Raw genomic sequence first — 72,089 nt, 5'->3', positions numbered from 1 at the left:
AAGATTCCAATCGATTGAGAACGATGAGAAGGTTCTCTAATGCGGGAATTAGCTTCCAAGGACAAGGCCATTCTTTTCTAATTATCTTCACTGCCAGGAGGGAATCAGATTCAATCCATAGATTTGGATTTGCGGCTTTGTCAAGCAAATGGACTCCTTGGATGATTGCTTCTAATTCAAGGTCTGAAATGGTTCCTCGATCGGCATCAATGGAAAACATAAATCGGGCATCGCCGCAGCTGCCTCTGAGAATGCCTCCGATGGAGGCGGAATCACTGGACAGCGAGGCATCAGTATTAAGCTTGACTTCATTGGGCTGCGGGGGAGTCCAAACACAATATTTAAGCTCTGGGGCAAAACGAAAAAGAGAAAGGTTCCATATCCTGGCTATCCGGGCATTATCTTCATTATGATCATCATCCAGCTTCAGGAATATAGCTCGGTTCCGTGCAGCACAAATAATTCTGTTAAGAATAATTCTTTTATGGGTTTTTACCTGGTTGTGAAGCCTGCTATTTCGTTCGGACCAGATAAAGAAGATAGAAGCAGTGAAAAGGAGTCTTACGAGGATGCTCGACTGACCTTTGAGATTAAAATTTCTACGAATCCATAGCTCCTCCTCTCCCACTGAATTCTTCTGCTTTTTCCTATCTGAGATATTCTTGAGAATCGTCCTCCATATCCAAGCCGAGAAGGAACAGGAGAAGAAGATATGGTTAACGCTCTCAGTCGCGCAGCTACAAAGGAGACAAGATTTATCAACCGAGGGACCAAGGAAATGGAGGTTATCTTTGGTGGAAAGATGGTTTTGAATGGCCAACCAAGCAGTGAAACTGAATTTTGGGATATGGCCCGGGAACCAAATGGAGGAAACCCAACAGGGGGGCGAATCTTTTGCTCTAACAGTATTCCAAACACTTTTAAACGAACAAATACCATCTAGTTGAGGTTTCCAGATGGGATACGAAGGAGAAAAAGATGAAAAAAGCCCAGAATTTAATATTGGTTTCAACTCCTGGAAGAGAGGGAGCTCAAGGAATTCATCCCAACCTCCAGCTTGGATGGAGCCTCGAATAGAGGCAAGCGGGGGGATGAAGTTGGAAAAGGATCCGAGGGAGGATTGGGATTCAAGAGGGCCCTTGGGATGCCAAGGGTCCTTCCAAAACAGAAGAGAAGAATCCGGGCCTACGATGTAGCAAATGTGTTTCTTCGCAACCTCTCTAGCCTTGAAAATGCTTCTAACGGCCCAAGAAGGATTGCTGGGCATAGGAGAGAACCAAAAACTTCTGTTCCGAAGATACTTACGGTGGAACCAGGTGACCCAAGGGCTTATCTGATCAGACACAATTTTCCAAAGTTGTTTGATTTGAGCTGCAATGTTGAGGTCTTTAAGTCTTCGAATTCCAAGCCCCCCCTCAGCTATAGGCTTACAAATAGTATCCCAGGAAATGGGATGATGCTTTCTTTCCAGGTTCTGACCCGACCAGATGAAATCTCTAAACACTTTTTCAATGGAGAGGAGGACAGCAGATGGCAGATGGAAAGCAGTAGACCAATAAACCTGAAAAGATGAAAGAACTGACTTTACTAGTTCTACTCTTCCCACTCTGGTTAGATGACGATTCGTCCAGCTGGAAATCCTCTGTTTTATTTTGTCTATGATTGGTTGACAATCATGAGAATTAAGCCTTGATGTAATCAAAGGGAGTCCCAAATATTTGATAGGGAGGGTTCCTTCTTCAATATGTAAAATGTTGCAGATGGCTCTTCTCACACTATTCTGAACCCCTGCAAAGAATACGGCACTTTTGGATGGGTTGAATTCCAGCCCCGAACAGAGTTTGAATGACTCCAGACACTTCAAAATACCTGTGGCAGAGCTAGGGTTTGGGTTAGCATATATCATGACATCGTCAGCGAAGAAAGTGTGAGAGATGGATAAGTCTCCCTTAGAGAAAGGGGAGGAAATAGAGCCTTTTGCTAGATGGGATTGAATGAGAGAGGAGAGCATATCCATGACAAAACAAAACAGAAGGGGAGAGAAGGGGTCTCCTTGTCGGAGACCATTAGTGGATTTAAAGAAGCCATGGGGAGAGCCATTTAAGATGACAGAGAAAGATGCAGTAGAGATGCACTGATGGACCCATTTACACCATTTACTAGGAAAGCCCATTTTTTCCATAAAGAGGAGAAGGGAGGAATGGTTTACACTATCAAAAGCTTTTTTCAGATCCATTTTGATGCACATTGCTTTTACTGGATTCTTCCTATGGAAATTGTGGCATAGGTCATGAGCTATGAGAATGTTATCGTGAATGCTCCTACCAGAGATGAAGGCTGATTGGAAAGGCGAAATGAGAGAGTTCATAAGGGGTTTGAGTCTATTAGCCATGATTTTGGTGATGGTTTTATAAAGAAAATTGCAGAGGGCTATGGGCCTGTAATTTTCCGGGGTGGAGGCTTCGGGGCATTTCGGGATTAGACAAATGAAGGTGGTATTGAGCTGCGGAAGAATTTTATCTTTAAGGAAAAAAGATTGGATTGCAGTTGTAACATCATTGCCTACTAAGTACCAGAAAGCTTTGAAGAAGTCTCCATTAAATCCATCAGGGCCGGGGGCCTTATTACCATCAACGATATTGATAGTCTGCCAAATTTCCTCAGGGGAACACTCTCTGGTTAAAGAAGATGCTTCATTTTGGGAAAGAACTCTAAGAGGATTGGGAATCTGGTCAGGATCGATGATTCTCGAGCAATTTTGATTATTGAGCAGATTATCAAAGAAAGTAGTCATGAGACGAGCGTGGCATTTGAAGAAATGGGGTCGCCAATAATGCTATAGAGAATGGCTATTGAATGTAGCATTACATTCAAAGGATCATTTTTAAGTCGAGAATGTTGGGTCTTACTTTACAAGGGAAAATTAGAAAGAATGGAAGCATCAGTATGACCACACATTCCTAGGCCGCGCGAAAACAAAAACAAACAATCGTTCTCAGTAGAAGGTGGCGGACCGGATAGAGAAGGGGGCAAATATATCACTTCCCATATTTTCTAAGATAAAAATTTATGGTCTCAAGTGGTGTAAAAAAGGATGTCCCTATCGCAGGGTGTTATCTGATAGGATATTTGGCCATTGATTTTAAGTTTAAACTACTTAAAAAATGTTTCAAGGATTCTAGATGGGTAAGTAAAACACGCCTTCAATTGCATTTCATAAACCTCAAATCTCAAATTATGTATTTAAATAACTGAAATAGTCGTGCATCTTTAAAAAAAAAGGGAAAATGATTTAAAAAATGTACCTTTTGACTGAAATTGTCAGAAAAGGGGGTTGTTCTCTAAATTACCAAAGAAGGGAGGAGGGAGAAAACTTAGCCCATTTCTGGACGAGAATGCCCTTTGTAGCGCTCTTCAATGTATTTTTTTACTTTTTCATCTTTCATCATTTTACCTCATCTTCTCCAACTCCATTTTCACTGTAGCTTGCCTCCTCTTCTTCATTTCCCACCGGCAACGAGAACCACCCCCTGGAGCAATTGAAGTTGAGGTTAGTCCCTTCTCGTTTTATATTTTCTCCAGTTTATTCGTTTTTCCATATGGGTTTACGGTTCTTTTGGGTTTAGGGTGAAGTTTGAGACCCTCCATCTCCATCTTCACCTCATTCCTCTGGTTCTCAACGAACATATTTTCGTGTGTCGTTTTTTTTATTTCCTCTGGCTCGGAATCATCATTAAGCCTCTCGGAACCACTATTGACACACTTGGATCCACTATAAACACCCTCTCAACCACTATTCAGAGGGTTGCACTAGTGGTTCCAAGGGTGTGATAGTGGTTCTGAAACTCAATAGTGGTCTAGAAAGCCTCTAATAGTGGTTCTGAAAGTCAACAGTTGTTCAGAAAGCCTCAATAGTAGTTCAACAATTGTTCCAAATGTCTAATAGTGGTTCAGAAAGCCTTAATAGTGGTTCCACGGGTCTAATAGTAGTTCCAAAGGTCTAATAGATGTCTAATAGTGGTTCATAAGGCCTAAATAGTGATTCCATGGGCGTAATAGTGGTTGCAAGGGTGTAATAGATGTTTCAACAGTGGTTCCAAGGGTGTAATAGATGTTTTAACAGTGGTTCCAAGGGTGTAATAGAGGTTCGTAACCTCTCAACAATAGTTCCAAGGGTCTAAGAGTTGGTTCCCAGTATCTAACAGTGGTTCATTGGTATAATAGTAGTTCAAAGGGCCTCAACTATGGTTCTGAAATTGTAATTAGAGGTTCAAAACCTCTCAAGAGTGGTTCTGAATGTCTAATAGTGGTTTAAAGGGCCTGAATAGTAGTTCCAAGGGTGTAATAGTGGTTCCAAGTGTCTAATAGTTGTTAAGAGGACCTCAATAGTGATTTCAAGGGTCCAATTGTGGTTCGTAGGTTCTCAATAGTGATTGAAACACTGTAATTATGTCTAACAGTGGTTCCTAGGGTATAACAGTAGTTCAAAGGGCCTCAACAATGGTTCAAACATTGTAAATAGTGGTTGAGAGGGTCTAACGATGGTTCCAAGGGTGTAATAGTGGTTTAAAGAGCCGCCTCAACAATGGTTCACACATTGTAAATAGTGGTTGAGAGGGTTTAATGGTGGTTCCAAGGAAGTAATAGTGGTTCAGAGGCTCTGTTAATGGTTTAGAGGGTCTCAATAATGGTTCAAACATTGGATTCATTTGATTGGATTATATCTAAATAGGTCTAATTTGGATTCATTGGGTTGGATTCTATCTAAATAGGTCTAATTTGGATTCATTAGTTTGGATTCCATCTAAATAGGTTATAATTTGGATTGATTGGATTGGATTCCATGTAAATAGGTCTAATCTGTATTCGTTGGATTGGATTCCACCTAAATAGGTCTAATTTGTTTTCATTTGATAGGATTCCATCTAAATAGGTCTAATTTGGATTTATTGGGTTGGATTCAATGTAAATGGGTCTAATATGGATTCATTGCTTTGGATTCCATCTAAATAGGTTCTAATTTGGATTCATTAGATCGGATTCCGGATTCCATCTAAATAGGTGTAATTAATTTTCATTGGGTTGGATTCCATCTAAATAGGTTCTAATTTGTTTTCACTGGATTGGATTCCATCTAAATAGGTATAATTTAGTTTCATTGTGTTTGATTCCATCTAAATAGCCAGAAGAAGAGAGAGCTCAAATTTAGTGTCTTTGTTACTTTCAAATTGAATTCATATTCTGATAATTTGATTTCACATCTTTTAACATAAATATTTTTTGTGGAGAAAGGCAGAAACTTATTAGTACGGACAGTGAACTTTCACCATCTAGTGATCATGGTGAGTAACTTGGACCCTAAAGCATTAGTTTTCATTCATTTTAAGTCTATGGTAAGTTTTTCTATTTTTATGATAACTCATTTTTATGCAGCTAAGTTACGTTATATTTAGATGTTGTCCTTCCAAGTTTCACAACCGCATCCAATCCTTGAATCTTAAGAAGGCCCATGAGAAATGGATACAAAGAAGCCAATTTCGTCATTTGCTTAACCTAGAAGGTGTCAAATTACACAAGGCAATTTTGACCACTTTGGTACGTTCCTATCAATGTAAAAGCAATTCATTCTTAATAGGTGGGAAGGTAGTTCCCTTTCAAGTGAGGGATGTAGCACTAGTCTTAGATGGAGTATATGAGAGTAAATACTAAGTAGAAGAGATGTTCTGATTGTAAACGAAAGGAGAGTATGAGGAGTAGTCAGTGTGGTGTTGGTGGTGGTGATTTGAAGACATATAAACAATGTAAATGAAAGGCGATCTCTAAAGTTACTTAATGTAAATGTGTGGCACCTATTTGTGAGATCTATTTCTATCTCCCTTTCATCTTTGTCCATTTCATTCTTTGTCCCTTGCCCTTGATGTCAAATTAAGTGGGGCACATCGACGTGAATTTTTTTTTTTTTGTTGGGGAACACGTCAACCTCTTTCCGTCTTAGCTCATCAGGTTGTAATTGCACTGAACAGGTCGACCTACAAGTCGACCTCTTTACTTCTTAGCTCATTATGTTGTAATTGCACTGAACAGGTCGACCTCTTTCCGTTTTTGCTCACCAGGTTGTAATTACACTGAAAGGATAAGAAAGGAAGCCCTTCGCTCTACCATATTTACAAACCCTGCAAGGATAAGATAGGAGTAAGTGAACCACTAACAATAAGAACCACTATTTAGTTACTCTGATCTACTATTTAGTTACTTTGAACCTCTATTTCAACACTAATAACCACTATTTAGTTACTTAGAACCACTATTTAACAATCAGAAGCACTGTTTTGACACTAAAAACCACTGTTTTAACCCTTAGTACCACTGTTTTAACACTAAGAACCACTATTTAGCACTCCAACCCACTATTTAAACACTAAGAATCACTATTTAACACTCGAAACCATTGTTTTAACACTAAAGAACCCATATTTATTACTCCTAACCTCTATTTAAACACCAAGAACCACTATTTAGCACTCAAAACCATGGTTTTAAATTTCGACCGTTTTCAGTGGGGACCGAAACTGAAATTTTTCGAAATTTCATTTTTCACCATTTACCAAATTTCGGATTTCGGTCCGAAATTTCGATTAAATGCCATTATTTATTAAAACAAAAATATGTTACAAAATTTCGGTCCGAAATTTCATAATTTCGTTTCGGAATTTTTGTCCGGAATTTCGAACCAAATTACCAAATTTCGGACCAAAATTTCGGTTTTCGGTGGGGTCCGAAACTGTTACCAAAATTGAAATTTTAAACCATGCTCAAAACCACTGTTTAACACTAAGAACCACTATTTAGTTAATTAGATCCACTATGTAGCACTCAAAACCACTATTTTAGCACTAAAAACCAATATTTAGTAATTAGAACCACCATTTAACACTTGCAAACACTGTTTTAACACTACATAACAACTATTTAACACTAAGAACCACTATTTAACAGTCCAAACCACTGTTTTAACACAAAAGAACCCCTATTTAGTAGTCCAAACCACTATTTATACACCAAGAACCACTACTTATGACTCAAAAACACTAAGAACCACTATTTAAACATTAAGAATCACTACTTGGCACTAAAAAACACTAAGAACCACTATTTAAACACTAAGAACCACTACTTAGCACTCAAAATCACTAAGAACCACTATTTAACACTCCCAAACACTGTTTTAACCCTAAAGAACCACTATTTAACACTAAGAACCACTATTTAAACACTAAGAACCACTACTTAGCACTCAAAATCACTAAGAACCACTATTTAACACTCCCAAACACTGTTTTAACCCTAAAGAACCACTATTTAACACTAAGAACCACTATTAAGTTAATTAGAACCACTATTTAACACTCCCAACTATTGTTTTAACAATAAGAACCATTATTTAACACAAATAACCACTGTTTTACACTCCAAATCACTATTTGAACACTAAGAACCCCTATTTAGTTAATTAGAACTACTATTTAGCACTCTCAAGCATTGTTTTAACACTAAAGAACCACTATTTAACATAAAGAGCTACTGTTTTAACACTAAAGAATGACTATTTAGCACTCCAAACCACTGATAGTTAGACCCACTATTTAGCACTCCCAAGCACTGTGTTAACATTAGGGAACCGCTATTTAGCACTCCGGACTACTATTTCAACAGTAAGAACCACTATTTAGCACTTCAAACATCTATTTTCAAATAACAAAGTTAAGCGGGAGATAATACCCTAAATTTGAGGCCAAATGGAACCAAAACCCCTTCCTACATGGAATAAAGCATGCAAATGAGAAGATGTTGAAGAAGGCAAAAAGTACAAATGGGTTTGATGCCAAATGCAAGAAGACACTAAAATGGGTTTTTTATAGGACTTTGAGAAGATGAGTAATACAAGGTTTTTAAACTATGGCTTTGAGAAGAGATTGAAGAAGGTAGTATAAATGGGTTTGATGCCAAATGAAAGAACACTAAAATGGGTTTTTCATGCCACTGTGAGAACAGGATACAAGGTGTTTGCCTTTGAGAAGAGGTTGAAGATGGTAAAAAGCAAGCAATCATGACAATAAGGTAAAAAGGTGACTTTTGGAAAACGTGCATAAGGGATGATTGGATGGCGAAACTTCAAGAGGTAAGGGGGTATTCTCGTCCGGAAACGGGCTAAGTTTCTCCCTCCTCCCTTCTTTTGTAATTTAGAAAATAACCCCCTTTTTTGACAATTTTCATTTTCATGATCATTTTCCCTTAAAAAAACCTCTCAAAAATTAGGCAATGTCTCATCTTTTTATGCCATACAAAGGAACTTCCTCCAAGTATAGCAAAACTCAAAAAAAATTATTTCCATAGGTTGATCTAACCCTCCGATCCATAGAGGGTTAGTATCAACCCTCTAACATTCAGATCGGAGGGTTAGGATCAACCTATTGAAATGATTTTTGGGGCACAACCTCTTTAGGTTGTGACCCATCTAATGGACGGTATGGATCATCCTATGGTGCGGGCCATACCGTACTTTTAATAAAGTGAGAAGTGTGATAATCAAATACAGTAGTGCTGATAACATTTCCCTATATTATATTTTGGGAGATGATTTCGCACCCGTGTAACGTGATTTGATGTCAAAAAGCGTCTGGCACCCTTTATCATGATCTGACTGACGTCAAAAAGCGTAAAAAAGGAAGGTAAAGTTAATAGACTTTTAACACTTTTTTAGTTCAAGTGGTGCGAATAATCCTATAGGGGGTGCAAATTTGTCATCTCCCTACATTTTTTAATTCGAAATTTAGTAAAATTTTGAAAACAAAATTCATTTTTCCGGAAGTAAGGCCAAAATTTGGGAAATTTCGGGTTTTGGGGGTTTCGGTTTAGGTCCCAACCGAAATCCAAAATTTAAAACCATGCTTATCTATAAGTGCAGTCTCTGCACATTAGAAAAAGGGTGATGATTCCCACCCCCCAACACCCCCCCCCCCCCCCGCGCGCGCACACACACACACACTCAATTATAGGAGGGATGCACCCCCTTTTAACATGATTTGAAGTCAAAAAGCGTTAAAGTTGCCCACAGGGGACGCATCCCTCCTACAGGGGTGAAAAAATCATCTCCCTAAAAAAAGGAAAGTGATATCCACCCCTTCTAATTACTTGAGACACCCAGCAGCAATGTATGAATGACTGCATAGGGGCTGATGTATTTCGTGTCAGAAGGATTCAATGGGGCTGATTGCCATGTACACTTCTGCTGGGTGTCTCGAAAGGGGCAGATATATCACTTCCCAAAAATAAATTATGAGGTATGCCTACAGTCCAAGTGGGACCACAATGCGAAAAATCCAATTGTAGAATGATCTTCACCCTTGTAGTTGAATATACATTTCAATGGGATCAAGTTCCAAATCTTCACTCATTAGCTGGGAAATTACTACATGTCTTTATAGATTTCAGATGATAAAGTGAAAAAATTTTATGGTTAGAGGTTTATTGTTTAAGGTTTTGCAATGACTGGTTTGAGGTTTGGGATATGAGTATGACAATGTTATAAAAAGTTATAAAAATTGATGTGCAAATCTGTAATTTAGGATGAGATAATACCTTATACGAAATTAATCTGGTAACTTCAAAAGCAGATTTCAACAGTAACAATTTTCTGCAATAATAAACTGTAAAGAAAGAACAAATCGTTAGATCACTTATCGAGTTGAGGCACGAAGAATCTTCGCTGTCCTTAAGGCAAATCTCGCCCCTACTATGACGAATCAACGGTGCAGATGGGCGTCACGGCGTATGCCTCCAGGATACAACAACTCTCGCTCCAGGGGTGTGCACTCACGCAGCCCGGATGCCTAACAACTTGCTTATATGTGCCAAAAGCCTTGATCAGAAAGGTTGGGAAAACCAGAAGGAAACCAGAGAGAGGATTGCAGAAGAAGAATCCGTTCTATATATATTTCTATCTCTGTAAAACCGTTTTTATAGAAAAATAATAGACACGTTGGGATGAAACGTCGCACTCTTTTAATGCGTGAGAGACGTTTCCCAAACGGTCACAAAACCATGATTTAAGGAATCTCAAACGGTAAAAAGTATTAAATAATGATTAAAGAAAAAGAAAAGAAATAAAATAAAAAGGCTTTGGGCCCACGCGCGCGGCCGGCCGAGCCGCGCCGGGCCGGGCGGCGCGCGTGTGGTAATACCAAAAGCCCACCGGACCCAAGTGGGTGATCCGTGCGCGTAGGATTCACATGACCTCTTTCTCATTCACAAGACTAAGAGAGTGAAAGTATATATATGGCCATTCTCACCCTCTCACACTTCCCATTTGGGACTAAAGTTTTCTCATGGCTTTAGTCTTTTTGGAGGGAAGCTTTAACTTTGAGTGAGAAGCCCTAAAGCAAAAGGTAAAGCCAATGTAAAATACTAAAAGCACCCCTTTGTAAGATTGAATTACAAAAAGACTTTTGCATAAAAAAGTCAACAATCCCCCACTAATTCAAAATTACAAGAAATAAATCATAAATGTAAATAGATTTGATCAAGGCAAGATGTGTTATGCATCAGTAGAGGTGTCTTTTGGACTTGAACCTTTACTTAGTGCAGGTATATCGAGTTTATCAAGTATTTGGTTAACATACGTCTTGAACCAAGCACTTTTAGTAATAAACTGAAACAACATACCACACACACAACACAAAAGGCATAAGCAAGTTCATACAGTGTTGCACTTTTCGGCCATGTGCTATATCCTGATTTCATGAGAGCTCTAGAGAATTTAGCCCAATTCTCATAGGAAGCGGCCACACTTCCACACTCATATAGGTGTATCTATCAGGAGTGCCCTGTAACTACGCACCCCACTGACAATCAGCTTGACAGCTAGTCAGCTATAGATAACATTAAGAGTCCTACAACTCATCCTCTTACCGTTACAAGTTGCACCCACACCATAGGGATAGGCTTAGTGAACTTAATTCACATACAACTTGGTGCAAAACAGATCACTCAAATAACTTGTTTTTCCCATTGAACCTACTTCTTCGGATCTCCAGTCAGATAGGTTGGGTTCCTGTTATAGGTGATCTAAACAGTGGGCTTCAGCCCCATCCCCCTCGATGTGCTTATGACTAAATTTTTATTTAGTCCTTTTGTAAGACAATCTGATATATTATCAATTGATCTTACAAAATCTATGGTTATCACTCCATTTTTCAACAACTGTCTTATGGAGTTATGCCTCCGATGAATGTGTCGGGATTTTCCATTATATACATTATTACCTGCTCTTCCAATAGCAGCTTGACAATCACAGTGGATTGTAATACCTGGTACTGGCTTATTCCAAAGTGGAATATCAGACAGAAGGTTTCTAAGCCATTCGGCTTCCTCACTTGCTTTCTCTAAAGCAATAAACTCAGACTCCATAGTGGATCTGGCTATACAAGTTTGCTTGGTAGACTTCCAAGAAACCGTTGCACTTCCTAGAGTGAAGACATATCCACTCCTAGATTTGGTCTCAAATCCAGATACCCAATTGGCATCGCTATACCCCTCTAGTACAACAGGATATTTAGAAAAATGCAAACCATAGTTTATGGTTCCTTTAAGATATTTCAATACTCTAATTAGTGCTTCCCAGTGATCACTACCAGGATTACTGGTATAGCTACTGAGTCTACCCACTGCATAGGCTATGTCTGGCCTAGTACAGTTCATCAAATACATTAGACTCCCTATAACTCTAGAGTATTCAAGTGGATCTACTCCACTCCCTTTATTCTTACATAATCTTATACTAGAATCATATGGGGTAACTACAGGTTTACAATCAAATTGATTAAACCTCCTTAATATTTTTTCTACATAATGAGACTGAGTTAAAATTATTTCTTCTGGGTTTCTATTTATTTTGATACCCAGGATTACATCTGCCTTTCCCAAATCTTTCATATCAAAATTATTTGATAAAAATTTCTTAGTGTCTTTAATTACACTTATGTCTGTTCCGATGATCAACATATCATCTACATACAGACAAACAATAACACCACTATCCCCACTAAATTTGCTATAAACACATTTATCTGATTCATTTATTATGAATCCATTTGATAGCATCACACTATCAAACTTCTCATGCCATTGCTTTGGTGCTTGTTTTAAACCATATAGAGATTTTATAAGTTTGCATACCTTTTGCTCTTGGCCTTGGATTACAAAGCCTTCAGGTTGATCCATATAAATCTCTTCATCTAATTCACCATTCAGAAAGGCTGTTTTGACATCCATTTGATGGATTTCAAGGTTATAGATTGCAGCTATGGCAATAAGGATTCTAATAGTGGTTATCCTGGTTACAGGTGAGTAAGTGTCAAAAAAGTCCATTCCTTCTTTTTGCTTAAACCCTTTAGCTACTAGTCTAGCTTTGAACTTATCTATAGTTCCATCAGTTTTTAATTTCTTTCTAAAGATCCACTTGCAACCAATAGGTTTACAACCAGGAGGCAGATCTGTCAAGATCCATGTCCCATTACTCAAAATAGAGTCTATTTCACTCTTGACAGCTTCTTTCCAGAATGAAGAATCTGGAAGTGACATTGCCTCTTTATATGTCTTTGGATCTCCTTCTAGAAGATAGGCAATGAACTCTGGACCAAAGTTTTTCTCTACTCTTGCCCTTTTACTTCTTCTAGGCTCTACAGATTCCTCAGACACTTGATGCTCTTTTTCTATAGATTCAATAGGTCTTTTTAGTGTGTTCTCACTTAGACTAGTCTTATAAGGGAATATGGTTTCAAAGAATTCAGCATCTCTGGATTCAATTATGGTGTTAGGATGCATATCAACATGATCTGATCTATAGATTAAGAACCTATATGCACTACTGTTTTGTGCATATCCAATGAATGCACAATCAACAGTCTTAGGACCTAACTTAGTACTTTTAGGATCTGGAATCCTAACTTTAGCTAAGCACCCCCACACTTTAAGGTATTTAAAATGCGGTTTTCTATTCTTCCATAACTCGTAAGGAGTTTTGTCAGAATCTTTAAATGAAATTTTGTTTAGAATATAACAAGCAGAGAGAAGAGCCTCTCCCCATAGGTTCTGAGGTAAACCTGAACTCCCTAACATAGAGTTTACCATGTTCATTAAAGTTCTATTTTTACGTTCAGCAACTCCATTTTGTACTGGAGAGTAAGGTGCAGTTACTTGATGAATTATGCCATGAGATTCACAAAAAGCACTAAAATCATTAGAGGTGTACTCACCTCCTCTATCAGATCTTAGGATTTTGATCTTCTTTTCTAACTGATTCTCTACTTCAGATTTGAATGTAATGAATTTATCAAATGATTCATCTTTATATCTAATAAGATAAACAGTACAAAATCTAGAGAAATCATCTATAAATGTAATAAAATACCTTTTTCCTCCTCTAGTTAAAACATTGTTTAAGTCACATACATCACTATGAATTAAACTAAGAAGTTCTGAATTTCTTTCTTCTACTCTATGAAAAGGCTTCTTAGAGTACTTTGATTGCACACAAATTTCGCATTTATCTACTATTAGATCACTTTTAGGAATTAGACCTATGGTCATCATTTTCTTTAAAGATGCATAGTTAACATGACCTAGCCTACCATGCCATAAACAAGAAGAATCAATAATATAAGCAGAAGAAGAAGATGCTTTATTCATAATGTTCTCAGATACATTCAGTTTGAATAAACCCTCACTGGAATAACCCTTCCCCACAAATTCACCATTCTTAGTAATGACAAATTTATCAGCCTCGAAAACTAGTTTAAAACCTTTCTTGATCAGAAGTGACCCAGACACCAGATTCTTTCTTATATCTGGTACGTGAAGGACATCACAGAGCTTCAGAACTTTTCCAGATGTAAGCTTCAATAGGACTGTTCCTTTACCCGCCACAGCAGATGCTGACGAGTTTCCCATGAAAAGCTGCTCTCCATCCCCTACAAGCTTGTAGGAAGAAAATACACTTCTGTCACTACAGATGTGTCTGGTGGCACCAGTGTCCACCCACCAGTCCTTCACGTTGCTAACCAGGTTCACTTCAGATACTACAGCCGACAGATATTGATCTTCAGCCACATTTGCCTGAGGCGCATTATTTCCTTGAGGGTTTTTCTTCTTGTCGTTTTTGCGACAGTTTTTAGCATAGTGACCTGCTTTCCCACACACAAGGCAGTTACCTTTCTTTTTCTTGAAGTCCTTATTATTTTTCTTGAAATTTCCTTTTCCAGATCCATACCCAGGTTTAGAATAGATTTTCTTTCCAGATGAAGATTCAGTGAGATTTGCCTTAGAGTTAAACTCATAGGCCTTTGATTTCTGTTTTCTGAAACGGTTTTCCTCTTCAGTTCGAAGATATACAAATAGATCTTGAAGAGAAAAATCGTTTCTGTCATGCAAAAGGGTGTCTTGGAATTTCTCCCATGAAGGTGGTAATTTTTCAATGATTGCACCAATTTGGAGCTGTTCTTCTATTTTAATACCTCTAGCAAGAATATCAGAAACAATCAACTGGATCTCATTTACTTGATCCATAATAGATTTTCCATCTATCATCTGATATCGGAAATATTTTCCAATAAGATGTTTCTTAGAACCCGCGGCTTCAACCAGGTATTTCTGCTCTAGAGTTTCCCACAACTCTTTGGCAGACTCAATTCTGAAAAATACATCGAACAATTGATTGCTGAGACAACTCAGTATATGGCCTTTACAGAGATAATTATCTATTTTCCTTTTCTCAGAGAGATGGGTTCTTGCGGGTTCTTCCTCATCAGGTGATGGTTCAGGAGCATTCAAGATATAGTCTAGGTTCAGAAAGGTGAGAAAGAATCGCATCTTTTCTTGCCATCTACCGAAATCCGATCCATCAAATTTTTTCGGTCTTTCGGTTTGGGAAGTCATGATGATTAATTTCCAATAATCAGAATCCCAAATTACAGATCACAGATCGTAGAGTTTTGCCTTAAGATTGTTATAAAAAGTTATAAAAATTGATGTGCAAATCTGTAATTTAGGATGAGATAATACCTTATACGAAATTAATCTGGTAACTTCAAAAGCAGATTTCAACAGTAACAATTTTCTGCAATAATAAACTGTAAAGGAAGAACAAATCGTTAGATCACTTATCGAGTTGAGGCACGAAGAATCTTCGCTGTCCTTAAGGCAAATCTCGCCCCCACTATGACGAATCAACGGTGCAGATGGGCGTCACGGCGTATGCCTCCAGGATACAACAACTCTCGCTCCAGGGGTGTGCACTCACGCAGCCCGGATGCCTAACAACTTGCTTATATGTGCCAAAAGCCTTGATCAGAAAGGTTGGGAAAACCAGAAGGAAACCAGAGAGAGGATTGCAGAAGAAGAATCCGTTCTATATATATTTCTATCTCTGTAAAACCGTTTTTATAGAAAAATAATAGACACGTTGGGATGAAACGTCGCACTCTTTTAATGCGTGAGAGACGTTTCCCAAACGGTCACAAAACCATGATTTAAGGAATCTCAAACGGTAAAAAGTATTAAATAATGATTAAAGAAAAAGAAAAGAAATAAAATAAAAAGGCTTTGGGCCCACGCGCGCGGCCGGCCGAGCCGCGCCGGGCCGGGCGGTGCGCGTGTGGTAATACCAAAAGCCCACCGGACCCAAGTGGGTGATCCGTGCGCGTAGGATTCACATGACCTCTTTCTCATTCACAAGACTAAGAGAGTGAAAGTATATATATGGCCACTCTCACCCTCTCACACTTCCCATTTGGGACTAAAGTTTTCTCATGGCTTTAGTCTTTTTGGAGGGAAGCTTTAACTTTGAGTGAGAAGCCCTAAAGCAAAAGGTAAAGCCAATGTAAAAGACTAAAAGCACCCCTTTGTAAGATTGAATTACAAAAAGACTTTTGCATAAAAAAGTCAACAATGACAATGCTTCTCATTTTGAGAAGAAGAAAATGGGGAGAAATTGGGGGATGAGATTGGTGTTAGGTGCCTAGATGGGTCCCACTTGGGTTGGAATAAATGAGTTTAAATTTTGTAATTTGTTGACTTTGTTCTATACTTGTTTAGTATGGGTAGGATTATTAGAGATAAGGCTTAAAATATCTAGATTGGCTTGAGTAGGAATTTTAGATGAAGTGGTCAAGGGGCTGGTATGAATAACACATGTAAGTAGCCCTTTTCAAATGAAGAATTTCAAACCCAAAACTGTGTCTTTGCAAAGATGAGGACTGATCCTTCCCTCCAAATGGGAGGTTTGTAACAAATTGACCGAAGGCCCAAGTAACTTAGTAGAAGAAGAAGAACTGTTTTTCACTACTCGAAAAGGTGCCATTTGATGAAATGGGGCGTCCCTTGAGTTTGCTTATGCTCTTCCAATTTTTTTTCATTCTTGGCACAAAAAAAGCACAAAAATGCTATAGAAAATGGCTATTGAAGGTCGCCTAACATTCAAATGATTGTTTTACAAGTAGAGAATGTTGGGTCTTATTTTACAAAGAAAATTAGATAGGATGGAAGCACCAGCATGACCACACGTTCATAGACCGCGCGAAAGAAAAAAATAACCTTCTCATTAGAAGGGGGCAGCCCCAGGGTAGAAAAGGGGGCAAATATATCACTTCCCATATTTTATAAGATAAACTCTATGGTCTCAAGCATGGTTTTAAATTTTGACCGAAATCCAAAATTTCGGGTTTCGGTGGAGACCGAAATCGAAATGGCACATACCCGAAACGTGTCATTATTTCATACGAAAATTTAAAATTTCGGACGAAATTTCGTGCGAAATTTTAGGGATTTCGACCAATTTTTTTATTTTTTAATTATTTTTTAATTATCCCGAAATTTCGACCAGAATTTTAGGGATTACGATAACGAATAAAATATTCTTTTTATTAGTCCGTCGGATTTTGAGCGAAATTTCGATTTTGGTGGGGTACCAAAACCGGTACCGAAACCGAAATTTAAAACCATGGTCTCAAGTGGAGTTAAAAAAGGATGTCCTTATTGCAAGGCGTTATCTGCAAGGATATTTGGCCATTGATTTTAAGTTTAAAAAACTTAAAAAATGTTTTAAGGATTCTAGATGGGTGAGTAAAAAAAATCTTTCATTGCATTTCATAAACCTCAAATCACGAATTATGTATTTAAATAACTAAAATAGTCTTATATCTTTAAAAAAAACCTCTCAAAAAATTAGGCAATATCTGGATTTCTTTATGCACTACAAAGGAATTTCCTCTAGAGCATAGTTAGCAAAACTTTAAAAAAAAATCCGTTTAAAACTTTTACATTAAAAGAGGTAGGGCAAACCAAAAACAACTTGGGTGGAAACAGTAAGGAAAGACTTGAGAGCTAGGAACGTAACAGAGAATATGACCTTGGATAGGATAGAATGGAAGAAAATGATCTATGTAGACAAACCCAACTAGTGTCAGGATTAGACTAAGTCAATTTGAGCCAGGTAAATCCTTTCACCTTCTTCATGAAATTTTCTAAAGGATTCATTAGCCAACCCCAACTAGTTGGGTTGACTTGAATTGAGTTTAAAACTTTTACATTAGCTCGGTTTTTTTCTTGGAAGAAAAAGTTTTATACATGTTTTAAACGTATTTTTTGATCAACTTATTGAGGCCCGAGTATAACTCATCCTTAAAAAGCTCTCTGTTATGGGAAGGGTGCCCATTCCCTTATAAGTCCGTCAACATCCACTCACTTTTACGACATGGGATCTTTGCTTTTGTATGGAACCCCCAACCAGAGGCAGAGCCACATATAGAATGGAGGCAATGACCTGCAAAATCCCTTTTTTGAAATGTAAATTCCCTTCAAAAATTGTTTTCTATATAAAGCTAGTTAGACCTCATCCCCTCCTCCCCCCCCCCCCCCCCCCCCCCCCCGCCCGCAAATTACAAGTGCATGCAAAGTGTAAATTAGTTCGACCACCCAAGTGTAAATTCCTTGCTCCACCCCTTCCCCCAACACAACTTTCTAACTTTACCCTCACTATATTTTGTAAAAACTATAAAATTTTAACTGCAGATTTTTGTGTTTCCGTTTTTTTGTCCAAACCATGGGTAGTGTATCCAGCCGGGATTTATCTTATCCCCACCACCCGGGCTGTTCTCCATAGGACCCCACTGTATTTTTTATTTTATTTTATTTTTGAAGGAAAACACTTACAAAACAGGATTTCATTGACGAAAGTGGAATTGACCATGATTTGGTTAACTGCAATGCAACAGCCCATCATCAGCGAAATGCCCTCTGCTTACTTACCCCTAACCTTGGTCAAACTGAGTTTCCATGAAACTGCTTGAGTTTGTCAATGGTGGTGCCTCTAGAAATACTGAGAATAGGGAGTTCAGTGTAATAATATCCTTCTCTTCTACTGATGGAGTGCAACTCGGGTCAGGCTGAGTTAGGTTGAGGCCAAGGCCAACCATAAGCCCAACCCGGGTCGCATTACCTCAACCCGACTTAACCCCTGCCTCGGGTCGAGGAGGGTCAACCCTAAACCAAACCACCTCTAAATCTCTTAACCCTAACACAACCCTTCTAACCCCATTTTCCAAATTGGACGGGGTTGGGTTTGTCATGATCGGGTAGGATCGCCAAAGACCGAAATTCTAACCGAGCCCAAAATTAAATCAGGTCAGCTTTTCCGAACCCAACCCTAGTAAATGCCAACCCAAACCGAGCAGAAATATTGTGGGTTGAATCCAGCCCAAGTTGCACCCATGACTACCGTTAATTTAGGCTTTCGTTGTAAGTTTTTCATTTCTATGAATATGATGAGTCCTCAGTCTATGAAGATGACAAACTTATAAATAGGAGCTGTTCCTATCTAAGGCATTGGTTTAGGATTCAAGGTCTCAGTTCCAAAAAAATTTAGGGTTCAAGTGTTCAAAATAAGGGACACACCAAGAGGCTGCCTATAAACACAAGAGATAACGGGCAAGCAATCCAACAATAAGGAAAACCTGAAAGGGAAGTGATATTTTTCACCCCCTTTTGGTCCTTGGGCCACACCCCTTCTAGTGTAAAAAGAGTAGTCCTAAATACACTAGAAGGGGTGTGGCCCAAGGACGAAAAGGGGGTGAACATATCATTTCCCAATCTGAAACCTCATTAAAAGGCCAAAGCAAGAAAAACAAATATGATATCTTGATTTGATGATATCTCCTAAAAACCCCTAGCTTACAAAATTCTAACAATTAAAGAAAAACTTAACAGATGTCTGAAAAAACATGAAGGGAAAGAGAACCAGAGGCATAAGTATCGAGATACATTGTAGAAATTGATAGTGAAACTACCCATACAGAGGGCATTAGCTAGTAGCTTAACTTAGTAGTTCAACAAGCTCTGCTTTCTTCAGCTTTGAATACCCTTTAACACCGCGAGACTTTGCAAGAACCCTCAGTTCAGATAGTTTTAATGAGCTTATAACAGTATGTTCAACAGGCAATGATGGTTCTTCCACAACTTCATCATAAGCTTCATCAACATCTGAAGATTCTGCATCCAACTGAACAAAACCTTCATCATGCAAATCCGAAGAAACAGGCTCCGGGTCCAACTGAACTATATTCTTTCTCTCCTTACCCTGTGACTTTGATGGTGAACTCAAACCGATATCTTTTTCAGTGAAAAGAATTGGTTGGTATTTTACTCTGGGCACTGGAGATTTGCGCCGAAATTTTGATGCGGGCCTAGTATAAGGAGCCACACTTGGTTGTTCTTGTATTTCCTCTGGTGCGAGGGAGTTGGAATCCAAAAAGTTCGAATTTTTCTGGCCGTTGATTGAGTTGTTACTTCCTGGCTGATCGAGATTAAAATCTTCACTGTCATTTCTCTTCCCTTGCTTGGCTGAGTGCTTCCGCAAGAATTTTGATGCAGGCCTAGTATAAGGAGCCACATTTGGTTGTTCTTGTATTTCCTCTGCTGCGAGGGAGTTGGAATCGAAAAAATTTGAATTTTTCTCGCCATTGATTGAGTTGTTACTTTCAGGCTGATCGAGATTAAAATCTTCGCTCTCAATTTTCTTCCCTTGCTTGGCTGAGTGTTTCCTTAGAAGTTTGAGAAGGGAATCGACTGTTCCTCGTTCTCCTTGTCCTTGCAAAGCTTCAATCCTTTTCTCTTCTTTGATTGCAGCTCGTTCGCGGAGTTGGGCTTGGACTTTTCTAAAAAGTTCAACAATCTCTTTTTCTCTTGGTCCAGGCTTCGCAGTGGCCTGAAACTTTGAACTTCCAGAGAGAGAAAGTAATGGCCCGTCTTTGGAGGACAAAATCTCAGTTTCTTCGTCAGAGCGGTCTTCCTCTTGGTTTTGCATGTTTTTGCTTCTAGAGAACCCATTGCGTTGTTTGTTTTGACTCGAGAAATCTGGGTTTTTTCTAGGGTTACTAGAGCTTGCATTACAAACAAGTGATGTCCTTTTGGAGCCATAAACAAGTTTTTTACTCAGTGGGATCTTGAACCCCGAGCGGGGGAGACATCTTCCCTCAGATAGTCCATAACCTAAACAAAGAGCCATTTTTCATACAGTGGAAGTTCAGATGAGCCGGTGATATATTTAAGTATGCATCAAAACAATCGAAACAAAATAATTTATACTTAGGTTTTGATTCTTACAGTTTTTTATTGCTACTAATTCATTACAGAGCTTCCAAGATATGAGTTTACACAACATCGAAATGGATCGAGACTAATTTCAGGACATTTTAAAAACAAAAGATACTTTTTTCACCATTGTAGCTTCTAAGCATCATATAATAAATTCCAAACTCGTAATTCGTAATAGAGAAACAATTAAAAGTTACTTCAAAGTTCATACAACATTGTGCAGATGAAACAAATTTAAATGAGAATTTTGTATGAGCTGCTAGCCTAAAAAGTCGAGGAAAACTTTTTAATCATGTTTAAGTGTTTCCTTATTCATGGCTACGGGTTGTTTGCTGAAGAAAATAGAATGGCATCTCAGTTAATACCAAAATTGGTTCCAAAGTTGGCATCTCCTTGCAAGCTAGAAAGTGTTTGCATGCAACATGGCTCAAGCATCTGGAATAGTGGGAGTATTTTGGATAGGGGGAGTATTAAGAGATGACCAAGGAAATGTTGTTCGGGCTATTCGGGCCCAATAGGTATTTCGGATGCAAATGAGGCGGAAGTGCGAGCCATACCATGGAATCAAACTTCTAAACAATGTTGAATTGGAAAAGGTGGAGATAGAAAAAGACTCGGAGAATGTAATTAGGTGGTTTAATGGAACTCACTCAACTCCTTGGAGATTTGCGGCTCTTTTTTATGAGATTCAAGATAATATTGGAGGTTCACAAATAGTCAATTATCATGTCAAGCGGAGCGCAAATGGGGTAGCGGATAAGCTAGCAAAATATGGGGTATCCAAAGAAAGATTGGAGCAAATTGATTATCTCCCCCCTTCTTCGATCTTGTATTATCTGTATTGACCATCTCGGTCTCCTTTCGATAATATTAATACTATCTACCATTCAAAGAAAAAACATGGGTCAAGCATCTGGACCAAAACTTTCATCCTAGATTTTAAATGACAAATACAAGTTTTCTAGTAACCATTTTTTTTAATGGTAAGTTTTCTAGTAATCTTTCCAAACAAAAATTGGTAGTCTATTGATATTCATTACTCAACTCAACTCTAAGCCTTTGACCCAAACTAGTTGGGATCGGCTAATGAATTCTTTTTTTTTTAGACGGTAAAATGAGAATATATTAAAAGGCGAACTGAGAAGGTTCAAAACAAATTACAGAAGGAGAAAGAAAAGAAAATACAAAATCATGGTGGGAGATAATCAAACTGCTCCAAACTAGACCTAAAAACACCACCCCTTGCTAGGGAGTCAGCATCTGAATTAGCAGATCTCCTCACATGCTTAAACAATATAGACGAGTCAAGAACTATATCATCAATTTCCTATAAGAAAGATAAAAACTGCCACGGAGGAGAAGCTGCACCCAAAAGCCAGAGAACAACATTAGAGGAGTCCCCTTCCACTATCACCTTATCTAACACAGAATTATCCAAAAACTTGATCCCACAATGAACTGCTCTCACTTCCGCTTCATTAGAGTCTGCCACACCAATGGGGCCCGAGAAGGCCCAGAGAACATCCCCCTTGGAATCTCTGCATAAACCCCCAATCCCTGCATCACCAGGATTGCCAAGAGATGATCCATCGAAATTCATCTTTAACATCCCATCTGGAGGAGGGAGCCAAGATTGATTAATTTTGACTTTGCTAACCCCCTCCTTGCAAATAATCTGCCAACCTTTCCATAGATCATAGCCTGAGACGAAATGAAACAGAGAAAGGCTTCTAGCCCAAGAAATGACCGCTGCAATGATCTTGATAAATATCCAGTAAAACGATTTTGCCACTTCGTCAAATACTCGGGAATTTCTTTCCTTCCAAATGAACCACCATGAAGCCAACATCGGCTAATGAATTATCTCAACTCAACTCAACTCAACAAAGCCTTTGTCCCAAACTAGTTGGGATTGGGTAATGAATCCTTTAGAAAATTTTCATGAAGAAGGTGAAAGAATCTACCCGGCTCAAATTGACTATGTCGAATCATGACAGTAGTTGGGTTCATCTACATGGATCATTTTCTTCCATTCTCTCCTATGCAAGGTCATGTTCTCAGTTATGTTCCTAGCCATCAAGTCTTTCCTCACTGTTTCTACCCAAGTTATTTTCGGTCTGCCCCTACCTCTTTTTACGCCATCAACTTGGCACAATTCACTTCTTCTCACTGGAGCAGCCACAGGCCTACATTGGATATGCCCAAACCATCTTAAGCGGTGCTCTCTCATCTTCTCCTCCATTGGTCCCACCCCCATCTTTTTACGGATGTCTTCATTTTTAATTTTATCTAACCTTGTGTGGCCGCACATCGATCTAAACATTCACATCTCCGCTACACTCATCTTATGCAAAGGGACACATATTCTAAAAATATGATCATAGACGATGTCAGACTACACAACGCTAATAAATAACACCCATAAGGTACAAAACAGCGACTCTTTAAATCCCTGCTATATTTCAAATAATTTATTAATGTAGTAATGAAAAGCCTAGGAGAAAGTGCTGATAACTACAATTATTGAATTCCTCAAGCACTAATTTAGACGACCAACGCAGTGCACCTCACAAATTTCTTAGGGTCCTTTTTCTTCTAAACAAGTGAGAATTTTTAGGTGTCAACAACAACAGCAAGACAGCTGAAAGTCTAAATGTCTTGCCATTCCATAGCATTTTTCATATTTCATGACAAACAGATACTTACCACTTACCAGGTGCTGTTTTCCATTTTTTTTTTACATTTAGCTCACAAACTCACCATTCATAAGTTAGCATTGTTTCTATGTCTATATAATTTTTCCGAAAACAATGTTAGACTTGCACGTGTTAAGCATATGGCTAGTGTTCATTCTGAGCCAGGATCAAACTCGCCTTTTGAATATGATTGGGCCCTGAAGTAGTAGAACCTGGTGAACTGGGTGTACTCCCTGTCTTCTTTATCCTGACCCCTCGCTTTCTATGTTATATATATGCCAACCCACTCATCTTATTTTCTGTAAATCCACCAGGCAATTGCTAGGAATTCATGCCTGTTTACAGAAAATATTAAGGCCTGTTCGTTTGAGATTATGTCAATGATGCACATTTAAACGTCAGAAATATGACATTAATTTATCTAAACTACATAATTAGTTTGTGTGGATCTTTGTTGAGGAGTTTATGACTGGGGTTTTAGTATCAGATCTAAGTTCAGGTTATATATAGCTAGGTCTGGAATTGGAAGGGGCTGCTATATGCAGTTATGCACGGTTGGGAGTTAGTAAAAATAGTTTCTATTTGATTCACAAATTATTATATCATGATAAAGGATGGGGAAGTGTCAAAAGACAAGCCACAACAGTGTTACAAGGTCTTATATACAAAACAAGAGGTCATATGATAATTGACCTGCGAGTTAGTGATGGAATTAATGGAGAGTTCATTGTGATTCCTTTATCCTGGAACTTCCTCGTGAAATCAGCCACCTTCCGTGTTAGTCGATGATCGATTTTATTGGCCATCTTTAAAGAAAGACGTAGCGCGAGTTGTTTCTTAGTGTCGTACTTGCCAATTGGGAAAGGCTAATAAGCAAAACACTGGATTATACACGCCTTTGCCTATTCCTCATTCTCCATGGAAAGATGTCGGCATGGACTTTGTCCTAGGACTACCTAGGACAGCTCGAGGACATGACTCTATCCTGGTTGTGGTAGTTCGAGTCTCACGGATGACTCACTTTGTCCCGTGTAGCAAGACAGCCGACGCCGTGCAGGTTGCTAAGCTGTTCTTTAAGGAGGTCGTCAAACTTCAAGGGCTACCAATTTCCATTGTGCCTGATAGAGATGTCAAATTCGTTAGCTATTTTTGGAGGACACTTTGGAAACTCTTCAGAACACAATTGAAGTTTTCATCAGCATTTCATCCACAGACTGATGGTCAGACTGAGGTCGCTAATCGTAGTTTGGGTGATTTGTCGAGATGTTTAGTAGGAGACCGTCTAAGTACATGGGATCTTTTGTTACCAACTGCTGAGTTCGCGTACAATAGTTCTGTTAATCGGACTACTGGAAAAAGCCCCTTTGAGAGTGTTGATGGCGTCAACCCTCATCAGCCTGTTGATCTTATATCATTACCCCCTGATGCCCGTCCCTCTCAGTCAGCCGATTCTTTTGTCCAGCACATCCGTGACCTACATGCTGATATACGTCGTAGGATTGCTACAAGTAATGTTGACTACAAACTAGCCGCTGATGTACATCGTAGGACTCTTGAGTTTAATAAAGGCGACTATGTTATGGTTCGTATTCGTCCTGAGCGTTACCCTCGCCATTCTTTCAAAAAGTTGCATGCTCGAGCCATTGGACCTTTTCGTATCCTTTGTAAGTATGGCCCTAATGCATATTTAATAGACTTACCTGCTGATATGAATATTAGTCTTGTATTCAATATCGAAGATCTTATCACATATGGAGGTACCTTCGAGCCTCCTTCTATGCCGACAGATGATTATATAGGTCGGACTGCCAGCTCTTTTGTTCCAACCCCAGTACCAGTGGTTCCACAAGTTCCACCACTTCCTGCCGACCAGATTGATGCTATACTTGCCGATGAGATCGTTTCATCACGCCACGGTAGTTTTCAGCGCTATCTTGTCAAGTGGCGTCGTTGGCCAGATTCTGACGCTACTTGGCTTGCTGAGGAGGAGCTTCGCCGTTTGGACCCCGACATTTTGGAGCAGTACCTAACTATTCACTCTCCAGAGGAGAGTTCTTTTCAACAGGAGGGAAATCATGGAGATCGACGTCCCTTGCGAGTTTATTCTCAATGGGCCGCCCTCGAGGAGCCCCGTAAAGATCTTTTTATTGTTATTTTATTGCCTTAGGGGTGTTTTTGGGATTAGTTGGTATTATTAGGGTTATTTTACTCTTTATGATTATTTAGGGTGTTTTAGTGCTTTAGGGATTGTTAATTGCCTATTTATAGGCCAAACTACAGCTCTTTTGTTAAGATTGAATGAATTATTGATTATTGAGTGAAACTTCTCTCCCTACAGAATTCTTCTTCTTCTCTTCCCCCTAAATTCTCCTCTTCTACTTCTAATCTCCTCTCTTTCTTCTTCTTCTTCTTCTTCTATTTCTCTTTTTAGTGCCTACATCAGCTAGACTATGAGAAAATGGACAGATTGCTCAAGCAGATAAAATTTACTCGGCACACACAACTACACAGAATCGTGGAGAAACAACACTCAGTAGATTGAAGATGAACATACGCTTGGCAGGGACCTTACGTAAGCAAAATTAAGCAAACCACATTATAAACACGGAAGCAGCTACATTCGACATAATTAATTCTATCCCACTGGCTATGTAGATAAACTAAGATACCATGGGCAACATTCCACATATAAGGGAAAGATGTTCATGTCTATAAAACATTATGTCATTGAGAAGTGATCATACTTGAGATCAATTCGAGGAAGAAACCAAATTTCAGGATGTGTACTACAGTTACATTAAATAATGGCCCACTTTTGACAAGAGCTCTAATATAGATGAGTTACATATCAAAGCTTGTAGTTAGACAACCGTAACTAAGGGCAGAAGGCACCATAGCTATTTGATTGGATGAAATATGAAACCGTTACTAGTTCATAAGCCATAAATTATTGAAAAGCACGACCATTTTTCACTATCATCTGAGCATAGGACAGCCTTGGTTCAAAGCTTCTAATATGAATGAGAATGTGGGAAAACGTGTCTTGAGATCCATAACTTCATAAACATTAAAATTGGACCAGAAAATTTAGCTCCAAGGTGACAATAGAAACTTCTTGACCAAAAAAAAAAAAACAATTCATATTCTCAGACTCGTACCCAATGACATCTATAAATTCCAGGATTTGAAGCTAATAAAATCTACAAGCTACATAAAAGCTTGAGAGAAGCATCAACTTACCCAGAGAGAGAGAGAGAGAGAGAGAGAGAGAGAGAGAGAGATTTAAAATGAACAAAAAAGAAAAAGAAGAAGAAGAAGAAACAGACCCAAAACAAGCAAATATTGGAGACCAAACTGTAATTATTCATCCTAGAATCTCAAGGACCAAACTGTAATTATTCCCAGCGGTACCTTAAAAAACTAGGAGCTCAAAGATTGATGGATGAAGGCAAGTGAATCATTTCCGTTAAAATGATGTTGAAGACAATACGAAGCACATTAAGAAATATGTATCCTAAGGAAGTGGGGAGAAGTTGAACTAGTAGGGCAATCAGTGTAAGGGTGTCATATTTAGAGAACTTGATCATACCGCTGATGAAAGGGCGATATGCAGTATTTCATGCAGGCAAAATTTGTATAGACCCTTGATTCAATCGGAAATCATCATCAAGGGAGGGGCTCTCGGTTAGCAAATTAAACAATGAAGAGGATTAATGTAGAAGAAGAGTCTTGCTGATTGTTTGCATGCTGTAACGACGTTGAGAGTGGAAGTATTGATCAAAGAGATTATCATGAGCTTGCAACAACAAAAGTAAGCTAGCACTTACTATTTTGAAGTTTCATAAGAGGCGACTTGTAATAAAGAACAAACCTCATGGAAGGGAAAGATAGACCTAATGAATGATTAGATTGGTGCTTCAAGTTTAAGTCACTAATTGCTACATAATAGGTAACAAGGATAAGTTCGTCCTGTTATACGTTCGACAGTGGAGCGGTGGTGCTCATTGCAATAGTACAAAGTAGTGGTATCAACTCTGATGGTAATGGTCCTGACGGTAATGACTAAAGTCTACATTGTGTAACTGTTCAAAAAATGCTTGCATTGTTGAAGATGTAAGTAAGGTTCAATGTCAACACTTGAATCGATGTTTATGGAAAAGGCAACAAGAGCCTTTATTGGAGAGTTACAAAAATGAGTTGCTGCATGGTTTTTCACCAAAAGAGATAGTGCTTGTTTTTTACCAAAAGAGATTGTGCTTGTTTTTTACCAAAAGAGATTGTGCTTGTTTTTTACCAAAAGAGATTGTGCTTGTTTTTTACCAAAAGAGATTTGCGCTTGTGCCAATGGGAGTGGTGATAACAAGTCATTAACCCGAAAGAGAGCCAATGAGCCTCTGATTATTAGACAAGATAGTCTATGTATAGGGTCAGAAACCTCTGGCATATCATCATGGAAATAAAGAAATGTTATATACATGAGCAAGATTTCCCAGTGTCACACTCCAATTTTGTTTCCCAGTACTTTCGATTTTTTAGGCTATCTTGAAAGCTTGATGGTTGTATTGCAAACTCAAAAGGTATAGGGCTCAAAATAGGTACAGGGGAGTTGTTGATGTACAAATACTTCAACAGAAACAAAGATGGGAATGCAGGTATTCGTGGAAAGTGAAACAATCATCAAGTTAGTGGACCAGTAGGACCTTGGATGGTTTTTCCCACTTTGGTCTATAAGAAAAAAAATTTCTTTAATGGTTTGAACATGAGCTAGGTAAGCAGGAACTTTCTTCGACCCAAAGATTCGGCCGAGGAGAATGAGGAGCAGGGGCAATGGAAGTAAAGACAATTACGCCAGCCAATACAGCGTGATGCATGGATGGCCACATCACCACGTATGCCACATATCTATATCGAGTGAGTCCAATAGATAGTAACATTATTAATTTGAACTTAGCAATAAGAATAAGTGTTAAAATCATAGTTTCAAAACTCCCCCACGTCGTCGGGACTCCCACGGGTTGACTCCCTTTTACCTAGGCCGCATTCCGGTCCAAATCCGTGGTTTGCCCTACAAAGTCAATCAAAACTTCTTTGACTTGCCCAAGTTATGACCACATCAACCAAGCACTCAGCTGCATCAATCGAGTGCTCGACCTCGTCGTACTGAATTGACTAGGATTTTCTTTGGCCATGTTTCGAACCACATCCAAGTTTTGAAACACTGGTTAAAACCCCTTTCTAAACTGGGAAAATTTAGGCATGTTAGGCTAAGAATAATAGTTGTTTAAGAATATTTCCAAATAAATAGCTATTCCTTTGAAGTGCTTAGAGATTTAGACAACAAAGTGGATCTACAATAAAAATTGGGAAATGATATTAGCACAAACATGTTTAATAATAGCAGAGACCCAACTTGTGTTTTCTTTTTGAATTGCCTTATGAGAGCATTTTGGGAACTGTAATAACCTTATGACAGCTCTTTAAATACTAAAAGACAAGATGTGTTAGTGATAATATCAAAAAAATGGTTGTGCTGATATCACTTCCCTAAAATTTAATGTTTTTTTTTTTGTTTAAAAGGGAATTGAAAAATACTTAGAAACTAGAATCCAAGTTTAACTATATAACCTATTTTTACTAGAACTAGATCTATAAAGCATCTGTTTAATGTTTATTGTTGTGGTTTACAGATTTTATCTGTTAAATGGATATTCTCTAAATCTTTTCCTTCCTTTCCATCTTCTTCCATGTGGTTTCTTCTCACATTAGATAGTTGCATGTGGACCTTGTAGTTCAACAAATCTTCTAATAAAAGTGTAAAAAAGGGTCTAAAACCTTTTAATAAGTTTTGGGAGGATAAGAATTTTTTTTATCACTTCATTCCTCAAAATCCTAAATACCCATTCTCAAAAACAACATAATAGACGAGAATTTCATGTAAAACATCATAATAGCCCATAAAGCAACTGACCTTACAGGCCCACGTACCAGTCATCCTATGAATGCATAAAAATAAAAAAAAGATCCGAAAATCAATCAAACCTTCTTCACCCATTTGCAGAAACAATACACAAAACACAATTACAAATTTATACTCTTAGAACATCTAGTCCAAGCAGTAAGTTGCAAAAACAAAGCAGAAAATGTTCAGGACAGAGAGAAATTGGAGGATAAGAAAAAACCCACCTGGAACGTTACTGGAAAAGAGATGGACTCCTCGAGACATCGCTCAAAATGCGACGTGGGTTTCCCTGGCCGTTGTGTGTTTTATAGAGAAACTCTATAATCAAACCTCTATAGATCGGATGGTTGGGATCATCCTATGGAAATGATTTTTTGGGGCATAACCTATTTACATTGTGGCCCATCAAATGGACGGTTTGGATCATCCTACGGTGTGGGCTATACAGTCCATTTTTAAAAATAAGGGGTGAATTCATCCTAGAAGGGAACCAAAAGCATCCCAAAACCTAAACCCGTCTCTATTAGGGGTGCACAATGGGTCGGGCTCAACCCGAACCTGACAGGTTCAACCCGATTTTGGCTTGGATTGGGTTGGCATTTCCTCATGTTGGGTTGGGTCAGGGTTGGGAAAAGCCAACCCGATTTAATTTTCGGTCCGGTTAGGGTTGAGTCCTTGGCAACCCAAATCCGTCCTTCATCCTCTAATTTTATCTCGATTTTCTTTGGATTATGTTTTTTCTTGTATTTTTCTGTTCGACCCTAGGGGAACCCGAACCTGACCCGACCCGATTTCAGGTTAGATGGGTTGGGTTAGGGTTGAGAGATTTAGATGCGGGTTGGTTTAGGGTTGACCATTCTCAATCTGAGGCTCGGGTTGAGTCAGGTTAGGGTTGAGGGAATGCTATCTTGGGTTGGCCTCAACCCGATCCAACTTGGCCCGAGTTGCACCCCTTGAGTCTCTATGGTTATCGGGCTAAGTTGTAAAGTTCTCTTTGTATGTCAATCAACCAGCCAAAGGTAGGAAGATAATGCTAAATCAATATTAGGAGGAAATTCAAATTTTGTGTTCAATATTAAGAGGATATTCAAATTTTGTGTACTTGATCTAGAACATTCATTTAGTGGTCTTCATGTTCGATAAAATCATTTTTGTTTTCCGGTAACAAAGCCTTTTACCAACCAATTGAGCTATAGGCTCAACCCCAACCCAAAAATTATCTACAAAAGATCCTAGCACATCAACTTAATGGCCATAAAATAGATGAGTTGGAAAGTGAATTTTACGAATTAAAACCAGTGGTCAGATCAACAAAAGAGGAAAACTTTAACGCCATATCCAGCAGCCAGGAATTTTTTTCATTATAAATTAGTGCCTCTAAGTGGTGAGAGAAAGGTGGCGGGTGGGAGAAGGAGACAGATTTGAGAGGGCATGATTGAGATGAGAGTGGGAAGTGGCTAAAAATCAGAAAAAGTCGATCCTATTTTGAGTAGAGAATTTTATTTATTGATATATAGTCACTTCTCATCCACATGATGTTAGTATGATTTGGATTGTTAGAGGGGTTCCTTGACACATTGTGAGAAATGACTTTGAATTATATTTCAACCATTCAATGATATAAAAAGAATTTTGGACATTGGTAAATTTTTCTTGATCTGTCATTAGCAAGCAATCAAATGGAATGTTAGGATCATCCCACAAGTTTAGTTTTTTCTGTCGATTCACCACTATGATATTCTTTTCAAAACAACAAAATGTTGAAAAGTTGTTAAAACTCTATTTATTCATATTTCTTGCCATCCCTTCTCATCCCTGATAACATTCATAAGATCAAAGGAAATAAGGTTTTTTTAACAAATTTATCCCTGTGTCTTATGTGAAATCTAAGGTCTGTTGAGCTCAAGGAATTTTCTGGAAATGTTTGGAAAAGAACTTTTCCACAATTTCCTGATTTTTCCATTGTTTGATTTACACGTGAAAAAATAACTTAGAACCACCACAGTTCAACTCTTATTTACAGGGAACTTCATCCTATAATTATATCCCTCTAAATAAGCCATAACTATATCATTTCCCTCTAACATCCATAGGATCATCCCAACCCTACGATTTGTGGAGGTAAAATAGATGTGTATAAACCTTCACAAATTAGTCCATTTTTTGCCTCCATAGTTTGAATGGTTAGGATGATCCTATGGATCTGATTTTTTGTGGACACCCTATCTATGTGAAGACCATTCAAATGAATTGTTTGGATCACCCAAACAATGTGGGCCCCCACTGTATTTTAAGATAGTGTGTAGGTAACTTACCTACACAAGTGTGTAGGAAATGTTCTCTCTCATATATATATATATATATATATGAGAATAGAGTTCCTAAGGTGTCACCTCATATAGCTTATATGAGGTGGCGCTCACAAAACATAAGGGGCCCACTTTGTTTGGATGATCCAAAGCATTCATATGATAGGCCCTCACATAGATAGGGTGTGCCCAAAAAATGAACTTCATAGGATCATCCTAACCCTTTCATTTGTGGAGGTTGAAATGGATGGGCTATAAACCTCCATAAATCTGCCCATTTTTAACCTCCATAAATGGAAGGGTTAGGATGATCCTATGGACGTGATTTTTTGTAGGCACCATATCCATCTAAGGGCCTTTCAAATGAGTGGTTTCGATCACCCCAAGAATGTGGGCCCCTCATGTTTTGTGAGCGCCACCTCATATAAGCTTATATGAGGTGACACCTCTCTCTCTCTCTCTCTCTCTCTCTCTCTCTCTCTCTCTATATATATATATATATATATATATATATATATATATATATATATATATATATATATATATATATATATATATGAGGAAAAGGATTGTGAGCTTGAGCGTTGGAACCTTATGGTGAGCTTGAGCTCTCAAACCAATGAGGCCCACATTGTTAGGATGATCCAAAGCATTCACTAGAAAGGGCCTTACATAGATAGGGTGTGTACAAAAAATCAGCTCCATAGGATCATCCTAACCCATCCATTTGTGGAGGTCAAAATGGACAGACCACAAATCTGCCCATTTTTGCCCTCCACTTTTGGAGGGGTTAGGATGATTCAATGGAGCTGATTTTTGGTACACACCCTATCTATGATAGGGCCTTGCAAATGAATGGTTTGGATCCTCACAGAAATTGTGGGACCCATGTGATTGGTGCACTCAAGCGCACCATTTCCTATTAGAGCTTGAGCGCACGAACATATTCCTCTATATATATATATATATATATATATATATCTTCTTGCAAAATGCAAGTGGGTTGATCACCCAAATTAACCTATCCCTATTCTGGAGTGCAAACCACTTTGATTTTGGGTGCGATGAATAAAATTGCACCCAAAATGCAAGTGGGTTGATCAACCAAACTAACCTTTCCTTGTTCTGGCATGCAACCCTAATCCAAAGGCTAAAATCACATGAAACAGTGAAACCAAAAAGCTCTCTACTTTCTAAGAAACATGGCACTGCAAAAAAGGTCAAATAACAAGTCATGCAACAGCTTATTTAGTAGCAGACTAGAGTAGGAGCTTGGCTTTCCTAAAAATCAGTTCGTAAATAGAAGAGCATGTTCTCAACAAATTAAATACGCCCGAAAAGTCGAAATTCAGGATCAGCAATCTCGTGTTCTTCAGTTACAAAAAAGACCCAATTCCTTGATCAAGATGCTTCCACAGGTATATGCCAATAACATTATCCTTAAATGGCCAAATCCCTGAAAAGTTCATCTATCATTTTATTTTCACATAACCCAAGATTGATCAGGTCTGTAACAAAGGGAGTGACGCAAAGAAACAACGGTAACAGACTAGTGAACACTTTCGTGCACTTTCAGGCATAACTTAAGCTTTTTGATTTTTTGCCATCTCATCAATATCCAACTCCACTGCTAACACTGGGGAATCCTTTTGCATCCCTAAACGACTGATCGACGCAGTTGCAACAAAGCAAATTAAAATTAAAATTCATGTACTTTTGAAATTCTGGTAAGATAAAACGAAAGTTAAATAAGGAAACTGAGTAGCTCACCTGTTCGGTACAGGACCATGATCCACAGCTGTTCGCAAGGCATAAACAACTCTGCCAACAATGCCTGTCATAGGAACAGGGCCAAATGTCCGACTGTCCCTTGCTTCCTGCTAAAAAAGCAATATATAAAGAAAATTACACAAATTTGTTGTTTGTACTCTAATTTTTCATTTAAAAAAAAATTGTTTTTAAAGCTTGAAGCCGTTTAGGATGATTTTTTGGTCAGGATCTGCGGCTTAAAAGGGAAGCAATAGGTTAAGAAATCGACAAAAAATGATGCCAATGTTCTGAAAATTGAATCGGGATTATTAAATCAAGATCTAAATCAAATCAAATTGTAAAATCAGATCATAAATTTTAAGAATCCAAAACATTTATGGAACTTGCAAGTAATATTCTGAGTTTTGAAAGTTAAAGACTTCTTTCTCATGTTTAGCTTTCATTTCATTTCCTTGAGTTGGATCAAATTGAACCATGATTGGCTTTAAAATGATGCAAGAGTAGCCATTCACAAAAAAATGACGCAAGAGCAACCACCGAAACGGGCCTATATGGCTTTGATTGGTCAAAAAATTTAGCAGTTTTTTGTTTGAAATAGTGGTATTTTAATAAGAGAAATGATATCAGCACAACCATATTTTGATATTTTCACAAACCATCTTGTCTTTTAGTATTTAAAGAGCTGTCAAAAGGTTATTACATTTCTCAGAAAGCTCTCACAAGCTAATTAAAGAAGAAAAGACAGCTGAGTTTGTGCAAGTATGAAAATATGGTTGTGCTGATAACATTTCACTTTATTAATTAGAAAAAAAAAAAAAAGCCAGGACCAAGATGGTTGGAGATACAATATGAAAAGCAAAAAGAAGTAAAGAAACAACAATTACAGCAATCAAAGGAGTCCAAAATTTTAATGGTTTGATTAATTTTTTAAAATTTTAAGAAATAATTGTCATTTTCAACTGATTTTTCAGGGTGAGTGTAGGTGGGTTCTAAACTGGGTTAGTTTGACAAAATATAGATACTTCTTTCTCTTACTAATTTAAATTTTAAGATTCATTACGTCTTTGATTTAGATGTCGAGATCTCTTCAAATTTTATTGTTTACCGCAAAAATATCACGAAAATACCATGATAAATTCACAATAGTATTTGTTGTACTAATTTTGTTCTTAGATTTTACTTATATATATATATATATATATATATATATATATATATATATATATATATATATATTATAAATATTTCCCCGCAATGGCAGGAGCCTCGTGCACTGGACCGCCCTTTTTATATATTATAAATATTTTATTTTTTGAGTTTTTTCCCGACAAGCCGAAAAATAACAAAAAAAATTGAAAATGCCAAAAGACGCCCTTCCGGTACGATAGGGCTAAATGGAGATGCATTGACTTTTTTATGGAAATAATGGGTTCCGGGGATAGACAGAATTTGGATGAGAAATAGTGTTTCTTCATCGAGGTGCTCATTTTTAGTTTATGGATCTCTCGCCATTGTGGTTTGCTTTAAGGATTTAAGGATGGTTAATCGGAGGTTGAAATTAGCCACCTTCATTATACTGATGATACCCTTTCAACAAATATGATGCATGGAAGATTAAGAATATGAAAGCAGTTTTGCGATGCTATGAGGTTGTTTCCGGTCAAAGGATCAATTTGCAAAGTAAACAATGATGGGTATTCATTTGGTGAGTGTGGAGAGAAAATTCCTCCAAAGTTAATAAATGTCAATTTTCCAAAAAAAAAAGTGTGGAGCGAAATTCCCACTCCCTTGTGAAAAAAGCCTTCTCTCCTAGGGCGGTATAATTGCACTTGTGAAAGTTATTCTCTCCAATGCTTAAGAATAACAAGGAGGATTGTAGGAAATATTACCATGTTGGAATGAGTTGTGTTGTTCTAAGGAGGAAATATCACCATGTTAGTGGTCTTTCCATCAAGAGACTGAGATTCATGAATAACACTTTTCTCGATAAGTGGATTTTGTGGTTCAGTGTAGAGAGATCAACTCTGACGTCTGATAATTGAAGATAAGTATGACTCTAGTTTCGAGGATTGATATTCTCAGAATGAATACAGGTTTCAAGGTACCATTCAAAAAAAAAAATACAGGTTTCAGGGTATCACGATTTGGCGCAACATTACCTGTATGATTGACCCATTTTAGAAATGTATTCTGTTCCGAGTGATTAATGGTGAGAGAGCTGGATTCTAGTGGGATATGTGGTGCGGAAATAATTCCATGTGTGATATTTTCCTTCATTTTTCGTATTGCATTTGAAAAGGAGATCAATGTGGGTGAATCATTTGGCAGCTAGGATGGGAGAATTGTTTGGAAGGTGCAATTTCAAAGGTCCTTTTTTGATTGGGAGATTGGTTTGGTTGCCTCTCTCATGGTTAGATTGGGATAAAGAAGTCAAAGGGCACATTTTCCATGTGTACTTTCTATGGTCAAATTGTTTTGTAGTTTGCCATCTCCCCAGCCAAGGAGGGTCTAAAGAGTGCCAACGATATAAAAAGTTATTTCCTTATGCTGTAAGTGTGCTTGAATAACATTTTAATGGTTGATCATCTCCGATGCTATGGAAAGATTACTATCAATCATTGCACCTTGTGTCTTGCCTCGAGGGAGACGGTTGATCAATTGTTTGCGGCTTCATTCGTGAAGTATGGGTTTCTAGTTTTTGTATTTGAATGGTCAAGTCTGGTGCTTTATTTTCTGATTATTTGGAGTGAGTTGGGTTCTTCCTGGTCTCATTGTTGAGCAGTCATCTAGGTTTTTGAACCATGGTCTGCTAGGGAAGGCTTTCTGTTGGGCCTATTTCTCTATGTCTTGCTCATTGGTCTTAGTGGCTTTCTACTTAATAATTCATTGTCATTAAAAACTTATTCGTTCCATTCAGAATTCCGTCCATAAGTCTAATCGTCACATTTTTGGAAAGGATACTATATTGGATAAGAGAAAAAAGAGATTGGAACTTTTTCATCCTCTCAAAACGAGCAAAACACCGATGCTGCTTGTGCAGCGGAAAAAATGTAATACTGATGCCACCATTTCCTACGACAGGACAGCTGTGAAGTGCACATGGTCCCATCACAGACTCCAATGGACAAGCGGATGGGGCACAATTTTCACTCCCATGAATGACGCTAGCAGTCCTCATAAAAAAAATAGTACATTGTTCCCCCTACCTTCATAACATGACATTGTTTGATATTCTAATTTCTTTCGCAAGATATCACCTATGCAGAAACAAGTGCACATAGAAAAGTGAAGAACACCATAAAGAATAGAATGCCAGTAAGGTACCTGGATAATAGTACATGCTAATCTTACTAGTATCAATTACTAAAGTGCTATGTTTGTAGTTTTGCTAACTTAGCATGTAAATATTAATATAATACCCAATTTAATAAAACTAAAAATTAATCGTATGGTATAAGAATGTAATAAAAAACATAAGTATGAATGGCTACCATGAAAAGATGTGCTACATGTATTCATATTAGATGTCTTCATATTAGATGTCTTGCAATCAGTATCCAGAACAGAGAATCATAGATTTCAATCCATTTTGAATTAAAACTATGTAGATAAGAATGACTGTTAAATGCCCCAAAACAAATTTTAAAAATATTTAAATAAGGCACACCTTTGCCTTTAAAGTGTCATTGTCTGAAACCACCCAACATTGATCCTTCTCTAGAACAAAAGGTGTGTCATTTTCATCGGTAGACGCCATCTCATACCCTTCAATAGCAGCCAATCTTCTAACAAGATGACTATCTGAGTTCTCAGGATCTTTCAAAACGACAACATCTCCCACAAAAACACGCCTGCAATATAAATATATGCATTAAAGAATATACGAAAATAATGTGACAAGCAAAAAGGGAAAACGAAACACTAAAAATTGTGAAAAAGAAAGAGAAAATATGAAAAGTTTTCAACACCAATTAACTAGAGAGACTCTGACTCTCATAACATCAATCGTCTAGTCACGAGCCCATCATCTCCAAATTCCAACATCTTTAAAAAAAATTCGCACCGTCACTATTTTAGTGAAGATATTAGTTTTGTAAATATTAATTCATTTATTTACATATTTCATATTTGCATTGTAGAAACTGCAGAAGGAAGAGGACGAGGACGTGGACAAGTTGATCGTGTTTACATGAAGGGAAAGAGGAAGCTATAACTTAATTATCTTTTTATTTGATAAGACTTGAGAAAATCTGTAATAACTTTGATATTTGTATTTTGGAGAGTGAATTTTTATTTAATGGTGGAGAGCTAAATGAAATTCTGGAAAGCTTTGGTATTTGGAGAGTGAATTTTGATTAATGGTGGAGAGTTGAATGCTTAGGTTTGCTATTTGCATGTATTTTTTTCATTAAATTTTTTCATTTTTTTTACGTATTTAACGCTTCCCTTCGGGGCTCCCCCACGCTTCTCCGTCGCTTCCCCCTTCGCTTCCCATCGCGCTTCCCCAGTGCTTCCCCTCATGATTCCCCAACGTTTTCCGATTCCCACTTTCCATCATCCCGAGAGCCTTCGCTTCCCGCTCCACTTCCTGCTTTCGATTCCCGCTCTGGCAACCTTGCCGAAACCATTGAGATTTTGTTTCGGTAGGGATGGAAACGGAAACATTTCAGTCATTTCGTGTCGGTGTCGGTGGAGATTTAAAGTCACGATCACAACACAAGGTATCATGCCAAAATCTAACCAGGTCCCCGCACCCTGATGGAATCTGTGAACGGCCCAAAAATCCTCCACGCACCATATAATGTCTTCAAACAGTCGACAATGTATAAGGGCCACCCCAACCCTCAACATACTTTGCAACAATCTCCTCAGGCCTTTCCTTACTTTCTAAGCCAAATCCATTTTCCTATCAATGCCTAGTTCATAACTCAAGACCACAAAACCCAAGATCACTCTTCTGCGGTTTACATATTACTCCAAGCTAATGAGGAGATACATCGGGCTTTCCTCTTTATCATTCCACAAAAAATCTTCTTCACTTTCTAAGGCCTATCAATCACACTAATCGGACATTGGCATAAAGACAAAATACAGAGACATAATCACAAGCACCGCCTTGATAAGAATGATTCTTCCACCTAAGGATAGTAAACTCTTCTTCCACGAAGACAACTTTCTTTCAACTCTTTCAATTACCGAGCCCCACAAACTCTTTGACAGCCTCCCAACACATAATGTAAGGCCTAAATAGGAGCTGGGAATACCTGCAAATCTACATCCCAGCAATTGAGCACAATGGTCCATTGTCCCTTTGACCTTTGTCTGTCCTCACTACCATAAACTATGACTAATGGAAGTTAACACGCTGCCCAGTCACTGCCTTATAACACCATAGCACCACTTTCAGGTTCCTCACCTTCAATTCGCGGACTCCATTAAATAGAAGATTGACATCCGCATATTGCAAGTGAGATATCTAACACCCATATGAAGGAATTGTGAAACGTTGTATTAGCTCCCCATCTCTAGCCTTAGCAAACAAATGACTAAGAGACAATATATATATCCGTTATTTCAAGGGGAATAAGGATATGACACACTCCCTACACAAATTTGCCCCCTTTGAGGCTTCTTTTTTCTTATCTCCATTTTCTTTTAAAAGAGAATCCCTTATACAACAATACTACAACCTCTTCCCAGTCCATCTTTCTGTGCTTTCACAGTTCAAGCTATATTATATGTGTGCGTGCGTGTGTGTGTGTGTAGAGAGAGAGAGAGAGAGAGAAGGGTTCCTGCGCTCGAGTGCAGAAACAGGGTGGGCCACATTTGGGGGGTGGGATCCAAAGCATTCATTTGATGGGCCCTTTCATGGATAGGGTGTCCACCAAAAATCAGCTCCATTGGATCATAGGGTGTATCTGCCCATTTTTGGCCCCACAAATGGACACCCTAAGATGGTCCAATGGAATTGTGAAACGTTGTATTAGCTCCCCATCTCTAGCCTTAGCAAACAAATGACTAAGAGACAATATATATATCCGTTATTTCAAGGGGAATAAGGATATGACACACTCCCTACACAAATTTGCCCCCTTTGAGGCTTCTTTTTTCTTATCTCCATTTTCTTTTAAAAGAGAATCCCTTATACAACAATACTACAACCTCTTCCCAGTCCATCTTTCTGTGCTTTCACAGTTCAAGCTATATTATATGTGTGCGTGCGTGTGTGTGTGTGTAGAGAGAGAGAGAGAGAGAGAAGGGTTCCTGCGCTCGAGTGCAGAAACAGGGTGGGCCACATTTGGGGGGTGGGATCCAAAGCATTCATTTGATGGGCCCTTTCATGGATAGGGTGTCCACCAAAAATCAGCTCCATTGGATCATAGGGTGTATCTGCCCATTTTTGGCCCCACAAATGGACACCCTAAGATGGTCCAATGGAGCTGATTTTTTGTACACCCCCCGTCCATGATGGGGCTTGTCAAATGAATGCTTAGGATCACCCCCCCCCCCCCCCACCCCCAATGTGGCCCTACCCCTTTCCAGCACACGAGCGCAGATAAGCTATCTGCGCTCGAGCGCAGGAACCCTTTTCTCTCTCTCTCTCTCACACACACACACACACACACATATATATATATATATATATATATGAGGAAAGTGAAGCTACACACTCGTGTAGCTAACTTAGCTACACCGCCGGCTGAAAATACAGTGGGCCCCACATTGTTTGGGTGATCCAAACCATTCATTTGATAGGCCCTCACATTGATAGGGTGTGCCCAAAAAACAGCTCCATAGGATCTCCCAACCCTTCAAACTGTGGAGTAAAAAATGGACAGATTTGTGAAGATTTTTACACGTCCATTTTTGCCTCCACAAATCGTAGGGTTGGGATGATCCTATGGAGCTGATTTTTAGGGCACACCCTATCTATGTAAGGGCCCATCAAATGAATGGTTTGAATCACCCAAACAATGTGGGGCCCACTGTATTACACCTCTCTCTCTCTCTCTCTCTCTCTCTCTCTCTCTCTCTATATATATATATATATATATATATATATATATATATATATATATCTCTCTCTATATATATATATATATATATCTCTCTCTCTCTCTCTCTCTCTCTATATATATATATATAGAGAGAGAGAGAGAGAGAAGTGTTCCTAAGCTATAGCTCAAAAACACATGTGGCCCCACATTTTTTGGGGGATCCAAAGCATTCATTTGGAAGGCCTTTCCATGGATAGGGTGTGTACCAAAAATCAGCCCTATAGGATCATCCTAACCCAATCAAAGGTGGAGTGGAAAATGGACAAACAATGTGTGTCCATGTTTCTGCCCAATTTTTCCCTCAAAAGACGGCAGGGTTAGGATGATCCTATAGGGCTGATTTTTGGTACACACCCTATCCATGGAAAGGCCTTCCAAATGAATGCTTTGGATCCCCCAAAAAATGTGGGACCACATTTGTTTTTGAGCTATAGCTTAGATAAGCTTATCTAACCTATAGCTTAGGAACACTTTCCTCATATATATATATATATATATATATATATATATATAGAGGAAAAGGATTGTGAGCTTGAGCGTTGGAACCTTATGGTGTGCTTGAGCTCTCAAACCAATCAGGCCCACATTGTTAGGATGATCCAAAGCATTCACTAGAAAGGGCCTTACATAGATAGGGTGTGTACAAAAAATCAGCTCCATAGGATCATCCTAACCCATCCATTTGTGGAGGTCAAAATGGACAGACCACAAATCTGCCCATTTTTGCCCTCCACTTTTGGAGGGGTTAGGATGATTCAATGGAGCTGATTTTTGGTACACACCCTATCTATGATAGGGCCTTGCAAATGAATGGTTTGGATCCTCACAGAAATTGTGGGACCCATGTGATTGGTGCACTCAAGCGCACCATTTCCTATTAGAGCTTGAGCGCACGAACATATTCCTCATATATATATATGAGAAAACGGTTTCTACACACTAGTGTAGATAAGTTATCTACACACTAGCTTAAAATACAGTGGAGGGCATATTGTTTGGGTGATCCAAACCATTCATTTGATTGACCCTCACATAAATAAGGTGTCCACAAAAAATCAGCTCCATAGGATCATCCCAACCCTACGATTTGTGGAGGTAAAATGGACGTGTATAAACCTTCACAAATCTGTCCATTTTTTGCCTCCACGGTTCAAAGGGTTAGGATGATCCTATGAAGCTAATTTTTTGGGCACACCCTATCTATGTGAGGGCCCATCAAATGAAAAACCACCATGATTCGTAATATCATGTAATTACAACAAAGTTTTCGTAATTTTGCATATAGAAAGGCTGCCAATGTTGACTTTCGTGACACATTCATATTAGAAAAGTAGGGGGAAAATAATTAAATGACTTGTTTACCCTCACATAGTTAGTTTGGACATACATATGGCAAGGCATTAAACAGTAAAAAACCACCATGTTGATGTGTTAAATTGACAGAATTTTGAAATAAATCAAAAAATTCTTCTCTTTTCTCTTCTGCTATATATATATATATATATATATATATATATATATATATATATACTAGTAAAAATTGGGCCGACAAAGAACTGTACGGACCACATCACGGGTTGATCCAAACCGTCCATGTGATGGAACACAAATAAATAGGTTGTGCCCCAAAAATAATTTCCATAGGCTGATCCTAGCCCTCCAATCTATAGAGGTTTCCATAATATGTTGTTCCTCTTAAATCGGATGGTTAAGATCACCCTATAGATTTTTTATTAAAAAAGCATAAAGGAGGGGGGTAGGATTGAAATTATTTAGCTTTAATGGGTGCCTTTCTTAAAAAGCATAAAGAAGGAGGTAGGATTGAAAATATGTGTGTTGAATGAGTGCCTTTGTTAAAAAAAGTCAAAAAGAGTGATGTGTAATTCTACAAAAAATTCTCTTATTTTCTCTTCTACCATTTAAATCTAGAGATAGAAAATAATATTTGCACTTTCATGGAATTGATTTTTTTTTGGCACAACTTATTTACATTGTGGCCCATCAAATGGACTATTTGGATCATCCTATGGTGTGACAGTATTTTATTCCAAAAAACTCTAGGCTTACAACATATAAAATCTCATGGTCTAAGCCACATTATTTTTTTCAATAAACTGGACTATATGGGCTTACTATAAAATCTCATGGGAAGATTTTATACGCTGCATGCCCTTTTGAAGAAAATGCGGTCCGGCCCACACTATAGGATTATCCAAACTGTCCATTTGATGGACCACAATGTAAATAGGTTGTGTCCTAATAAACATTTCCAGATGATCCTAACCCTCCGTTCAATGTAGGTTTCATAATATGCGGTTCCCCTATAGATTGTAGGGCTAGGATCATTGTATGGAAATTAATTTTTTGGGCACAAACATATTTACAACTGTGGGCATCAAATGGATGGTTGAAAATAATTGGTTCATAAAAGAGATGTATAATAGAAAGTCTGACAAATGGTCAACATGTGTGTCTGCTCTCTCTCTCTCTCTCTCTCTCTCTCTCTCTCTCTCTCTCTCTCTCTCTCTCTCTCTCTCTCTCTCTGTCAACATTTGCAGAAAGTAGACACGTAGGCATGGGTGCTATGGCCTGTTTAACATATTATATTATTATATTCAATAAACAAATATGGGATTTGCTAGGCAATTTTGCAGAGATGACAGCTAAGAAAAAAAGTAATAATCTACTACTAACTGACAAAAAAGAGAAAGAGGTAGTAACCTACTGACAGCTGACAAAATATTAGGTGGAGAGATAGACGATTGGCACGTGGTTACAGATGAGGATTAATAAGTCAATTTTCAGTTGTACAGGTAGCCACAAGGAATAAAAGATACGGGGAGTAAAAGGTGAGAGTAAACGTGTAAATCTCACAGAATTTTGAAAATATTCAAAAAATTCTCTAATTTCTCTTCTGCTTTAATATATATAGATATATAGCAGAAGAGAAAAGGAGAGAATTATTTGAATTTCTCCCAATTCTATGAGAATAACACATCACCTTTTTTGACTTTTTTTAACAAAGGCACCCATTCAACCCACATATTTTCCATCCTACCCCTCCTTTATGCTTTTTAACAAAGGCACCCATTAAAACCACATAATTTCAATCCTACCCTGGAAACCTCTATAGATTGGAGGGCTAGGATCAGCCTATGGAAATGATTTTACGGGCACAACCTATTGATGTTGTGTTCCATCACATGGACGGTTTGGATCAACCTATGATGTGGTCCGTACAGTTCTTTGTCGGCCCGTGCATCACACGGGGTTTTTTACTAGTGTGTGTGTGTGTGTGTGTGTATATATATATAATGATTGTGAGCTTGAAGCTCATATAGCTTATATGAGCTTGAGGGCCCAAACACATGGATCCCACATTTTTTGTGGTGATCCAAACCATTCATTTGCAAGGCCCCATCATAGATAGGGTGTGTACCAAAAATCAGCTCCATTGGATCATCCTATCCCATCCAAAAGCGGAGGGCAAAAATGGGCAGATTTGTGGCAAACGGTGTCTGTCCATTCTGCCCTCCACTTTTGGATGGGTTAGGATGATCCTATGGAGCCGATTTTTTGTACACACCCTATCTATGTAAGGGCCTTTCAAATGAATGCTTTGGATCATCCTAACAATGTGGGCCCACATGTGTTTGGGCCCTCAAGCTCATATAAGCTATATGAGCTTCAAGCTCACAATCATTTTCCTCATATATATATAATGATTGTGAGAAAGAAGCATTCCAAGTCAAGTCAACAAGGCTTTGAAATGAGAGTCCAAGCTAAGTGATGAAAGTACAGAATTTTTAAAGGGAAAACTACTAGAAACCCCCTAGATTAAAACATATCTACCAGAATCCCCTCCGATTTTCTAGTGATACAATTTTGTGCCTAAAATAGTTTTCTATTTTTTCTTTTACTCATTATACCCTTTATTATATTACCCTTAGAGATCCCTAAAATCTCTCCTTCACTAAAAGCAACACTAAATCCTTTGAAAATCTCTCTCTCTCTCTCTCTCTCTCTCTCTCTCTCTCTCTCTCTCTCTCTCTCTCTCTCTCTCTCATAAGGCAAGATGGTGTAAGCCCGAACAAACCATTATTATTCAAAAAGTACTGTACGGACCACATCGTAGGATGATCCAAACCATCCATTTGATGGGCACCGCACACCATAGTATGATCCAAGCGTCCATTTGATGGGCACACTGTTGTATGATCCAAACCATCCATTTGATGAGCCACAACGTAAATAGGTTGTGGCCCGAAAATCACTTCCATAGGATGATCCCAACCGTCAGATCTATAGCAGTTTCCATAATCTGCAGTTCCTCAAAAGATCATGGGATTATCTTATGGAAATGATTTTTGGGCCACATCCTATTTACATTGTGGCCCATCAAATGGATGGTTGGATCATACAATGGTGTGCCCATCAAATGAATGGTTGGATCATACTGTGCCCATCAATTGAATGGTTGGATCATACTACGGTGTGCCCTTCAAATGGACGGTTTGTATCATCCCACAGTGTGGCACGTACAATAGTTTTTGAAAAATAATGGACTATACCGGCTTACACCATATAAAATCTTACAAGAGAGATGTTGCCTTCGTAAAAGAGAGATTTTTTAGGCTGTGAAGTGAGAGATTTTAGGGATTTCAAAGTTATGTTGTAAGGGTAAAATGGATAAAAGAAAAAAATTTAAAAGCCAATGAGGTGCTACTAATTAAGAAAATTTTGAGGGGATTCTTGTATATACGTTTTTATCTAGGGGGTTTTTAGTAGTTTTCCCAATTTTAAATGTTGACATCAACAGAGGGGCCCACAACGGTTCCCAAATGGTTAGAAAGTTTGGAGTTCTTAATATCTTAAGAGTTATGGTTATATTATCTGTAATTTTCATACGGTTCTTGTAGGTGCAAGTTTAGGAAGTACAGTTGGATCTCTAATAATTAATATTTTTGGCAGCTGCATTTTATATTAGGTATTAAAAAGTATTATTTATCACTTAGGTTTTGTCCATCACCCCCGCCCCTTACCCCTAGTAGCGTGGGACTTCCACCGTCCAACTATTTGTCCTTGCCCAGCCCGCGTTTCTAGTGCAGCAGTGTCTAGTTGGCAAGAAGAAAAGACGACAACCTCCTACAGTAATTGCCACCGGGCACGAGTCTCCATGCCTACATCTTCCATTGGTACCACTATCATTGCCACACCAGTCTCTTTCTGTTGCGACCACCACAACACATTCCATTGAAGAGACCGAAGAACGTTTCCTATATGCCTAGGTACAACATTAATATTCGCCTACACATACTTTGAACAGCATTTCCTAAGAAACTAATCTATTTTTTTGAATGATAGCCATTTTATTGCAAAGAGACTGAGATGGTCAAAATACAAGGATAGAGAAAAAAAAAAAAAAACTAATAAGAAGAACCACCAAAGCTACATCATGGAGGAAGAGAGTCAAACAACGCCAACGCCTCTTTAGAAACACCTTTCCTTGCTAGACTATCTGCCACCTCATTGACGGAGCGATGGACATACTTGAATACAAGTGAATAGGATCCCACCCAATCTTGAATCTTGTCAAAGAACCTTTTAAATCTCCAAGGGTGACTATGCAAACCTTGACGCCACCGTATAACATTTAGGAAGCCCCCCTCCACCACCACATTATTCAAGTGCTCTCTTGCCAATAATTTTATGCCTTGGTGTACTACATGCATTTCAGCTACCGTAGCATCCGCCACCCCAATCGGACCCGCAAAGGCCCAAATCGCCTCCCCAGTATCATTCCTAGAACCCCTCCAATCCCTGCTAGGCCGGAATTCCCCAAGCTAGAACCGTCAAAATTTAGCTTTACATACCCGGAAGCAGGGGGTTCCCACGCTTGAACTATTACATTCTTCTTTTCCACACTCCAGCACGCTTCTCTCCAACCTTCCCATAGGTCGTAAGCAGATTCAAACTTAAAACTTGGGAGAGCTTTAACCCAAGAGATCGTCAGTGATATCACTTTGATGAAAAGGAACGCAGGGTTCTTTGAGCGTCCATTAAAAACTCTAGCATTCATTTCCTTCCATAGGACCCTAATAGTGGCTAAGAATGACACATTCCAGAGGATTTTCCCTTTTTTCTTCCATGGGAATTCCGTTCAACCCATAAGAAGATCAAGGAGAGATTCAGGGAAAACCCAATTAATACCAAATCTCCTAAGGAGTTTGCTCCAAACCTCCCTAGCAATCTTGCAGTGAATAAGCAGATGATTCACTAATTCTCCCGCCTCTAATTAGCAATGATCAATAATTATCATCTCCTTTTTACGAAGGAAGTCCATAGTCTGAATCCTTTCTAGCAAAACTGCCCAGCCAAAGATACCCACCCGAGGAGGAGCTTGGAATGTCCACACTCTAGCTATCATGGAAGACGCAGGGCTTGCCACCATGTGCTGATAGAAGGACTTGACTAAGAAGTCACCCGATGAGTTCCAGATCCAAACCCAATTATCTTCCCCATCTTGTTTTATGTAACTTTCCCCAAGCAACTCCAACAATGTAGCAACGAAAGCAAGCTCTCGATCAAAAAAGTTCTTGCGAAACTGAGGTTTCCAGAGCACACCATCTTCCCTTTTTTCCATATTATCCTTCACCAAACCATCCTTGAGGATTACAATCACAAATAAGTCTAGAAACATTTCTTTTAGAGACCGATCTGAGCACTTTTTTTTTTTAATGGTACGATCTGAGCACCATTTGCCTAACCAAAACCGTATTTTATCCCCTTCTGCTCTTCATACACTCTAAATCTGATTCCCGCTGAAAACAAGTGACCAAATCTCATAATATTTCCCCAAACCGTCACCCCTGAACATCTGAAATTATCCTCAGAAGCCCAATGACCCAGTGATGAACCATATTTCCTTTTAAGAAACTAAACTATTATATCTTACAACACTGAATTTTTATATTAAGTATTAGATATAAGAGAGTATAAACTACCACCATAGGCCGTTCAAACAAAAAATAAATAAACTACCACCATAGGAACAATGCCAGTTCCTGGTCCGAGCAATAAGATATAAAAGATTATAAATTCATGGAGCATTATTATTAGAGCCCCAACTGTAGTCTTTTATTTAGCAAATTACTTTGTCCAAGTTACATTAACATCTAGTTTATTACTTTTACTAAGGTTTTTCTTGGCTGGTACACCTAGTTTATTATTTTACTAAGGTTTTTTTTTTTTTCTGGGCTGGTAAACTAATCTATAAATTTAGTAGTTGCTGGAAGAAGTTGGAAACTCTACTTTCTTATAAACATATGCAAACGTTTCAGAATTTAAGTGTCTTTATGCGGTTCTGACCCCTAGAGGCTGTACAAACAGTCTAGTTGAGTTTTATAACAGATCTTCAATATTTTCTGTGTTTTTGTGATATTTTTACAGGTCTGTTCTCTTTGGTGCTGCTGGAAGAAGTTGGAAAGTCTACTTTCTTATAATCATATGCAAATGTTTCAGAATTAAAGTGTCTTTATGAGGTTTTCACCCCTAAGAGGCTGTTTTTTTGTTTTTGAAATGATAAGTTTATATTATATTAAAAAAAAAAGAAATGATAACATGATATTAAAGAGAGGGCTAGCACTAAATCGAGAAGATAGGGGAAAATACAAGCCAAAGAACAAAAAAGAAACAAAAGAAAATACAAATCAAGGCAAAGGAAATCAAATAACTCTAATAATGTCCGATTCACCCCAACTCTTGCTAAACGATCAGCTTTGTTAATAGCCGAGAGACGAACAAGCCGAAAAAGGACAGGATGATCATCCACCCGGTCCAAGATCCCATCATATCTGCGAACCTCCACAGATATGTACTACTACCATCCATCCATCTAATGGAATTAAGAGAATCCCCCTCGACTATCAGTCTATCCAACAGGTTATCGGCAACCATCCTCATACCCTGGAGAACAGCTCTAATTTCTGCCTCATTTGCATCCTTGAAACCAATCGAACCTGAGAATTCCCATATGGTCTCTCCCTCTTCACCTTGAAGCAATCCTCCCACACCAGCAGGTCCCGGGTTACCCATGCTAGACCCATCAAAATTAAGCTTGAGCCAACCAAGGTCAGGCAGCGTCCAACTACAAATAAGTGGATCCTCCCTTTCTGATGCACAACAGATCTCCTTCCAACCTCTATTGAGATCAGAACTAGAATAGAATTTGAAAGAGGGGAGAGCGCCCACCCAAGAGATATTAATGGATATGAACTTCATGAATGTGAAAAGAGGGCCTTTTTTATCGGTTTTTGAAGAGCCTTGAATTCCTCTCCTTCCAAATAATCGATAATGAAGCTAGCATTGCTGCTCTCCAAAGGATTCTTCCTTTAGACGGCCATGACAGTGAGTACCAAATATCTAAAAAGTCTTCCAAACAGATGGGAAAAACTCAAGACATCCCAAACTTCTCTAGGATACAACACCGAATTTTCCTACCAAAAGAAGAATGAGGGAATAGGTGATCAGCTGATTTGAGGAACAAACAGTCTTGCAGAGTTTTGTACCAAATTTTCTCTATTTTCTGTGTTTTTGTGATATTTTACAGGTCTATTCTCTTTGGTGTACATTAGTTTTTATCAGCAACAATGATCTAGAAAAAAAAAATAGCAGTACCAAGCACGAATAATATCCTTGAAGGTAGATGTATTTGAATTTCCATTATGCTGACAATTCTTCGATCCCAAAAACAAATGAACATATATACAGATGGCATGGGAGTTTAACAAGTAGCTGGCCAAAACTAATAAAAAAAAAAGAGTGGCCCAGTGCACGAGGCTCCCGCCATTGCGGGGTCTGGCGAGGGCTAGATGTACGCAGCCTTACCCCTGCTTTGCAGACCTGTTTCCGTGACTCGAACCCGTGACCACCAGGTCACAATGGAGCAACCTTACCGTTGTGCCAAGGCTCGCCCTCTAGCTGGCCAAAACTAATATGATATAATAATTTTAAAAGTCCATGCAGAAATCACACACACGTCAACAACAAAATTTACTCTGTTCAAAAAATATATGATAGATGAAATAGAATATACTCAACAAAATAACATCAAATTTGAGAATTACAAGTATAATTTGGAAACTGGAACATAAGAATTTTCACAGGCATCAACATTGTGCAATAATATGGAACGTCATCAAATCTCCTTATCTAGTTACTGCCGAAAGTTTAAAATGCCATCACAAAAACAACGAAGCTAATCAAGATAATTTCAATGAACTTATCAGATTGGACAAGTAAAATACGTGGGATCTGGAGTGGGTAATTTCCGAACAAGTAGAGTCCCGCCCTGCCCTGTTATTGTCGGTGCCATCTCTTCACCTCTGTTCCAATGCAAGTACGTCAACTTGCCATGGAATACATTTTTCCAGATTCTATCCCCAACTTCTCTGTTAGTAATTTGGCCCATAGTATAACTCTGCATTATAGTTAAAAAATTTGTCAAGACTTTTCTTGAACTCAAAATTATTGCACTCAAAATTAAACGTAGATTTGAGTCCAATAATTGATTTTGGGCTCACAATCGATTGGCATAATCTTAAACGAACAGGGCCTAAATCTCTCCATTATCTACAAGTGGCAGAAAAAATAAAAAAGGAAGCAACACAATGACAAACAATGACAACATGATGGCAAAAGGAAAAGCTATCTGATGAGCATGAATCATTTTTTTTTTAACAGAGCGCATATTTCTCTACATAAAATTGTAAATTTACAGGGACAATTTGGCTTCATAACTCTAGGCAATAAATATGATGTGAACCTTTCATTTATGATCCCATAGGAAAATATCTACAAAAGAATAAAGAAATAATCTCTATTTTTAACTGACCAGATAATCTCTAAAAATGCTCAATATGAAAGCTCATATGCTGTGACAACATTCACTTAGTCCAGCATAAAATAAAACTAACAAGGTGGCTGAATAAAAATACAAACCTGGCCAAAATGCATAAATACTGGAAATCAACAAGGACTAACCCAAAGATGGAAAAACTGAAGGTGAACAACCAATAACATCTATAATTTGTAACAGGTACTGACTAACCCAAAAATGGAGAATTTAGAGGACCTCTTGCAAAAAGGAGGGGAAATGAGGCATAAATTTTAACAAATTACATGAGATGAAATTTATGGAGTTTAGCAAAAATAGGACCTAGGTATAGGGAGAACTAGGGAGAGAGAATTAGAGGTCTTAATAAAGTAGTTGATGAGATTCAAGGAGGAAATATAAGTAATGTGGACCATAATTTATGAAAAATACAGGTGTATGGATAGGGGTAGAGAGTGTGGAAGTATAGCTAGGTGGAGAGAGGGCTGTGGGCTTCAATTTGGAAAGTAGAATAGAATTTAGTCAAAGGATTAGACTTATAGTAAGGGTGAGAGATCTTGGAAGATTAAGGGAATCTTTTCGGTGAGGAGTCGTTAGGTTTAGCATCACATATGCGAAATTGGTTAGTATAAATAATATTGCCAATAGGTTAGCCAATGGTAATTGTGGGTGGGTGGGTGGGTGGGGGGCAATGAATCAACCCCTCTTGATGAAGGGAAGTTCATAAGTAACACTATAGAGAACTGGCCCTCTATGACAAAATAAAAACAATTAATAAGGCTGTAACACACAGCAAAGCCAAACTTTAAAGATTTAAAAAAACATACATTAACATTAGAAAAAAAAAGTCTACAACTTTAAGCCCGTAACTCAACTTACATTTTTTTAATGGTGAAAATTTTATTAGAAGATATAGAAGGGGAAATCCCCGCGACAAAATTGTCAGAAAAACAAGAGATAAAACAGACAATAGCTAGGAAAACATATCAGCCCTCAAGGGGGGAAGAAAATCAAAGACGACCTTCAAGGCCGCTCTACTAACTCTCACTCTAGCAAGTCTATTCACATAGCTATTCAGCGATCTCTTGACATGATGAAACCGAACTTGGGACTTTGCCACTCACTCCTAAATCTCCTCAACCATGTCAGCAAATCTCCAAGGATGGCGCTGGCTACCGTCTATCTATCAAATTAAATTAAGCAAATCCACACCAGTCCCTCTACAATCAATCTGATTAAATCCATCTCCTTTGTAAGTCTTATACCTTGTAGGACAGCTCTCATTTGAATATGTGATCCCATGGGACCGGAAAAAAGCCCTTATGGAAAATCCCTCATCACTCCTAAGAACTCCTCCAACATTGGTTGACTCCGGATTGCCTAGGCTTGAGCCATCAAAGTTGAGCTTCATAAACCCTTGCTCGGTAGGAGACCAATAAAATGGAATCTACTTCAACTCCCCTGTAAAACAAAACCCTTTCCAACACCTCCAAAGATCAGAACTCGAGATGAAACTGAAAGAGGGGAGAATGTTAACCCATGCAATTGTAAGCGAGGTGGCTTTTGTGTACAAATAGCGTGGACTTTTAATTAGGCCTTAAAGACGATCATTTCTTTCCTTCCAAATAACCCAAATCGTGGCTAGAAGCATCACTCCCCACAGGATCCTTCCCCTACTCCTCTAGGGGTCGAAAGACCAGCAAGCAAAGAGATCTATTATTCAGGATGAGAGCACCCACAACAGCCCAAATATCTTTAGATTGAAGCTCCATACCTCTCTGGCTAACCTACAATGAAGCAAAATGTGACCCACCGTCTCGTCGGCCCCTCTGCAAGGGGCACAATGGTCAATAATTAAGATATTGTGATTTCGCAGATGATATACCGTCTAAATTTTATTCTGGAAGGTAGTCCACCCGAAAACACAAACCCTAGAAGGTGCGGGAATGCTCCACCCCTGGCAAGCTGAGAAGAAGAATGATTAGGGACAAGATGAATGCAGAAAGATTTGACAGTAAATTCTCCGGACGAATTCAAGATCCAAACCCGCTTTTCGTTACGCGATTTTTTTATGTAGCATAACCCCAGCAAATTCATCAACCGAGCAATATGTTTATTTTCCCTCTCAAAGAAGTTCCTCCTAAATACAATCTTCCATGAAACCCAGCCCTCCTCCCATTGAAAGCACTCTTTAACAAAGGCTTCCTTCCCTAGAGCAACCGCAAATAGGTCCGGGAACACCGTGGCCAATACTAGCCCTTCACACCACTTATCATGCCAGCATTTTGTTCTATCCGTAATAAAATCTTCATAATGTCCCACCACAACGTTAGGCCACTCTTCCTAAAACGGTCATCAGAACACCATCTACTAGGGTAGGAACCATATTTACTTTCAATAACCTTAGTCCACAGCTGGGAGCTCTCTTCACCAAATCTCCATAATCATTTTCCAAGAAGATTGTTATTAACGTGTCTTAGTTTTCAAAAACCTACACCACCAAAGTTTATCGGTCTGCACACCTCCGCGCTTCCTTTTATCGTCATATCCACTCCAAACTTGTACTCAAGCCAACCAAATCTTATTATAGTTTATTACAAACCCTCTCAGACACTTCACTTTAGGAAACACAAAGGAATTCTCAAATAGAAATAGTAATGTATTACCCCAATTAAAATTTATTGTAAATCCCTACAAGGATACTTAAACTAGTAAAATTTCAGAGCAAAAAGTGCTCCAGAAGCATATTATCTTAATTTCATGTTGGAAGGACCACAAGTTTTGTGTTGCATCAAGCCCCTCCCGATTGAAAAGAACTCCTCAGTTTGTAATGCTTCATGTGATCTCTTCAAACCATGAACAAATGAATTACAGAAAACCCTTCCATCGAATGAGATATTTAAAATAGATCTATTGATGACATTTATGAGACAATTAGAAGATGAAAGATTGCATTTTCTCATGTTTCTAGAAACGCAAACAATCTCGCCAATAGGTTAGTCAAATTAGGAATATGTAGACCTAATGTAAAACAAACCTACAATTGATGCTCCGATACCAAATGATATATAACAAATCTACTACGATTGAAACTCTAGTAACAAAAAACATAGGACCAATACGGAAGGAAATCTATCTCTTGGTAGAAATTGATATCCAATATTAATTCCGTTGCTCATACCAGTTTATGATGCAACTTATAACGAAAATATGAACAATTCAAAATAGTTTTGCGTGTAACTATCAACAATATACTTCAAATTTGAAAGAACTAGATAAATTACCGAACAACATTTCAGCAACTAACCTTCAATTGATAACCATCCAACAGAATGAAAATTGCAGCACAAATAGATATATTCTAGGTTGATTACAACCGTAGATCAAACCCATGAAAATCCTACCAAATTGCTAGAGAAATCTTTGAAATCTTGGGGTTCTCTTCTCCAAGAAAAATCCACGAACAGGATAGTAGAACCCTAACTCGTTTCTTATTCCAAAAGATGCAAAAAACTAGTCTCTAAACCCTACAATGTATATATACTAGAGAGAGAGAGAGAGAGGGAAATAAAAGAACTATGAAAGCTCGAAGAGCCTAAAATAAAAACTCTCCACTCAAAAAACTAGTCTCTAAACCCTACAATGTATATATACTAGAGAGAGAGAGAGAGAGAGAGGGAAATAAAAGAATCATGAAAACTCGAAGAGCCTAAAATAAAAACTCTCCACTTTTGACAAAAATACCCTCACTTAAAGCTCCCTAGAAATCCTTGTAAATAGTGCCATAAATAGTATTGTGAGCAGTAGCTTTTTACTTCCCTAGCTCATGTCGTAGCTCTGATTCTGAATCACGAACCATCCCCATCTTGGCTCTCCTTGCAAAGGTTTTAGCAGCCTTTAGATGCTCCATCCTCCTCACAAGTTGATCCACTTCAACTTCAACCTCAACTTTAGATGCTTCATTCTACAGTCTACACTCAAATCCTCAGTAGGATATTTCATCTTTTGCGCCTAGCAATCAATCGAGTGTGTTTGTTCTGGATCTAAGGTGTGGTATGAGTTGATTGCACAAAACTAGAGCGAGAACGGTGTTAAGTTTTGTGAATTGCACTCTCATCTCTCAATCATACTTTTTTTTTTTGAATGGCAATAAATAATCTCTCGATCATACTTCTCCCCTTATTGCAGAATTAATATCATAATAGGAATGATAAATGCAAGGGCGCCCTTGCATAAGGAGCCGGAAAAGGGCCCTTGATTGGATCCACGTCATTTTCGGTACCCGTTTAAAATCGGTTCAAAAAGTAAGTTTGGCTGCACTTAATGACATGAGAAAAGAGTTGAGGGCTAGGAAGCCTAGGAACATAACAGAGAACATGACCTTGGATAGGAGAGAATGGAAGAAAATGACCCATGTAGACGAACCCACCTAGTGTCAAGATCAGACTTAGTCAATTTGAGCCGGGTAGATCCTTTCACCTTCTTCAAGAAAATTTTCTAAAGGATTCATTAGCCAACCCCAACTAGTTTGGGACAAAGGCTTAGTTGAGTTGAGTTGAGTTGAGTTGAGTAGGTGTTCAGTGACCACAAATGCCCACATTGCAACATAAGGGAGTCCTTGTGTTTGTGGTACTTGAAGTGGTAGTTTCCATGATAGGTTTGAACAGTCCTAGACTCCTAGGTTATTTCTAGTAGGATTAGATAAAGTCCAAGTAATGGGAATCCTTAAGTCATTAAGAGTTGACTAAGTCATTTCACACGTGTCTTGATACCGTTGGTAGGAAATAGGAGTCATTAGAGTGTTAAGAATATTGTTTTAAGAAAGAAAGTCCATGAGAAAAGAGTCTTAAGTTGATAGGAGTCCTAATATGGGTAGGAATTGGGGTTTAGAACTTAATTTAGGTGAGGTTTAGGAGTCTTAATCAAGGATTTAAATTTCGGATTCGGTACCGGTTTCAGACCCCTTGAAAATCGAAATTTCAACCGAAATTTCAAAATTTCGGCCGAAATCCGGCGAAACAAAGAAAAGACTATTTTATTCAATATTAAATTTCGGCCGAAATTACCGAAATTTCGGTAAAATATTAAATTAATTAAAGAAAAAACAGGTTTTTTGGGTGAAATTTCGGAAAATCGAAATTTCGGCCAAAATAAAATACCGTTTCAGGTTTTTGTGATTTCGGTGTCGATCTCCACTTCGAAATTTAAAACCATGGTTTCAATCCTTCCCAAATCATGAATTGAGTGGGGTTTGAAGTATCTATAAATTGTAAAGGCCTATGGCCTTAGCTACCATGATATGACTGAATAAAATTGAATCTATGCTCCCTTGGTTGCCAACCATTGCTCTCTCCGCATCTGTCACTCTCGCTGTTTTCTCTCCCCTCTTTAAGGAGCATCAGTCCTTCCTCCTCATTCCCTTGTTTTCCTTCTACCATCTTCCATTCTCTTCCTGCATAAGTAATTTGTGAACCCGGATTTGCATCGTAAAGCATTCTGGCAACTTCCCAACTTTCTGCATATCCACTATTATGAGATCAAAGGAGCCTTTTCACCGATCTCCCATGCTTCAAAACATCATTTTGCACGTGATTGTGGGAATCGATCTCCTCTTCCTCTTTGAAGGTGTCTCCCTCCACTACTCCCGGAGTCCCAGTTGATTCTCGAGACAACCTTTTGATTGGCTATTGTATTTCCTACTTTCCATGAAGTTGGTAGTCTAATATCGTCAAATTTTGACCTCACTGAACATGCCCTGACATGTCCTGTTCCTTACACAAATCAACAGAAGTTACATTAGTCAAACGACCTACTTGACTAGATACAACATGAGCTCATCTCATTGTGCTTGCATCACCTTTTCATTATTATCATTACCAACTTGCTCAACACCGCAACCACGATCCATCAGAAAAGTTCCCAAAGGATCGGAACTTGAAATATACGAATTGATGCAAGGAAATCCAAAAGAACACAATAGAGACGTCAGTCTAGCAAAATCAAAGCAAAGCTTAGTTGTCAATCCCATTCCGTTCTGGGCAAAATTTTTGGAATGTTCCGTTCCGGAGATTAGAATAGAAACTACATCAGGATGATGGTTTGTGTTCTGGTCATTCCAATTGTTCACCTGTTCTGTTCAATACTTTTTTTACCATTTTTCCTAGAAAAGTTAGATGTGCTTAACGGCCTATTCAGTTGAGAAATAGTCTCAAATAAAATTTGGGGGTTTCATAAAAACAAAAACACTAGCAAGAAAATGCACGAACATTATTCATGAGAAAAATATCTGCTTGTATGAATAAATTTTGATGGGGTCCTAGGACTCCAGGACCAAGACAACCAATCCTAAGCGAATCTGTCTTCTCATGTCTTTACATTGAAGGAGGATTTGGCCTTTCATAGTTGAAACCACAACCTGGGTTTTCCAAACCCTCTTGATCCAGTCTAAGAACTTAAATTCAGGGTGTGAGGGTTTCCTTACGAGGCATGCCTTGAGCCTAGATCTCATATCAGTTGTAGCCAAAATTGGGGCTAGCAAGTGGTCAAAACCATCTTCACGCTACTGAAAATGAGGGTTTTTAAACCCCAACCATAGGCGTGTTCTCTCCAGCTGAAGAAGAGTTCTCCCCTCTCACAATCTCATCTAAAGACTTTGTAGTGATAGATGAGAAGGGGGAGAGGGGCACCCAGCATGGGGGTCTCTGATTCCCACGATATCATCAGTAGGATTACACATCTAAAATTGAGGAAATCACGTACGAGGGGCGCGGGGGGGAGGGGGTCCATGAATGATACCTAAATTTATTTCTTAATTTATCAATACAGATAAACCTCGTGGAAGCCAAAAAAAATCCATGAATGAGAACTAAGGAAAAGAAAAACATGTTTCTGGATTTTTTTTAAGAACTAACAGTAAAAAGTTTGACAACGGAAATACGACCGTCTAGGAGCAGGGACAAGATGGGACCTGGATTACAAAGATATATAATCAAAATCTAAAATCTTCATTTGCACTTTTTGGAATGCGTCTAAGGGAATAGACCTAATTCATGACACAAACCCCTCACTTTCAAAATAACGTTTATCAAACCCCCGTGGTCTTGATATTGAACATTTTACCCATGTTGTTTACATTAGCTGGATCACCCTCAACCCATAGATGACTTGCAAGGTTGCCCTTAAAAAAATCTACCACCATAAACAGAGTTAAAAACCAATCCGGTTGGAATATGCTCCAACGATTCCTCCAATATTATCCCAAAAACTCCCAATAACCACAGGGCACAAGTTCCTCCTTGAATTGCTGTTTAGTTTAGTTTTGGGGATCCCAATAGGACGTGGCTCCCACCTAGTCGCCACCATAACCGATGAGGAATGAGTGAAGAGATAATTCGCAAATTGTAGTAAACATCTCTCACAAAAATACCCCAAAATTCTTTTCTCCCAAAATGTATTATACAGAGTTTCACATCAATGACCAATTTCAATGCCGGAACTTCTCGATTGTCAAGAAGCCCATTGTTCCTCAAGCCAGTAAGTACGGAGGTCCAGCTTTGCAGTCTAGCGAGTCAAGGGATGAGAGCGAAGAAAGCGGTTTTTCCTCAATTGATAGGCTCAGTTCAGCTCACGAAGAAGACAAAGAGTTGTCCTCGCTTTCTTATCCAGGGCCTTACGGCCTTTTGACCCTCTAGAAAAAGATGCAACAATTAATAGATGGTCTCTTTTTTATAATAGTGAATAGATGGTCTCTTATTTGTCCACCACTCATTGGAACTTCGGGATTAAGTAAAACCAAATGAGCAAATGGGTAGCAATCAACCCCCCCAATGACTGGAGCATTAACAAAAAAAAATGATACAAATCAGAGAGCGAAACAAATAGAACACAAGGTAGCTAAGAAGCCCAGTCACTGAAGTCATCGGCCAGCATCTTTAATTCATCACGCGCGAGGCTGCTATTAAAAATCATACCAGGAAACAGACAAAAAATTTGATCTTCAACTACTTCACGATTAACAGAAATAGCCCATACTAAGCCAGATGATACCCAACTCAAATCATGAAAGACCCATTTGTAACCCATCAAAGCCAAGCATAAACTGATGATACGCAGTAAGATGAATACATCAGTAGCTCATCAAAAGTTCAATACACATGCGAATAAAGAAAGAATTTTGCTAGGGCACTCATTAAGGTGCATTGGAAAAACAAAATTCACAATCATTTTACACATTGTTTGAGACTTTTACTCACGCTTTGAGATTTTTCTATCAAAACATGTGTCAAATTTCTTTTCCAAAATCACTCCAGAAAAAAAAAATCTTTTCCAAAGCACCTTAAAGAGTGCCCATAGGGCATTCATTAGCAAAACCCATAAAGAAAACTTTATGAAAAAAGGCAAAAATCCAACCTTTCATATGCCCCATTATTAATCAAGAAAAACCCACAACAAAAATCAGAAGAGACCACAACAACTAGGCACAGAAATTAATAACAAACCCTAATGTAGCTGCACAAAATAAAAACACTGGGACCCAATAGAGAAAAAAAATCTGCAATTCATTCAAAAATACAGGAACAAAGAACAGATATAACTATATAAGAAAACAAGCAAAACCTAAGGTTAACAAATCAGAGGATACAACAGAGAATCACATAATTTAAGAAAAACCCATCAATAAGAGATCACAGATGACAAGATTCATAGGAAATCTAAATGGGAAAAGAGAAGCAAAAAAAAATATGAGAGAAAAAAAGACCTTATAGCTGAGAGATACAGAGTATTCGAGCTTGTGAGCTATGTACCGAAACCATGTCGAAAGAGAAACCATCGCAAGCTGAATCTGTCCCAATTCAGCATCCCTTTTTGGGAACCCCCTCTCTCTCTCTCTTAAATTTCTCTTATAAAATAAAATTCTCAAAACCCAAACTCCTCTCTCTGGCCTCAACAAGGCCACCCAATGGTGCAACCTTACAGACAAGGGGGTAACTTAATGAATTACAGAATCAATGGGCCGGGCCTTAGCCGTGCCCATTTCATTCGGGTTGCAACTCGGGTCGGAAGGTCGGGTCGGGTTGGGTTCAGGTTGGTGTTGGATTTTCCTAAATCGGGTTGTTTTCCGGTCGGGTTCGGATCGAGGGCTTGGGCAACCCAACCCGAGTGAAACTCGATATTTTTTTTAGTTTTTAGTAAGCTTAAAAACTCGGGTTGGAACTCAGGTCATGTCGGGTTCAGGCTGGAAAAATGAGTTCCTCGGGTTGGGTCGGGTTTGGGTTGAGTAAATGGGAGTTCCAATCCCCCATTGTATTTGTAGGATTTTCAATAATCTATTTGTGATCGCCCAAAAAAAATCAATTAAAGGGTCTCGGATTGGGGTTGAGCCTGGTAATGGCTTTGTTCTTCAACCTTAAGTTTGGAGGTTCAATCCCAGCTCACCTACCAAGAAAAGGCCTAGGATTGGAAAAGCCCATTACATAGTTAGATACGAGTGTCAAATCTATCATAAGAGATGGGCCTGCAAGGCCCATTAAAAGAGAATAAAAAATTTATGGCAAATGATGAAAAAAATGCAAAGTTTATTCGAAATTCTTAATAAAGGGTAGTAATTTGGAAATTATAATAAAGGGGTGTGAGGTGAGAGAAAAATCGTATGAAGACAAATATACCCTTAGTTTAGGTTTTAACCTTTTACACTGTTTTTATTTTATTACTTTCGTTTTTAACCTTTTACAAGGTTTTTTTTTTTTACCTTTGTCTTCTCCGACGAGAGTTCTCACCGCCGGTGGAGAAACGACCTTTGTCACCATCGTACGTCTGCGTGAATCTCGGTGACGCACCACCTACTCGCCAGAAAGCATCCCCTCTCGCCGGAAATCAGCTTCGTCCACTATTCAAAGGTAATTTTTAAACATTTCATCTAGGGTTTTGTTAATTTTGGGTTTTTTTCGTGATGGGTTGGATCTCACGTATCTGAAGCTGTTTTAAGTACCTCTTTGGTAGTTTGTGAGAGGGATTTGCATGAGTATGTAGTTTTGAAGCATTTGAAATGCTTTGCAAGGTGTTTCATTTGTATGGATTTAGAAATTTTTGGGTTTTAATGGGGTGGAACCATTAATTGTTAGAAACAAAATATTTTGATATAGGGTTTATAGGTTTTGAATGGTTGGGCTTTGATTTTGTGTTTGAAAGAGTTTGGTTGAGGGCTTTAAATGGGAATAATGAGTAGAAAAATCAGAGGAGATCTAAATCCCAAGGGTAGGAGAGAAGAGTATGGGCATGGAATAGTCCTGACCAGTTTCCAATCATGTCTTTTTATAAAGTCCCCTCTCCTCTTGGGCAATCTATAACCTGGTGGCATGTCTGTATCCCTCAAAGGGGAGAAGCTTTCAGTTGCTGGGAGCAACAAATAACATGCTAACTTGCAATCATAACCAAAATAGGAAGATCCATCTGGGAAAGTGGTGAACTCTTGTACGAAGGCAGCATAGGTGATGAAGCAGTTCTTCATTCATTGTTCAATCGTAAGAGTTGTTCAATTTAAGAGATTAGTTTTTTTTCTCAATCTTTCCGCATGAGATGATATATCATCAGTAGGATGGTTGAGAGGGCCACTAACCGTATAACAAGGCGCATCTTTAGGAAACTATATCATATGCTAATATGTCATTTTGTTCAAAAACTTGAAAAGAGAATGGAAGATCGTATAGCAATAAAGGTAGATCCTTACTGGAGATGAAGATGTTAGTAATTCATGTGAGTTAGTAAGCATATTGAAGTAGTGTCATGTTGGTGAAAAATTCATTCCCAAAAAGCATTCAAAATACTGCGGCAGGATCCACCATAGAATCCCTGAAATTAGGGAACTGGTTAATGTGTTGAGTGTATTACATAAAACCGCAAAGGTGCCTTTCTTATATTGGCCTTAATATTCCTCTTTCCAGTATTTGAAACTAGAAAAAATGGGGGAAAAAAAGACAAAAAGACATTTAACCAGTAAACATGATAAACTTGATGCAATGAAATGGACGGGGTAGTATCTAAGGAACAAGTGTTTCATGCGTGCCCCTTTCGCACTGTGGTGGTGCTTGTTCGTGTAAACTTACTGGGATACACCGGCCTTTCCATGCTTGTCATATGCTTCACGTTTTTCAGGGTCACTTAGAACTTGATAAGCCTCACCAAGTACCTTGACACATACAACAATATTGGAAAATAAAAAATACGCACCGATAATATAGAGGTCATGTAAGGACTGAGAAGATTATGCTTGAGGGGAAAATATCTAATATCCGAAGGAATATATAGCATAACAACTTGTGACTGTTCCAGCCTGTATGTGCCTACCTGAAAATTATGAGCTGCCTGGGGATCTCCAGGATTTTTGTCTGGGTGAAGTGACCTTGCCTGCATTATAAGGACAAAATAGTTACTTAAGTAAAAGAAGCTGACATAACATAGCAAAGGCTTATCAGCAATAAATTCTGAGAGTTAAATTTTTTATTAAAAGAAAAGATAGTGATGGTTTAGGGAAAATGTCATTCATATATGTGTTGGCCCCAATAAACATGGATCGATTATATTGTGTTGAGGTCAAATGAGAAAGGTAAGGGGGCTTGGAGATACACGGCCAAAGGGCACGTGTAGAGCTCCACCAAAAACAAGAAATGTAACACCAAAATAAGAACTCTTTATATAGATCAAAACAACTTACAAAAGATTTCTACACTTGTTCTCCCTTAAGCCTTCACCCTTGAAGCTTCTCTCTTAACGTTCCCTTGAAGTTCTTAAGCTTGCAATCTCTACAACACTACTCCATATTTGTAGACTCAAAAGACTCCTAAAAATAGTAAATACATTAAACCATAGTTGTAGTTCCCATGAGTCATCTAGGAAGTCTAAGCAACTACATAGGAAATCCACATTTGTCTCTATGATAAATTAGCTACACAAAAAGAATTACATTTTCCATGCATAACAAATAACCTAGAAGACTACATAGACTTTCCACAAAACCATACTAATATTAATTTTGATTTACTATTTCCAACACCCCTCCTTAAATCAAAATCCCAAAATGTTTCTAGTCTTCATCAACATGATCTTCATCTGAGCTTGATGAAATCTTCATTTTCAACATAACAATTTCGCCATCAAGCAACTTGATCCGATTCTTCAAATCCGCCACACGATCTCTTTCTTCAACTTCAACCGAGGCTTTGAAAAAAAAAGTTTGAGGTCCGGTCCTTCTTTCCAAACACTGTAAATGGGAGGTTTTAACTTCAACTTTTCTGAAGCTTCCATTAGAAATGCTTTGAACAAAACTTTCACAATAATGATTTTCATCATGGTGCATCAAACATCATAACCGTTGCCTTTTTGCAACACCAACGGGATAAAGAAGAAAATTGTTTTTTTCCCAACACTCATCAGGCCAATAAGAGAAAATCGTTCTCTTTCCCGGAACACAAAAGAGGACACTTGTACTTCCAATCTTGAGAATAAGAGAAGAGTATCGTTCTCTTTCTCACACCATAAATTTTGCACCACCCAATCAAATGAAAATATCACAAATAGATATAGAGAAGAGAGTCGTTCTCTATTGTAACAAAAAAAAACCTTAAACAAAACCTCCTCGTTAAACCTTTAAATGGACCATAATCCTTTCAACCCAAACACTTGAAGGAACATTCAGATCTTGAACAACAGTCAACTTTGACATATGTCTGGTCTTTTGACAATAACTCTTTGTAGAAAATTCCGATTGACGATAACACGCCCTAGGCTCTGATACCACTTGTTGGCCCCAATAAACATGGATCGATTATATTGTGTTGAGGTCAAAAGAGAAAGGTAAGGGGGCTTGGAGATACACGGGCAAAGGGGGTGTGTAGAGCTCCACCAAAAACAAGAAATGTAACACGAAAATAAGAACTCTTTATATATATATCAAAACATCTTACAAAAGATTTCTACACTTGTTCTCCCTTAAGCCTTCACCCTTGAAGCTTCTCTTAACTTTCCCTTGAAGTTCTTAAGCTTGCAATCTCTACAACACTACTACTATTTGTAGACTCAAAAGACTCCTAAAAATAGTAAATACATTAACCATAGTTGTAGTTCCCATGAGTCATCTAGGAAGTCTAAGCAACTACATAGGAAATTAGCTACACAAAAAGACTTACATTTTCCATGCATAATAAATAACCTAGAAGACTACATAGACTTTCCACAAAACCATAGTAATATTAATTTTGATTTACTATTTCCAACAATATGTACAATGAAACCACATTTTTGGGTGAATTTGTTTACAGAAATAGCATGTCAAATCGGTGAGGGAATAGGGACTGCTGATATGTGGAGGGGAATATATTCATTTCACAACATTTAGAAGGGAGTGCTAAAATAAGAGAAGTAGAAATCAAATGGAGATAGATAACCAACAGAATTAACAATACAGAGCAACACATAAGATCCTTAGATCCATCAAAAGTATTGAAAAGCTAGACAAGAACCTACCCACGGTAAGGAACTTAGCAACTTAACATTGAATTGCATAAGTTGAAGGTTCTAAGCAGAAAGAGGTTGTTCTACCAATTGCGAAGTGCAAATATTGAGAAGAAATTTCAGACTTGGATAAAAAAAAGAAGTAAAAAAGAATTAGAATGATGGCAATATATTGCTGTGCGCATTACGAAACAACTATTATTTAATGGCTAAGGCACGAAATGCATTTTCATTCCTTGATCATGCAGGTCTGATACCAAGTTATCTACCAAAATAAAGAAGTACCGGGGATGATGATTTCTGCTTATACCCATAATTTGCAAGAAAACAGTAAATCTCTATGCTCATGTTAGTGGTTGCATATTAGGGCAATAAACAAAGGAAGAAGAAAGAGGAAGATGGAGAAAAGAAGAGAGGATAGAATTGTGATAAGAGGGTAGTATATAACCCTCACTCAGGTTGCGTATTTATATACTAAAATTGCGATGAACAATAATGCGCATACACTTATAAACATATTCTAACATCCCCCTCAAGCTAGGGAATATATATCATATAATCCTAGCCTAGCACAGATAGTATCCACACGCCCCCGATTCAACAACTTGGTAAACAAGTCGGCTAACTGATCCTCTGACTTACACAAATGGTGTAGAAACATCTCCAGTTCTCCACCCATAACCTTCTATCACACAACATGACACTACTTCAATATGCTTAGTAACTGACATGGTAGACCGCGTTTCGATCCCCCGACTCCCATCAGTTGGTGAAGTCGCGGGTTGCCTATTCACGGATTGGCGGTTTGAATCCTCCTCTCTATCTTGAAAAGGCTGTCATGTAAGGTGTTCGTAGTTGGAGTCTAGTGTGGAAAATCTTTGAAGGAAATCATTCATCAGTTGAAGTTGTAGAGTCAGTCCCCACTGTATTCTCATGGTGCTCTCCTTCAATTCTGTGACTGGCTCATCCAATTTCGTGAAGCGGGTTCCGTCCGCCAGACCAGAACCGTTTAGCTCTGATACCAAATATGTTACGTTCTTTCTGTTGGATTTTCCTATCCTCAAATATGGGTACTTCGAGGGAGCCAACCTGCAGGAAAGAGTATACTTTTTAGGAGAAGAAAGTTGTCTGCCTTTCATTCATGAGAAAAGAGCTTAAGTACAATACAATTCTCCAAATGACAACTACCACAACTCCACAACTGACTCCACGTACTAGTAACAGGACTCCATAACTGACACCACAATCGCTCAAAACCAACTCCATTACATACATGGGAGTGACCCTACATATACTTAACATAAAGGAAAATAACTAAATAACTGGTACAGATTCTGCACGTAACAAGGATCCTCTATTTCGGCATTTTTCAATAGGTTCATCTGGTTTCTTTTCTTGTATATAGTTGGAACCAGTTTTGGTTCCAAAGGGTTTCAATTGTTTAATTTTTTGTTTGAAAGGGTTTCAATGGTTTAGGCTCACATTTATGGTTTCAATGGTTTGGCTGGTTTCATTTAGGGTTTCAATGGTTGCATATAGGTTTTCAATGGTTTGAAGGGTTTCATTTGGGATTTCCATGGTTTTCAATGCTTTTCAATGGTTGCAATGTTTTGAATTTGTTTGAAGGGTTTCAATTAGGGGTTTGAAAGTTAGAACCGTTATTCCATGGAAGTTGGATCCATGAAACCACATATTCTGCCCAAGTTGGAACCAGTATTCCATGGACCCTGTATCCAGTATTACTGGTTCAAACTGTGTAATTTGTGATTCCGTACTTCCTCTATCCAGTTATTGTGGTTTGAACTTTCTAATATGTGGTTCCAGTAATCGTATTTGTGAACTTTCTAATATGTGGTTCCGTAGTTCATCTATCCTAACATTGGTTTCAAGTGGTTCGAAGTCTCTAAATAGTGTGTTTTGTACGAACTTTCTGAAACATGGTTTTCTTCGAAGTATCTTTATTTTCAACTTTTCAACTATCTTCTACTTGAAGTATCTTCCCCTCCAAGTTTATTCTCCTGCTCTCTGCAGATAAGGACCATAAGCGGCTCCCCTTTTACTTTGTGAACCCCACTAACCACCTAACCCAAAACCCCTATAGTCATGCAGCGCGCGAAGCAAAGAAAGAAGAATGTGAATGTAGATGAAGGGTCTTCCACCCGCAAACGGCGTGGGAAGGCTATCCGTGAGCCCTCCCCTAGTCCTCCTGCCTCTGACGAGGATATGGGCAATGAGGATGCAGATGTAGAGGTTGGGTCCCTCGGTAGTATAGAAACGAAGGGCATACTCTGAGGTAAGAAAGTCATTTTTAAAGATGTCGAAGTTTTTAATGTGAAACCCTTATTTCTAGCCTTTGGATGGGTGAATTTTCTCGAAATTCACTGTGACTCGTACCCGACTCTCGTCAAGCAATTCTATGCCAATTACAGATTCGACAGATATTTGAAGGTGTTCCAATCCAGAGTAAACAACAAAACCATCCATATGACAGTTCAAAAGTTTTGTGAAGTTGTCTCTCTTCCCACCACAGGCGACGAAATCTACTTTTGGCCCGGAACCATGGATGACATTAGTGCCTGTATACATGATCCGGTCGCTGCCTATGGGGAGCTTGGTTGCGAAGGCCCACCTACTGATGGGTCAACCAACGTATCCTACAATTCCCTCAGCCCTATGTGCAAAGTCCTACACAAGATTCTGACGAGCAATATCACGCCTCGTGGAGGCAATGCTGACATGGTCCGGCCTTTTGAGGCTTTTATTATGCACCGACTTCTTCGCGGCACGCCCCTTCACCTTGGTTATATCCTCCTTAGGTTCATGGAGTACACGAGGACGAAGGCCTTGGCTAGTCTACCATTCGGGATGCTTCTCACGCATGTCTTCAACCATGAGAAGTTGATACAAGGTGGTGAAGAACGCCTTAGTCCCTCTACTGTGTTCAAGGCTAAAACTATAAAGGCCATGCGGCTTGATATACAGGGCCCTGCTCCCCCTCCTCGTCAGCCGGCTCAGCATTTTGCATCACAAGAGTTTGTTGCGCAGGAGCTTCGTCAACATCGTCAGTACCTTGACGGGCAGTTTACCGCGGCTCATCAGCTTCTACAATCCCATCATCAGGACCAATTGGCGACTCAGCAAGCTTTGACTGCGGTACACACCGAGGTCTCCACCCTCCGCCAAGACTACGGCACGCGGTCACCTCACTCACGGAGCAGGTTTCTTCACTCACCAACTTGGTCCGCCGTCTATTGCCCCCAGATCATTAGACCGTTGTTGTGGAAAAAATTTTCCCTTCACTGTTTTTTGCATGTATATGGATCGTATGTTATTATGGTTGTTGTGGTTGATTTATGAATTGATGGATGTTAGGTTTTTTTTATTTTTTTATTTTTTTTGAATGGTTGATGGATGTTATGTTATATACGGGTTTCATATGTTATTATGGATGGATGGATGAAATGTTATTATCGTTATATTTCTGTGTCTTGCTTGCATGATATGTTTCTGATGGTTCTTATGAATTTGATTCAAGTATCTATATAGCTATGGTTGTTTTAAGTGATTTTTGGTGGTTTAAGTTTGAATGGTTTAGCTTGAGTCTCGTACGGTTTGTTATGGTTGCTATTAGTTGGGGAGCCATATGTTGTTTGAACCGATGTTTGATTGTTTAAATTTGAAGGGATTAGCTACAGTTGTCATATATGGTATTGATGATCTTTACGTCTGGTTGTTTCAAGTTACTTGGGGAACCCTGTGTTGTTTAAAGTGATTACATATGGTTTCTCTATCCTTGTTGTTTGAATGGAGTAATACTGTGTTTGAATAGACTAATATTGTGTTTCAAGTGATTGTTGCTGGTTTCGACAGATACAGGCAAAGTTAAGAAAATTGTCGATCTTTCCCATCAATTCTTTCCATCTTCGTCATGGTGAGTAACTGTTATATTTTCCGTCTGCATCTCCTCCTGTTTCTAGCTCAACTGTTTAATAGTGCCATTTTTTGCAGGCGAAATATGTCTTATCTAGATGCTGTCCGTCACGCTTTCACGAGACCCTACAAAATATTCGGTTACGGGATGTGCATAGGGATTTCATAAAGGATACCCCATTTACAGATTTGATTCTGCATGAAGGCCTCGAAGATGTCGAGTTGCGGAAGAAGATTTTGACGACAATGGTAAATAAATGGGATCCCAAACGGAAAGCTTTTTGTTTGGGCGGCATCGTACTCCCATTTCTAGTTAGTGATGTAGCGAAAATATTAGGTTTAAGTATGATTGTGGAAAGGCCGCAATTTGATTGGTCTAGCAGGGATACTGTGGATGGTTGGAGGTTTGGGGGTCCAACCGCCACCTTTGACGAGGTGGTCAAGGTTATTCATGCGGATATGGATTCAGACAAAGAAGACTTCGTGAAGTCGACTGTGAAGCATTTGATATTGTTATTCTGCAGCACTGTCTTGTTTGCGCAGAAGGACCAGAAGGCATGTTCTTGCCTCTTCCCGTATATTGATCTGCAGACTATAGGAAATGTTGCATGGGCTTATCCCGTTCATGAGTTCTTGGTCAGATCATTAGATTCACATGCTGCACTCCGTGAAAAAGGACATATATTGGGTTGCTCTATCCTTTTACAGGTAATTTTCCATTCATTGCATATAGTTTTTTCTTTCTATCTTATGCGGATCTAATCTACTTTGATATCAAGTATGGCTATTTGAGCATACGACGTTATGGGCACCTAATTCTCCTCATGCGTATCCGCGTTTATTTAAGTGGACCGCTCAGATGAATACGAAGAAGATGGAGCATCAATAGTTGATTAACTGTATTCTTCATGGGACGGTGAAAGCCTCAGAAGTGAGAGTATAATGCATGTTGGTCGTTGTATGTCTTTCGTGTTATTTTTACAGTCGTATTTGTAATTAATAATATGGAATGTATTCCAGGTGGTTAGGAGGGTCGAAGCTACGGCAAGGGAAGAATCTCTACTTCGACTCGATGATCAACACGACGATGATAATATTCCTTGCGATTCAGTCGGTTCAATTGTGGTCGCAGTGGGGGATTGCATGGGTCCAACTGTGCCTGTACTGAGGGATCCAATGAGACCAATTGCGACATATCAGAGGAGGGAACGAAGGAGGAAAAGTATGAGAGGAAGAGGGGAACATGGGAAGTCTGAGGTACATGACTCCGTTACAAAGAGGTCAGTGGGGGATGGCATGGGTCCAATTGTGCGTGTAGTGGGGGATTCAATGGCGCCAACTGCAGCAGAGCAGGGGATGGAAAGAAGGAGGAGGAGTAGGAGAGGAAGTGGGGCATATGAGAAGTCCGAAGTAGATGAATCTGTTACAAAGAGTTCATTGTTGGAGAGGTTAACCAGAGTTGAACGTGAAATGAGGGAGGTAAAAACTCATTTGTTCGGGAGAGATTCCAGAAAGAGGGAAGGTTTGGAGTCAGGGAATAATATCCCAACGAAGATAACGAGAAAGAGGGAACGAGAGGCCGACAATATGGATGGGGAAGCCGAGATAGTGACTGCGAAGGGGGAAGTAGGGGATGGTGTTTTTGTAGATGATATGGGGAAACACATAGTTGATGATAGCGTAGAACATATCTCTATTGATAGCCTAATTACTAGGGATGTCAGGTATGCTGCAGCTAATATGGTTATCTTACTTGACAGTCCTGATTTGAACCTCAGTCAGAGTAAGAAATCAAATAAGAAAGAAGATGAAAAAGTGATTGGGAGCATTGAAAAAAATGTGAAGCAACGTTGAAGGAAGTTACAACCTAGTAGAGCAGTCAGTTCACCGTATGTCATAAGCAACCGGAAAAGCATGTATGCTCTTCAGAATATCACCGGGCCTGCAGCAATGAAGGTGGATGCATTGGTAGCGCTAGAACCTAGGTAAATTTTTGTACAACCTACATTGTTTTGGAATTCTAATTTCTCCGATTAATTTCATACATAGGTTGTTTCAGTACAATTATATGACCAAAGGTCCATAGAGGTAGGTGACTTTTTACTCGATTTGCAATGAGAGACTCATTCACAGTGATGGGTACCACATGTGTAAAGAAGACTTGCTTATACTAACCGATCGCAGAGGGTGGATATCATCTCCGGTAAGATGTTATATGGTTCAGTTAGTAACGTAAAGCGTGAATAATGCGTTGGTACACATATCTTCTTAAATTCCTTCTCGTTGACCTATGGTCTGTTCTGTAGATTGTTAATGTATATACGGATTACTTGAACTTGCGGGACGAATGTTTGCGAACAACAGAAAAGGGATCATGCATTTGCCTTCCTACCTATCTACCTGTGAGATTAAATTCACTTATAAGTAATGGTTTTTGTTTTTGAAGCTGCGGGCAATTCTAACATTTCTTTTTCTGGTTGCAGCAACTTATTCTTGACGAAAGATGTGAACGTCTCGATGCATGTTCCAGATTCGTAACTCGTGTACAGAACATCCCTCTTCATATGATACGAAAAGTACTCATTCCAATTAACATAGATATGGTTCATTGGGTACTTCTAGTGTTGGATATGGGGCATCGTACCTTCCTTCTTTACGATTCTCTTTACAGTTGCACGGATTGTAGGAGGGTGCAACCCCTTGTGAGTACTACTCTTTACTTGATTCGTATGACAATTATTAATTAATTTTTTCTTACTACTGCCCTAACGTACGGAATTCTTGATTTGTAGGTCGATTACCTTGTTAAATGGTTCAGAATGGTGAAAGACATTGATATAAGTGCATTCCCCATTGATGTAGTGGTCGATCGGCCCCTACAAGGTAACAGGTATGTTACGTGCAATTACTTTAGTTTATGATACCTCCGTAAACGATTAATTCTTCTTCTCGGTTTTGCTTCATGTTTTGCAGCCACGACTGTGGGTTGTTCGTTATGAAAGAGATGGAATACATTATCCGTGACGCTAGCCTCGATTTCACCCAGAAAGATATTACGGCTATGCGAGCTTCGCTACTTTCGAAAATGTTGACTGGGGTCTATGAGAAAGTATCCCTATAAGTTGTTCACATTCTTACCTGGGAGTCATTGTTGTTGGTTGTACATGTATTAGACTTCAATTGCTTGGCGGCCGATCCGATACTTGCTCTCCTCGTTCCAGAAGTAGGTGGCGGAAATCAACCTGTTAGGGTGAGTGGATATTTTGCAAACAATTGGGAAACATCAAAATGTTCTAGTTATTCATTATGATAATTGTGCTTGTTTGCAGGTAAACCTTGTTCCAAATCCTGGCTCTCTTCAGCGTTACTGCCAACTTGAAGAAGTCGTGGATGAGGAATGGCTTCAACATCTGCTCCTTCAATAGCAAGCTTCTGAGTGACTAGGATAAGGAGAAGCGGAAGAAGTTGCAGGAAGAATGGAGGAGATGGGAGAAGCACTGGAGACAGTTGCATGAGATGGCGAAGCTAGTGATGAAGAGGAAGAATATGAAGCCAAACAAGTGGAAGTTGAAGAAGTCGTGGATGTTACAGAAGAGATTGTCTCATATGATTTTTTAGTAGTAGTACTCATTGTTCACACTGAAATTTTTTATTTGTTTTAACTTCTAAATGTTGATTGTATCTTTATTTTGAACCCATAACTGACACAGCTGGGACTTTTTGTTTCAGTCCCTATGTTCAATGAAATCAAGAGGTAGGTGCTATTTTTCCCCCGCCATTGGTCTCTCATTATTTATAAATGTAATCTGCACTTTATTATTTTCGCTGATATTGGCAGTACAATGTTTTGATATTAAGGCAAACTCCTCTTAAAGGTTTCATTTTGTGTAAGGTAGCCCCCTCTTTCAAACAGAAGCTCTGGTAATGAAGACCCCATACATCCCTCCGAACCCCATTCCCCTTGCAAAACACTGGGATTTGAATTGGTGTTACATAGGCAATCCGAAACTTTGTTTCGGACTTCGGAATTAAGTCCACTGAAATGGGCTTTCTATGGTACTGGTCATCAGTCGGAAGTCCGACGCAAGGGTCAGACGTCCGATACGGACATCCGAATCAAATTTCGGATTTCCGATTGAAGGCAGTGGAATGCCAACTCATCTGGATTTCCTTCGAATTTCCGGACCTTGTTTCGGATTTCGGACACGGAAGTCCGAATCATTCGTCGGACTTTCAATTCAATTCCACAGAGACACTGTTCTACTG

The 72,089-nt window shown here is 38.7% G+C and overlaps 3 protein-coding genes across 4 annotated transcripts; 1 reads left to right on the top strand and 2 right to left on the bottom strand.

Annotated features, from left to right (window-relative positions):
• Positions 1-19,227: 19,227 nt before the first annotated feature.
• On the bottom strand, positions 19,228-29,735 carry LOC143890079 (rho-N domain-containing protein 1, chloroplastic-like). The gene is made up of 2 exons (XM_077394624.1): positions 29,583-29,735; positions 19,228-20,598 (listed from the first exon to the last, which is right to left on the bottom strand). Exons 1-2 carry the CDS (start codon positions 29,620-29,622, stop codon positions 19,424-19,426), a joined length of 1,215 nt encoding a protein of 404 aa, XP_077250739.1. The 5' UTR covers positions 29,623-29,735; the 3' UTR covers positions 19,228-19,423.
• A 3,152-nt stretch (positions 29,736-32,887) lies between these two features.
• LOC143891439 (mitochondrial ATP-independent inner membrane protease subunit 2-like) lies at positions 32,888-59,352 on the bottom strand. Of its 2 annotated transcripts, none has more exons than XM_077396008.1 (5): positions 59,146-59,352; positions 49,801-49,973; positions 37,105-37,288; positions 33,438-33,547; positions 32,888-33,332 (listed from the first exon to the last, which is right to left on the bottom strand). In XM_077396008.1, exons 1-5 carry the CDS (start codon positions 59,215-59,217, stop codon positions 33,251-33,253), a joined length of 621 nt encoding a protein of 206 aa, XP_077252123.1. In that variant the 5' UTR covers positions 59,218-59,352; the 3' UTR covers positions 32,888-33,250. The 2 variants fall into 2 exon arrangements, with proteins under 2 accessions (XP_077252123.1, XP_077252124.1); XM_077396009.1 differs by having other exon boundaries at positions 33,438-33,544; positions 59,146-59,351.
• A 10,385-nt stretch (positions 59,353-69,737) lies between these two features.
• On the top strand, positions 69,738-71,248 carry LOC143891227 (putative ubiquitin-like-specific protease 1B). Its single transcript, XM_077395852.1, has 7 exons — positions 69,738-69,808; positions 69,957-70,026; positions 70,130-70,225; positions 70,307-70,435; positions 70,616-70,713; positions 70,797-70,932; positions 71,153-71,248. Exons 1-7 carry the CDS (start codon positions 69,738-69,740, stop codon positions 71,246-71,248), a joined length of 696 nt encoding a protein of 231 aa, XP_077251967.1.
• The last annotated feature ends 841 nt before the right edge of the window (positions 71,249-72,089 follow it).

This window comes from Tasmannia lanceolata, unplaced genomic scaffold (assembly GCF_043159265.1).
Source record: "Tasmannia lanceolata isolate RefF3 unplaced genomic scaffold, GAP_Taslan_0.1 ptg000013l, whole genome shotgun sequence".
NCBI lineage: Eukaryota > Viridiplantae > Streptophyta > Magnoliopsida > Canellales > Winteraceae > Tasmannia > Tasmannia lanceolata.
Note: the sequence above shows the minus strand (reverse complement) of the source record. Positions and strands in the feature narration are given on the sequence as shown.

What these genes read in the sequence shown, in the direction of transcription:
- LOC143890079 (XM_077394624.1), bottom strand. Translation starts at nt 29,622, where the DNA reads ATGTCTCGAGGAGTCCATCTCTTTTCCAGTAACGTTCCAG. An exon ending in CTTTTCCAGTAACGTTCCAG is followed by an intron (nt 20,599 to 29,582) that starts GTGGGTTTTTTC and finishes CTCTTTGTTTAG; the next exon opens with GTTATGGACTATCTGAGGGA.
- LOC143891227 (XM_077395852.1), top strand. Translation starts at nt 69,738, where the DNA reads ATGTATGCTCTTCAGAATATCACCGGGCCTGCAGCAATGAAGGTGGAT. An exon ending in TTGGTAGCGCTAGAACCTAG is followed by an intron (nt 69,809 to 69,956) that starts GTAAATTTTTGT and finishes ACTCATTCACAG; the next exon opens with TGATGGGTACCACATGTGTA. An exon ending in ACATAGATATGGTTCATTGG is followed by an intron (nt 70,436 to 70,615) that starts GTACTTCTAGTG and finishes CTTGATTTGTAG; the next exon opens with GTCGATTACCTTGTTAAATG.
- LOC143891439 (XM_077396008.1), bottom strand. Translation starts at nt 59,217, where the DNA reads ATGGTTTCTCTTTCGACATGGTTTCGGTACATAGCTCACAAGCTCGAA. An exon ending in CTGTATCTCTCAGCTATAAG is followed by an intron (nt 49,974 to 59,145) that starts GTCTTTTTTTCT and finishes ACTATAATGCAG; the next exon opens with AGTTATACTATGGGCCAAAT. An exon ending in ATGACACTTTAAAGGCAAAG is followed by an intron (nt 33,548 to 37,104) that starts GTGTGCCTTATT and finishes TTGCTTTTTTAG; the next exon opens with CAGGAAGCAAGGGACAGTCG.